Consider the following 72,089-nt stretch of genomic DNA (forward strand, 5'->3'; position numbering starts at 1 on the left):
TGTGTCCTGGAGCCAATTAGCTCTTTAATTTCACTTAATGTTGTGTTTCATGTCAATTTATAAGTGAAACTCAGTAAGTGAAGTCCACCCTGTGACACAATTCCTGGTCTCTCTATGGATTGGAGCAGGCCCCTCTGTGTCACAACAAATTCACCACTTTGTAGTGAACTATTACTTCATTTGGTTGTTTTATTTTTAAAAAACTACTACAGAAAAAATAACACACTTTATGGTAGATAATTCATTTACAGTCTCAGCTAATTATGACTATATCTACTTCAACATTTAATCACATATGATTTATAAAACAAGAATGAATATTATTCTATGTTCTGAGTGTGTCCCAGATCTTTCTGTAGAGCAGAGAGCAGCTCAAATGTTGACTCCTTTTTCTGATGATTTTTAAGATGCAGACGTGTCAGGTGTGAGGGGTTTGAACATAGAGTCGAGGAGAGAGAAGAGAGACCTTCATCCTAGAGTCCGTCTTATCCTGCAGAGAGAAGGAGGAAAGCTCTTCACTTTACTTGGACCGCACCACTCCTACCCCTGTGGGAGCAGGGGTTGGAGACCTGCAGGAACAGACTGAGGGACGGAGCCCCTCCAACCCTTTCTTTCACATTCTGTCGTCAACTTAGTCTGCAAGTCCATGGCAGATGGAAAACTGAGTGAGCTGATAATGGCTGCGCTCTCCTACTCTTCTAATTGCAATGTTCCACGCTCCAGCCCACACGTGTGGTCACTTCTGTTTTATGCTTTTTTCGAAAGATATTTAAGAAGAATCTTCTATGTTTCCATTGATAGAGAGAGGGATTAGCAGAGTAACAGCTGTACAACACTACACGCATCGACCATGTGCTGCCTACCGACTGTCTCTCATTGAGAGCAAAGGCTCCTCTCATCCTTGTCATGACCTCTGGGGAACGATACTCTAGGTTATTGATAGTCCACAAGAGACGCTCCACTAGACAAAGTTTAGCTACCTTCCACACACACGTATCCCAACAAACATTCTTTAAAAAAATAACTTTCCACCAAAATAGTTGTGGAATCCCCTTTGAGACAACACCTTTCCTCGCAGCCTTTCCAGGCCCTTGTTCTGTGTTCTTTGCTTCCTGAATTACGACCTCCCACTCTTCAAACCACAACCACGGCTCTTCGGATCTCACTCCCTTTGCTGACCAGCCCCTCAAATCAAGAACTCTGTCCCTCGAACCTTGGAACCCCTCCCACAACAACCATGCCTACATCCTGTGTGTCCTTCTGTATTTGGGACTCCAGTAACCCCTGCCTCGTGTGTTTCCTTTTCTATGTCCTCCTTTATGGATTCAGCTCCCTGCCACGCTTCTACTCTGCCTCACCAAAAACACTCTGCTCTTGTGTCCTGATTCCAAATAACCCACGGAAAACTGTGAGAGTTTTACTGCATTCGCCAATTTTAATTCATTCTCTTTTTATTGTTCTCTGAGATGGAGAAAAGTGTCTGCTAAATGAATAAATGTCAAGGTATTAAAGGTACATTAATATAACACTTTATGGCCCATGTTATTTTTACACTATGGAATGTACAGTACTGTATATGTCTCAGGTAAAAACTCATCAGATTCCATTCTCCATTTATGCTGTTCTGATGACCATGTTGAGCTCCGTTTTGTTCAGCTCTGCATTTTCTAGGAACACATATAGAGCTACAATCAAAGAATTACTGTACTTACCGTAGTATCTCCAATTTACAGCGTGGATCCTTCAGTAGAGCAGACAGCAGTTTCACTCCTGAATCTCCTGGGTCATTGTAGTTCAGATCCAGCTCTCTCAGGTGTGAGGGATTCGAACACAAAGCTGAAGCCAGAGAAGAACAGCCTTCCTCTCTGATTTCACACCCTGACAACCTGCAGAGAGAAGGAGTAAAACTCTTCACTCTCCCCATGTGGGCATACAGTTAAGTAAAGAAATATTTGCATTTCATTGTTTATAATGCGAGTGTGGTGGCGCAGTGGGTTGGACCGGGTCCTGCTCTTCTGGGGGTCGAGTCCTGCTTGGGGTGCCTTGTGACGGACTGGCGTCCTGTCCTGGGTGTGTCCCCTCTCTCTCTGGCCTTACGCCCTGTGTTACCGGGTAGGCTCCGGTTCCCCGCGACCCCATATGGAACAAGTGGTTCTGAAGGTGTGTGTGTTTATAATGGAAAATCACACACACACATTTTCAGAACCGCTTGTCCCATACATGGACCAGAGCCTACCCGGCAACACAGGGCGTAAGGGTGGAGGGGGAGGGGACACACCCAGGACGGGACGCCAGGCCGTCGCAAGGCACCCCAAGCGGGACTCAAACCCCAGACCCACTGGAGAGCAGGACCCGGTCCAACCCACTGCACCACTGCACCCCTATGTCCTCATATTAGTTATTACTAATAATTCAAAGAATGACAAATAAACCCTAATACAACTGAGCTAAAAATGGAATCATTCATGTCAGTGAAAATCATTACAGCAAAATGTAATATATTGTACTACAGTGACACAATGTGATCAAACTGTACAACGTCCACCTGACTCTCTCTAAGAAAACAAAGTCTTTAGAGTTTTGTACATTTCATGCTTTCTCATGGTCTCTTAGAGCTCAACGTAAAGTCTGCAATTTGCAGTGTGGATTCTGCAGTCCAGCACAGAGCAGCTTCATTCCTGAATCCTGCAGCTTATTGCCACTCAGGTCCAGATATTTAACACTGGATGAGTTTGAGCTGATGGCTGAAGATAAAGCTTCACAACATTTCCCAGTGAGGTGACATCTGTTCAAACTAGAAAAGGAATCATGTTGAATCAGAGAAGGCAACACAAAGTCCTCTCTACCTACAGACCCTACAATAGATCTTCTGCAGAAGCACTGCTGACAAACACACACCTTTGTCCTCTGTGGTGTGAAATGGGCTATATTAGTGTAAATACGTACAGGAGATGTTGTGAAAATTACAAAACCCACTAACAAGTACAGATGAAAATATAACTCATTCTCTCGAAGAGCTCCTGAGCTGTGAAAATGAGCATCCGATTCAACATCAGGTGTGTTACAGGACTTTTTATTGCCTCAAATGTATTAAAAGGTACATTATTACAACACTTTATACACTATGGAATGTACAATACTGTATTTGCTTCAGGTAAAAGACCCATCAGATTCCCTTCTCCATTTATGCTGTTCTAATGACCATGTTGAGCTCTGTTTTGTTCAGCTCTGCAATTTCTAGAAACACATATAGAGCCACAATCAAGTAATTACTGTACTTACTGTAGCTTCTCCAATTTACAGCGTGGATCCTCCAGTAGAGCAGACAGCAGTTTCACTCCTGAATCTCCTGGGTCATTGTAGTTCAGATCCAGCTCTCTCAGGTGTGAGGGATTCGAACACAAAGCTGAAGCCAGAGAAGAACAGCCTTCCTCTCTGATTTCACACCCTGACAACCTGCAGAGAGAAGAAAAAAGCTCTTCACTCTCCCAGTGTTCATGAAGGGCTGCTGTAATATTATGACAGAAGTTGAACAGTGGATATTGAGGAGTCCAGAGAAGATGAAAAGAGGAATGTCCATGCAGAATTATGGTGTTATTCTCACTTTATTTGTCCTCTGTTTATGAACCACAGGTGAGTGTTTGTGATGAGGGGGTTGGTTTAATCCTTTTCTCTGAATTGCAGTTTGGCAAAAATCCCTGTAAAGGCCTCTAACTGACCTCGTCATGAGTAGCATTAATTATGTGGAAATAGGACCACAGTACACACCTCAGTATCTCCAGTTTACAGTGATGATCCTCCAGTACAGCACACAGAAGTTTCATTCTTGATGCCTGTATGTGATTGTTGCTCAGGTCCAGCTCTCTCAGGTCAGACAAGTTTGAACACAAAGCTGAAGCCACATCTGAACAATTTTTCTTAAAGTCTTGACCTTGGAAAATCCTGGAAATCAGACAAAGTCTGAAATTACCACAGTAAAAAGTGACTGAAAGAGTTCATTGTTCTTTATTTACTACTTTCATATTTTTCACAGTGGATACATTAAATCATACCTCATCAATAAGTTCCTGTTCTACTGTTCATTTAAAACATTTCTTTAAGAAATGCTTTTTCTGCACATTGATTTCCATGTCAGAATTATGAGGTAATATTGCAGACAGAATCCAACAAACATCACTACTGCTGCACTGAACACACATGTGTACCTGAGTGTTTCCAATTTACAGTGTGAGTCCACCAACAGGGCACACAGTAATATCACTTCCGAGTTCCCCAGGTGATTATTGCTCAGGTCCAGCTCTCTCAGGTGTGATGGGTTCGAACACAGAGCTGAAGTCAGAGAGGAACTGCCGTTTTTAGTGACTCCACAGCTTGACAACCTGTACGGGAAAAAAGGAGAAAAGCTCTCCACTCTCCTCAAAAGCCCAGAAGTGATTTCTGGTACAACTCAAATGTTGACCATAGAATGTTTTTACTTAACGCTGCACCATATTTTGTATAACTTATACAAACTTACTTATATAACACATATTTCAATTACCACTCAATTTGCTGATATTTTATGTTTTATCTGATTTTTGTTTTATTGTTTTGAGGTGTAAATCTGAGTTTATTTTCTCTTCCCCTTTTGCTCTTCATGTTGACCCCCCAACAAGCTCCTGTGTGGATGTTGGGAGTGTGTCCATATCCAGCCCCCAACAGGAGTTTACCAGGTAACATACCCAGCAAAGCATCACACAGCACAGCCGAAATTACAACTGACTGGAGGTATTCCTGGTGACCAAAACAAAAAGCACAACCCATACTGGCTCCTCCTGTTAAAAAAACGGCACGGTGGAACATTTCCATTTACATTGACATTTATTCATTTAACAGACGCTTTTCTCCAAAGTGATGTCGATTTCATAGAAAATACAATTTGTGCCTTACATTAGCAAAAATACAAAGAGAGTTGCAGACATGCAATTCTTAAGTACAGTTAGTTTGTTTCACCATATGTACCAATGTTCATCACCCAAAAAGCTGCATAAAACTTTATCTAAATATCAATGATATTGACAAAATATCGAGGGAGCAGTGAATAGCTGTGCACCTGCACCTGGGTATTGCGAGAGGATGTGGGTTCGATCCCTGCTCAGTCTGTGTGGAGTTGGCATGTTCTGTGTGCATGGATTTCCCCCGGGTGCTCTGGTTACCTCCCAGCTGAATTGGTCACTCTAAAAATCACCCATTGCGTGTAAGGATGAGTGACTCATTGTAAGTAGTGTATCTAGCAGAGTAAGTCACCCTGGTGAATAAGGTGTGGGCTGATAACACTACACAGTGTTCATTGGAAGTCACTCTGGAGAAAAGCATCTGTCTAATGAATAAATATAAACTTCAGGTGTAAACCTCAGCATCAAGAATCTTCCGTCCTCCAGCCGTCCCCAAGGTCGACAGCACCAAAGGAATCCTCAGAGCGACCTGCACTCTGTCTGCCTTCATAGTCAGGGACAGAGCCATGGGAAACCTACAAGGCGCAGCACAATGGCTGGAGCACACTGACTACAGCAGAGAAACTAGGGCTGCTTCTGGAAGGCAAAGCGCTAACTGTCCTGCTTGACAGAAGGGTGGATCAACACTGCAAACTGCACTCCAGTGGCAGGCCTGAGACGTATGCATACTGGACCAGAGCGCAGCTATCAGGGCGGAGGGTTTGGTGGAGGAGATGTTCTGCCGCTTCAGCTTTGACCAGGGCAGGAATTTCCAATTGCTGGTCATGAGGGAGGTGTGTGACTGGCTGGGAGTACAGGAGACATGCACCGCATCTCTGAAACCATCTGGTGGAGCATTTTAACAGCACGCTCACCACAGAGCTCTCCGTCCTCACCTCCTGACACCAGATTGACTGAGACAAGTACCTTCCCCTGGTCCTGTGGGTGTGCTGCTGTGCTGTCGAAGAATCCATCTGCTCTGGCATGAGATAAGGACCCCAGTGGACTTAGTTTTCGGCGTCCCAGCAAAGGCTGAGGTGAATGGAGAGCGAGGGCCAGGATACCATCAGTTATTGTGTCAGGGGCTGGAGTCCGTGCACAATTTAGCTGGGTGCCACCTGACGGAGGCGGGAAGGCAACAAAGGTGTGTGTATGACGTGCAGTGCTGCAGGCATTCCCTGAACCCAAGGGTTCAAGTGTGGGATTATAGCACCCAGTGGAAACGCGAACTTTGCTCCAAGTTCATTGACAGCTGGGCCCCTGTGTCCTCCTAGACCAGCTTTCTTTAGTAGAGCCTCCCATCGCGAGTCCACCAGGTTTTACCCCCCTTACCCTCTCACGCAGATCCAGGAGGGAACGTATGTTGCCTCAGCGCCTTACAGACTTGCGTTGGGGCCTCGCGGGTTCCCAAGAGGGACGAGCCTTAAAGGGGGACAATGTAGCAGTCCCGAGGAGGACTGATGTGAATTAATGTAACTAGTCGGGAAGTTACAATTAAATAGTTCTATAGTTGTAGTAAGTTGTTGATAAATTGCTGGAGAAGCTCAGAGTGGCCTGAGGGAACTCACATGTGTTTGAGAGATTTTCTTGTACTGTCTGTCGTGCCTTTGTGAAGGCTGTGGCTGAGGACATACACGCGGTCAATAAAGAGCACCTGTCTCTAGTAGCACTGCTGGAGGGGGCAATATGACATGCACGCACACAGTATAAACTGTTTGTCTGATACAGGGTCACAGGGAACCAGAGCCTAACCCAGCAGCACAGGGCAAAAGGTTGGAGAGGAAGAGGACACACCCAGGACAGGATGCCAGTCTGTCGCAAGGCACCCCAAGTGGGACTCGAACCCCAGACCCACCGGAGAGCAGGATCTGGACCAACCCACTGTACCGCCACGCCCCCTTCACAATACGATTCGAGTTAAATAATATGGTGTTTGTCTCCACTTTGTGGGCTCATGGTGAAATGAATCATAACGTTCTGTATGTGCTCATTGTAATAGGAGTATAACTGTACAATGTTCATGGACCTTCATGGATTGCTGAGTCTTTGTATTGTAAGGTATAAGAGACTTTTTCTTTCTTCATTTCCTTTCTCCTTCCCACAGCTTTTACAGTGAATGAACGCTGTGCCATTAAACTCTGCATTAATTACTAGTTCTGGAGCAGACCATAATTCACTTGGGGCTACTACAGAGAGCACTAGCACAAGACGTAGACCACTTTACCCACATTGGTAGTGTACTCACCAGGGACAGTGACACAGAGGCACAAGTTAACTGCAGGACAGGCTGTCACATCCACACCTGCACCACAATTGACAGCACCTGACGCTGATCAGGCACCTGCTGACAATTTGAGCACTTGGCTTTAAAAGACCCTCCTCAGCTCCTTCGCACATCCGGAATTTCAATGAGACAACCGACCTCCTTTGTACCTAGTCCCAGTTCCCCGTTTCCCAGCTTTCTGCCCATTCGCCTTGTCATCCAACTACGTCCATGGCTCCTCGCGCCCACTTCGACTGATGATTGACCGACTCTTCACCCATCCCTGACAATGAGAACTCGCCTGACCCCTCGGTACTTGAGAAACAATCCTGCACTTGGGTCCAGCCGTCCCCACGTCCTCAATTCCATGTGGCACAGGCAAAGTGCTGTCAGCATTCCAGCGAAGCCACACAATATCATGACATATCAACACCTGTACAACACCTGTAAGAAGCACCTGTTTAATGCTACTATCCTACTTTTTACAGTGAAATGGGTGGTATTAAAACACTTAATGTGTGAAATAAGGGTTGACACATACAGCATTCAAATTTCTCGTATTTACTGATGTCTTTGTTCAAGGGCACTTAAATTTACATACTAAGGTGCTTACAATTGTTCATCCACTCGTACAGCTGAGTATTTCTTCAACTGCAGGAACTCAGAGCAAGTATGTGTCTCGAAGGTACACCAGCTGGAGCAGCAGTTTAAATCCCAAACTGTCCAACTACAATGCAACAACTCAACTCATTGTTACCTCATGTAATACCATGGTACATTGTACACACTAAACCTTTCAAGAAACACCACTACAACCTATAAAAATCAATGAAATTTTTTACATAAAGTGTTTCTTTATTGCTTCTGTTTGAGAAAAAGGACATCTGACTGACTTGAATATACGAAGCCCATAACCACTAAATCACTTGGTGCCTTTGCTGGACTTTGGACTGACACACTTGCCGAAGTCACTTGTCCCAAGCAGGGTCACAGTGAGCCAAACCCAACAACACATGGCACAAGGCTGGAGGGGGAAGGGACACACCCAGGACAGGATGCCAGCCCATCAAAAGACACCCCAAGCAGGACTTGAACCCCAGACCCACCCGAGAGCAGGACCCAGCCAAGCCCCCTGCACCACCGCATCACTTTTCTGAATGGATGGAAGGGAAATTTTCAACTTAAATATTGAGCTCATTTACAATTGCTTTAGATCAGGAAACTGCCAATGGAGGATTTTTTCCTCTGTATTTATTACACAGGCCATAATTTCCAAATCACAGATAAGAATACGTAGGATTATAGTAGAGTATAGTAGACGGGAGAGTGAACATGCTGCATTAACCATTATAATCCTGTTAAAACACACTACAGTACTCACTGTACTTTCTCCAGCTGACATTTTGGATCCAGCAGTATGTCAGACAGCCGTTTCACTCCTGAATCCCCTGGACGATTGCTGCTCATATCTAGTTCTCTCAAGTAAAAGGGGTTTGAATGTAGAGCTGAAGCCAGAGAAGAAAACCCTTCCTCTGTGATTCCACACTCTCTCAGCCTGCAGAGAGAAGGAGAGAAGCTGTTCGCTCTCATAGTGCTAGACATAGCTCAGTACAGGGGTATTCTATAATAATAAACAAACAATAACCACAAACATAATGTAACGACCTAGGTTACCAGGAGTTTGAGCAGGAAATGGGTTTATTGTAAATAGCTGGATTGTGGGTAAGATGTGGATTAAGTGTTTAACCACTGTGGAAATTTACAGGGAATATAAAGGAGTACTATACAACTACTTGTTGGACAACTGTACATAAACTAAATACATAATCTATGGATATAAAATCCAGTTTTCAGCAGAAGCAGCCTGGGCTACTTCTGTTTTCAATGATGGCAAAAACATGGAAAAAGCTGCACAGTGCTCATATGCATAATGTCTAAAGTTCTCCATGTATTCATATATATTACTACTTTGTCCTGACACTAAGAACTCACATTAGTGTTGCAAGTTTGCACTGTGGATTCTCCAGAGCAGCACAGAGCAGCTTCACTCCTGAGTCCTGCAGCTCATTGTCACTCATGTCCAGTTCTCTCAGGGTGTCACAGTTGGAGAGGAGGGTTGAAGCCAACTTTTCACAGCATTTTGCACTGAGCTTACATCCTTTAAGCCTGGAAACACACAAAAGGTAAATCAGATACAGGTGATCCCTGATTTACGATGGGATACATCATAAAGTCAAACACATCATAAGTCAAAAATATTATCAATCAAAAATGCATTTAATACATGTGGATCACTGCCACTACCCAGCATCAGAAAGGAGTATTGCTCTGTATATCACTTGCCCAGGGGAAAAAAGTTAAAATTCAAAATTTGAAGTATGGTTTCTCCTGAATGTCTGTTGCCAGCTCACCATCATAAAGTTAAAAACAAATCCCTACCTCTCCCTACATTTTATGGGTGCAAACATGTCATTGCTCTGATTGTTGTCACCGTGTTTTGTGTGTGAGGGATTTAGTACAGTAGCTGCTTAGCATTTCTAGCAGTTACAGTGTCACGCCCCCCCACGGCTGCGCAACAGGGAACACCTGCTTCGAATTGGCAAGCACAAGCTTTAAAAGGGGCTGCGGAACATAGCCCGATGCAGAACCTTGTTCAGCCTTATTGATCATTTGCGCTCCTTGTTCCTCGCCCCGCTCCTCGCTCCTCGTTCTCGCCTCGTCTCCGACTCACTGGTTTGCCTGATCACTCGCCTCTTTCTTGGATTACGGTTCTTGGATTTGCCCATTTGGATTCTGTTTGTACATTGGTGACCCTTTGCCTGTTCCCTAACAATGTCTGCTGCACCGCCCCTTGACCAAGCTTCCTGTGCCCCGCACTTGGGTCCAACGCAACCGCGCCGGGGGAATAGCATGACATATAGACCTACAGTTATTCATGTAGAAAATGGCATCACTTTGAACATCAAATAAAAGGTACAATCAGTACAGAAAACTTCAAAGAGGCAGATTCAAATCAAATCTGTGTCAAACACACTTCTCTCCTGATCACCTGTCTGCTCCATAAATCTGTTTATATCTTCTTTACAGGTTTTACTTTCTATGAATTCTAAATGAAGCTACTTGCGAAATGTATGCCAACAAAACAGCAAAATAATCTTGGACTAACTGCACGTACTTTGAAAATCACATGTCTACATAAGCATCTCTCCATCTGCTGGTGAAATGCACTTTACTCTGAGATGTATGTCACTTTGGATAAAAGCATCTGCTGTATATAAACACTCACTAAGCACTTTATTAGCAACATCTGTACACCTGCTTATTCATGCAGTTGTCTAATCTGCGAATCATGTGACAGCAACGTAGAGTATAAAATCATGCAGATACAGGTCAGGAGCTTCAATTAATGCTCGCATTACAAACACCATAATGGGGGAAAAAATATGATCTGATGTTGGTGTCGGGCGAGCTCGCTTGAGTGTTTCTGTAACTGCTGATCTTCTGGGATTTTCATGCACAACAGTCTCTAGAGTTTATTCAGAACAGTGTGAAAAACAGAAAACATCCAGCGAGCGGCAGTTCTGCGGACAGAAATGCCCTCTTGATGAGAGAGATCAGAGGAGAATATTCGGCCAGACTGGTTTGGACTAACAGAAAGGTAACTCAGGTAACCACTTTTTACAACTGTGGTGAGAAGAAAGGCATCTCAGAGTGCACAGCAAGTGGAACCTTAAGGCGAATTGGCTACAACAGCAGAAGACCACGCTGGGTTCCACTCCTGTCAGCCAGGAACAGAAAGCTGAGGCTACAGTGGGCACAGGCTCACCAAAACTGGACAGTCGAAGACTGTAAAAACGTAGCCTGGTCTTTTGAATCTCAATTTCTGCTGAGGCACAGAGGTGGTACGGTCAGAATTTGGCGTCAACAAGATGATTCTGTGGACCAGTCGGTCTGATGTCAACATTCCAGGCTGCTGCTGGAGGTGTAAAGGTGTGAAGAATGTTTTGTTGGCACACTTTGGGCCCATTAATACCAATCAATCATCACTTGTAAAGCACAGACTGAGCATTGTTGCTGCCCATCTGCATCCCTTTGAGGCCATGATTTACCCATCTTCTAATGCCTACTTCCAACATGATAATCCACCATGTCACAAAGCAAAAGTCTTCTCAAAATGATTTCATGAACATGACAATGAGTTCAGTGCTCTTCAGTGGCCATTCCAGTCACCGGATCCAGTAGAACACCTTTGGGATGTGGTAGAATGGGAGATTCACAGCGATGAATGTGCATCTGAAAAATCTGCAGAAATTGTGTGATGCAGTCCTGTCAACATGGGCCAGAATATCAAAGGAACGATTTCAGCATCTTGTAGAATCCTTGCCATGAAGAAGTGAGGCTGTTTTGAGGCCCTACAAAGGGAGGCCCTACCCAGTATTACTATAGTGTTCCTAATAAAGAGCTCTGTGAGTGTATATACTACTGTATACATGTACTGTATGTAGACACAGTGGCAGTGCAATCTTCGTGAAACACAGAAAATTCTCATCTGCACTTGTTCCAAAGCAAAGTATTCCTTTACAGAGGTAATTTTTCCTCTGTGTGTATTAACCATGGTGATTCTACCTATTTGTCAGCAAGCACGCGGGTTAGTCTAGTTGACCTTATCATAAGACCACAGTATTGACAAACCTACTGCATAGAAATGATGTTGAGGGAAGGCCACAATACACACCTCAGTGTTTCTGGTTTACAGTGAGGATCTTCCAGTACAGCACACAGCAGGTCCACTCCCGAGTTCCCGATGTGACTGTTGCTCAGGTCCAGCTCGCTCAGCTCAGATAACTTTGAACACAACACTGAAGCCAGAGTCGTAGGATCTCTCTTTAATTCTTGGCCATCAAAAAGTCTCAAAAAAGCAAAAATAAAAAAAAGTAATAATTATTCAAGCGCTCATCACAAAACCTGTTTTTTACGAAAGAACTGATCACTCAGTATTTCTGTTAGATAATTATCATTACTGAACATGTCTGCAAAAAACATTACGCAACATTTCATGCAGCTGTGTACATCAGTACTACTATTGTCATCATATTTGTATACCTGAGTTTTTCCAGTTTACAACTGGAGTCCACCAACAGGACACACAGTGATATCACTCCTGAGTCCACTATGTGATTTCCACTCATATCCAGCTCTCTCAGGTGGGACGGGTTCGAACGCAGAGCTGAAGCCAGAGAAAAACAGCCTTCTTCTGTGATTCCACAGTCTGATAGGCTGCAAAGAGAAGGAGAAAAAGTCTTCACTCTCCTAAGTTCAACACCTGAACCAGTGGCTCTCGTCAGCCTTTGCCTGTATCACACACTGGATACACAGTTATTTATGCAAGACATGTAGAAATTTAAGACTTTTACCAGAAACCAGTTAAGGCTACTTCTATTTTTCTTTAAAAGTGACGCCATTACAGAAATTCACCAGCCACACTTATTTGCACAACTTACAACTGAAAAATAATCACCTGAACATGCTTTTCAAGAAAAGTATCTTGAATTTTTGCATGAAATTTAGATCTGTAACAGCTTTTTTATAACATTGTAAAAAAGAAGGAAACCTGCAGGGAATACTTCATTACAGGAAACTTTGATATGAAGCTTACATTTTATGCGTTGGAGTTCAGTTGTTGACTAAATAAACAAATAATGTGCCAATTAAACATGGGGTGATTTTTCCCCAGTGTTCATTTCCTAAGTAAAATAATTATTAATTTTGTTGCTACCACTTCATCCTGACACGCATTCTTCTCGTGTAGTTGTGTGGACAGATAGAAGCAATCGGTCGTGTGTTGGTGCAGTTGTCGGTTGTGTTTATTTATTTATTTGTTTGTTTATTTATGTAATAGTTTTTGCAGTTTGTTAAGGTGCGTGTGTAGCCAAGAGTTCTGTGTCCCTGATTGAAAAGTGGGCATGACTCAGTCGATCGACTAATCGCATCTGTTTGTCTCGGTTACAATTGTCGGAATAGTTTTGTTTTTGATTAGGACTCTCAGCTGACATGAATTAGTCTGGTTTAAATAGCACCTGGTGACCCATAGCGGCAATAGCAGAAGCATCCTTTTGGTGCGAAGACTTGGGTGCAAAGACAAGGAAGTCTACCTGCGGGAGTCCTCCGAGGGAGGCCGCTGCCACTGTGTGATTTCTGCTATCATCATTGTGTTCTGTGAGGGATCATGTGTCAAAAATGTTGAGCATCAAAGCTCTCTGAGTCAGACACTCCCGCTGCAACAGTAACCTGGTTTATCCTTGTTTGTCAAACCCTCCATCCTGCTTTTACTTCTCAATGGGACTCTGAAACTGCTAGCCTGCTGTGAGGAAGGCTGACTTCATATCAGCCTACACCTCCCATCTTTCACTGGACCTCCTGGCCTGAACTGAAACCTGGATCACCCCAGACAGCACAGCCACAACCACTAACTACTCTTTCTCTCACACCCCTCGTCCCTCCGGCAGAGGTGGAGGCACAGGCCTGCTCATCTTTCCCTAGTGGAATATTCTGTTCTTCTTCTCCACCTGCATCATCTGTCCTCCTTTGAATTGCATGTTGTTTCTATAATTGCCCCGATAACTCTTGCTGTGGTTGTTCTTTATTGCCCTCCTGGCCCTCCCGACACCTTCCTGGATGACTAAGACATCTTGTTGCGCTCTCTCCCAGGGGACAACACTCCGATTCTCCTGGGTGACTTCAACATGCATGTTGAGGATATTCATACAAGCAGCCATCTATCACTCCTGCAGTCGTTCGACCTCTCCCTGCCCCAGTCCCCTGCTACTCACAAAACAGGCAATCACCTTGACCTTGTCTTTTCCCGTAACTGTCCTCACTGTTACTCCCCTGCATGTCTCTGATCACTTCTTCATCTCCTTCCAACCCTGCCTCACCACTAATCCCTCTCTCTTTCGTGCACCCAATGCCACTTTCTGCGGTACCTTAAAATCTCTCTCCCCTTCCTGTCTTGCCTCTGCCACGCTGTTTGCTTCCCCTTCTGCTCCACAGTTCTCGGATCTCTCAACCGACTATGCCACTAACATTTTCCTTTGTGCTCTATCTTCCTGTCTTGACTCTCTCTGTCCACTATCTTCCAGACCAGCACGCCCCAGTGCCACCCCATGGCTGGACGATACATTATGTGCTCATAGGACCAAACTCTGGGCTGCACAGTGACGATGGCGAAAATCCAAGACTCTCATGGACCTGAATGTCTACAAACAACTTTCAGCTACTTTTCACTCTGCCGTCTCTTCACTAAAACAACCTTTGTCCACAACAAAATACAGCTTGCAACTAAAAAAAACCACAGACTGTTAACCACCTTTTCATCCCTGCTGCCACCCCCCGCTTCATCTTCTCTCACTGCTGATGATTTTGCTTTGTTTTCCAGAGACAAAGTCAATGCAATTACGTACAAATTCTCAGCATCACCCTGCCCTGTTCACGCTGGACCTCCCTGCAAAGTCACGCTCTCAGAATTCAAGTTGCTCTCAGAATCTGCTCCGACCTTCTGACATCACACAGAGCCACCATCTGCTCGCTTGATCCGATCCCTTCGTCACTCCTACAGACCATCAGTCCGCAACTCTCCATCTTCATCTCCAGCATCACCAACTCCTCACTCTCCTCTGGCTGCTTTCCATCTACCTTCAAAACTGCTCTCATTTCACCAGTGGTAAAGAAACCCTCTCTGAACCCTAACTCAGCCCAAAACTACAGGCCAGTCTCCCTCCTGACCTTCCTGTCTAAAACTCTAGAAGAGGCAATCTGTGATCAACTATCTGAATTCCTCACCCAGAACCATCTGCTCGATGGTTATCGGTCTTGTTTCAAATTTAGTCACTTCACTGGGACGGCCCTTCTGGTGGTGTCTGATGCTCTCCAAGCTGCTATAGCCACCTCCCTCTCCTCGGTCCTCATCCTTCTCGACTTGGCACTAAAATGGTTTGAGTCCTACCTATCAGACAGATCCTACCAAGTGGTCTAGCGTGACTCCTGTTCTCTCCTCTGCCTCTCTCAACTGGTGTCCCACAGGGTTCGGTACTGGACCCTCTGCTCCTCTCGAGCTACACTTTCCTCCGCTGCCCTCATCGTCATTGTCTCCCATGGATTCAAAAACCACGGCTACACTGATGATACCCAGCTCTTTCTTTCTTTTCCACCTGGAGCATCAGACATTTCCACCCACATCGCTGCCTTCCTGTCGGACCTCTCTGCATGGATGTCTGATCACCACCTCCAACTCAACCTCTCTAAAACAGAGATTCTTCACCTGCCAGCTGGCCTGTCTTCCTGTCACGATCTCTCAATCAAACTGGACAATTCACTCATTTTGCCTACCTCGTCGGCTAAGAGTTTGGAAATGATGATCAACTCAAATCTATCTTTCTCTCAGGACATCGAAGCCACTATCTGGATCTGCAGATATAGCCTGCATAACATTCGCAGGATCCATCCTTACCTCACAGCAGACTCTGCCCAACTACTTGTCCAGGCTATGGTGATATCCCGTCTGGAGTACTCCAACTCTCTCCTGGGTGGCCTTCCCGCTACTGCCATCAAACCTCTACAGCTGACAAAGAACGCTGCTAGCCGAGTTTGTTTGACTTGCTGAAGCGTTTGCATGTATCTCCTCTACTCACCTCTGTGTGCTGGCTTCCCATAGCTGCCTGGATCAACTTTAAGACCCTGGTTTTTACCAACAAATGCATCAGTGGAAATACTCCCAGCTATCTTCAAAACTTGATCAAATGCTACTCCCTAACCAGACTGCTACGCTTCACATATGCCCACTCGGTGGTCCCATGCTTGAAAGGTAAAGCCCGGAGGTTCCCAGTTCTGGCTCCATTGTGGTAGAACAACTTCCCCCTCTCACTCAGAACCACTGAAACTCTGTCCTGGTTTCAAAAGAGTCTGAAAACTCATCTCTTCCAAAGTCACTTCGCCCATGATCCCTTAAGTTCATGTAAGGTGTTGCTCAAAATGTTCATGCACCATAACTTTAAGATCATTTCCAGATTAACCTTTACACAGCTGCTACTCCTGTAATGTACATAAATGTTTGTGTATCTCAAAAAAATAAGAAGGACGATAATCATCGATATTCTGAGTTTATGCAGCTATTTGTGTAAGAAACATTGATGCATATGGTGGAAAGAAACTAACTAACCAACCATACTTAAGAATCACACAACTGCGACTGTCTCTTTCTCCTAATGTAATGCACAAATTGTATTTTCTATGAGATGTACGTTGCTTTAGAGAAAAGTGTCTGCTAAATGAATAAATGTAAATGTAATGCAATTCTCAAATAATTATCATTTTGTCAAGCAGAATGTGAAGGGCTCTACCTGAAGATACTATAATTTTGAGTTCTTCATTATGATGCATTGTATGGTTATTGCTTCTGCTAGAAAGGGTCACTGCACTCACTTTAAATTTTTTAGTTTACAGTTGGGAGTCTGAAGCACAGCACAAAGTTGCTGCAATCCTGAGTCCTTTGGGTTGTTTCTACTCATGTCCAGCTCTCTCAGATGTGAGGAATTTGAACCCAGAACAGAAGCCAGAGCAGAATATCCTTCCTCTGTGACTCCACAGTTTGACAACCTGAAGAAAGATAGAAAAAACTTCTTTACTCTTCCGGTATTCAATAAAAGTGAATACTCATGCAACTTGTAGAATGAAAAGAAAATTCATTAAGAAATACACACATTTAATTATGTTCTTCTTTCTGCGTTCCTGAAAAAAAATGTTAAGTGTGTACTGTAATTATATGAATGAAATGGGTTTCAGTATAAACAGCCACTGGCTGTACTGGTTCTTAAAATATTAACAATCAACACACTGGTAAAGCTGCACATTGCTACTGTTGATCTGAAAATACATGTAAGGTCTGCCATTTTCCACAAATTCATGTATATAACTAGCTCATTGCCCCACTCCTGAAGAACTCACATGATTGTTACAAGTTTGCTCTGTGGACTCCCCAGTGCAGCACAGAGCAGTTTCACTCCTGAGTCCTGCAGATCGTTGTCACTCATGTCGAGCTCTCTCAGGGTGTCGCAGTTGGACAGGAGGGCTGAAGCCAGCCCTTCACAGCATTTTGCACTGAGTTTACACCCTTTAAGCCTGGAGACACACCAAAAGGCAAATCAAACATTGCTTCTAAACCCTCACTTCTTCCATCATACAACAGCTTGGCTGTCATTGCATTAAACCACTTATTTCCACTGTGTGTCGTCCCTATGTTTTGTTTGTAAGGAATATCACTGCACAGTAAACCAGCTATGAAGGGAGACTAATCATAAGTATTAACTCAGAAAATGCCATATTTAAGAAAGTATTGGAGTAAAAGCAACAGAGAACAGGCAGACACAGGTCAAAATTCAATGAAGTCATAGTTCAAGTTCAAGTTCCAAGTTTATTGTCATAGATAAATACCATGTACATGTATCATGAAAATCTTCCTGAATGCTTCTCCACAGACTATGGGCAAGGACAATAAAAATACTGCACAGACAAAACAATGACAAACAAAACAATGACAATGACAGCTCATTACCTCTAAAGTTTAAAATGATAACAGGTGATATAGGTTGCTGATGAGAACAACTTTAGGGACAACCAGTACTGATACCTTCAGCTGCGATGAGTGTATTATTTCTTTCATTGAATATTCTGGGAGTAGAATCACAAACAGAGCAGCACTGAGCTTAGCAACATCCATTTTAAATAGGGAAGAAAAATTAAAAAAATTCTATTAAGAGGAATTCCTTATCCATCTTTCCAATTTCAATAACCACTTTTCCTGAGCAGGGTCATGGTTAACTGGAGCCTATTCCAGAAGCATTGGGTGCTAGGGGGGTACACTCTGAACAGGACACCAGTCCATCACGGGGTAGCTACACACTACACAAGCACACAATCTCTCACACAGCCACTCATCCATTCAGGCACTACAGACAATTTAGTGTCACCAATTCCCCTGAACTGCATGTGTTTGGACTGTGGGGGGAAACCCAAGCAAACACAGAACATTTAGACTCCCTGCAGACTGAGCCGGGATCAAACCCAAAATCTCTTTGATCACACAGGTGATGTGAGGCTGCAAATTTTGTTGAAGGAAGACCACAGTACACACCTCAGTGTCTCTGGTGTACAGTGAGGATCTTCCAGGACAGCACACAGCAGGTCCACTCCCGAGTCCCCGATGTGACTGTTGCTCAGGTCCAGCTCGCTCAGCTCAGACAACTTTGAACACAACACTGAAGCCAGAGTCGTAGGATCTCTCTTTAATTCTTGGCCATCAAAAAGTCTAAAAAAGGCAAAAAAAAAAAAAAAAAAAGTAATGATTATTCAAGCACTCATCACAAAACCTGTTTTTTACAAAAGGATTGATCACTCAGTATTTCTGTTAGATAATTATAATTACTAAACATGTCTGCAAAAAACATTAAGTAACTTTAAATGCAGCTGTGTACATCAGTACTACTATTGTCATCATATTTGTATACCTGAGTTTTTCCAGTTTACAACTGGAGTCCACCAACAGGACACACAGTGATATCACTCCTGAGTCCACTATGTGATTTCCACTCATATCCAGCTCTCTCAGGTGGGACGGGTTCGAACGCAGAGCTGAAGCCAGAGAAAAACAGCCTTCCTCTGTGACTCCGCAGCATGACAACCTGCAGATACGAGGAAAGCTCATCACATGAGTACCCCCATCATTTTCTGAAGAAAGACAAAATTCAATATAAAATTCCTTAAGACAGATTGAACCAGTTAATGGCATCACTTGGTACTCTGTACGGCTACAAGGTCAACGATGCTGAAAGACACTGAACATGTAACATCAGGATTTCTGCATAAAGTTATTCTGGATCTCTTATTAATAAGCTTCAACACATTTGAGCAGACAAAGCATGTTAAGATTCAGCTATAATGTGCCCTGTGTGCACATAATACACTTTAACGCATAATGCAACTTTTTACATTAAACACATTTCCCATTCTAACCTTGCAGTAACACGAGTTGTTACATTATGCTCACAAATTTACTTTAGTAATGCAAACCTAAGAAGTACAACGTTGGTTGTCTTATTCATAGTCACTCTTTATGCTGTCCAAAATGCAGGTTTACTTGTACAAAGAGACCTGCTGCAACGGAGACTCACCTCATTGTCTCCAGTTTAGAGTGGACACTGACCACTGCTGAAGAGAGCAGCTTCACTCCTGAGTCCTGCAGGTCATTGTCACTCAAGTCCACTTCCATCAAACTGCTATTCGAACTGATAGTTGAAGCCAACTGTTCACAGCATTTCCCAGTGAGGTTAGAACTGTTCAGCCTGAAAATAAACTCAGAGTTAATTGATTTTTTGCATACCCAACATCTCTCCACACATCCTACAGAAGGTCAACTGTTCAACTATGGAATCGTATAGTTTTACAAAGCGGTTGTGGACAGTGTGTGTGTGTGTGTGTGTGTGTGTGTGTGTGTATGTATGGGAATATGTTTTGACTTTGATACTTCTCATACCATCAAACCCATTACATTACAGCTCCTGGGGAACAAACATTCCTTGCACGTAGATCAGTAAAAAGAAAAACGAAAACATAATCCATCGTGTCTTATCTTTATTCATGTTCGAGTGTAACGAACACACCAGGAAAACACGACAGAATTGTCTTTTGTCTGCTTCACTTAGGAGGAGCTCAAGGGCAGTGGCTGACAACTGAACCACTATTTAAATGTTACCGACACAAAAACTATTCAATACAGGATCACTGGAGTCTGAATGCTTTTAGTTAATTACCTCAGATGTTCTGGTGCAATACAGCAAATACTTGCAGATCAGGCATCATTAGTAATTCAGAACTGATGGTGGCTTTAGGAAAACAAATTAAAACTTCAAAGATCTAATGACTATTGTGGTGTCCAAAAGGAAGGTACACCGTTTTTTTCAGGTTTTACTGAAACAAAGCATTGGACCACTTGGACGGCACAAATAAAAGAGTTTATTAAAAACAGTAGCTTGTGTCACAATCTCACTTCTCACCGTGGAACCTTTTCTACTCCCGCGCAAAAAAGCACACGTTATTCATAGTGTAGCCTATAACAATTCCCGCTTTAATTTCGAATTAACCAATGGCAATTAACGTTTGGCAACTTACACCCTACAGGCTGGCAGGGACCTTTCTTTTACAAAACTCTCAGTGATTCGTTCTTGGTGTAAAACACCACAGCTACAAATATATGACCATTCAATAACTGAAAAATTGTGTTCAGACTTGTGCACTACTGAAATTACACTGATCAATTTTGAATACCTGAGTTTTTCCAGCTTACACGTTGAGTCCACAAGTTTGGCAGACAGTGATAGCACTCCTGGATCTCCTAGGTGATTGGTGCTCAGATCCAGCTCTCTCAGGTTTGAGGAACATAGAGCTGCAGCCAAAGAATCACAGCCTTCATATGTGACTCCACAACTGGATAGCCTGCAGAGAGAAGGACAAAAGATTTTCTTTGTCCTCCTGAGTTCACAAACTGAAGTAAGTACTTTAAAGCCAAGACCTATAATGGAATAAATCATCTGTGTATAGAGAAGTTATTTGAATCTGAATATGAACGGTTACAGGCTGAATAAGTAACAGTGATTTCTGAACTACAAAAGCTCTAAAAAGTTATGGCTGATATCTTTAATGGAAACCTGTGATAGTGGAGACTCACCTCAGTGTCTCCAGTTTAGAGTAGACACTGACTACTGCTGAAGAAATGTAATTCACTCCTGAGTCCTGCAGGTCATTGTCACTCAGGTCCAGCTCTATCAAACTGGTATTTGATTTGATGGCTGATGCCAACTGTTCACAGCATTTTGCAGTGAGGTTACAGCTCTTCAGCCTGAAAATAAACTCAAGGTTAAATGGAAGTTTCTACACTTGTGAAACCTTTTGACTCTGAGCCACTGCTCTGTGTACAGGCAGTCCCCAGGTTATGAACATCCAGCTTATGTACAACCCGTAGTGACGAACCACCCCCGTCTCTCCAGCACTGTTGAGTGAACCCACGACAACCTACTCGGCCTTCCAAGTCCCTCTTTCTCCTCAATCCCTCACTCCTGCTTCGGACGTCCACGACTCCTGACACTTGCATCGCCTCCTCGACTGACATCGAATTCTCCTCAAGACCTATGTTTGTGCATCGACTGACCCACGCTTGTCCCCGACCATGAATCTCGCCTGCTCCTTGTGTACCAACAATAAAGATCCCGCGATTCGGTCCCCACACAAAAACACACACACACACACACAAAATCTCCTGCCTGCTCAGTATGACATGGATCACGTTTCTGTTAACATTGTCTCTTGTGTTATTGTATTTGGCTGTAATTTTTTTTTTGCTTTTATCCTCGTAACTATGGCACCAAATTGTAAATGTGATGTATTAAAGAAAAAATGATAACGATTAAAACTAAAGTGGAAATAAGCCATCGGAAAAAGGTGAAATGTCAACGAACATTGGAGAAATGAACACTGAAGTTTCTTTATGTTCTTTTATAACTACACACACACATTGTCTGTCCATTATAAATACTGTAATAACATTGATCTCTTTTTATGTCTCTGTTATAAATACCATACATAGTTCCATTATTATTATTATTATTATTATTATTATTATTACTGTCACGTCCACATCCGCACCTCGAACAGCAGCAGCTAATTCCGACTAAAAGCACCTGGCAGCAATCAGAGCGCTCACGTTCAAAGACGCTTCCCAGGCTGTTTTCACTCTCATCAAGACAATCATCCTCTCTGTGCCTGCTTTCATCACCATGTCCCATGTCCTGTTTCCCTTAGTCCCCATCTCCGGTTCTTCGTTCCCTGGCTTCTGACCATTTGCCTCATCTCCCGACTTCATCCATGGATCTTCGCTCCCACTCTGATGGCCGATTGACCGACTCTTCGCCCGTCTCCGACAACAAGAACTCATCTGACCCCTCAGCTCTAAATAAACGATCCTGCGTTTGGGTCCAGTCTTCCCCCATGACCATGTCCCCTGCTCCGTGTGACAGTTATATTCACTGTATTATTACTATTACTGTATTGTTATAGTAAAGATGTTTTGGTGTACCCGGAAGTGTTTCTTTAATGTTTTTTATGCATAGAAAAGTACACGATACTAAGGCAAAAATTTGACTAACTGACGTGAAATACCAACCATACTTAAGAGGTCCAACTTATGTAAAAATCTGACAAAGACGGACTGAGGAACGGAACTGGTTCGTAATCCAGGGACTGCACATTTGCAATTTATTGATGTACTATCACTACCAGTGAGCTTTTGTGGCCCTGTGCCGTTTATAAAACCAATTTTACAAAGTGCTAAAATACCAAAAGTGTTGCTCTATGCCACCACCATAACACAAATTTCTACAGTTCTGCTCCTCTCCCTTTGTCTCCTCACTTCTCTCAACTTATTTTAAATGAAATCTAACTTTTCTAAAGTGTGTCCTTCAGATGGGATGAGGGGTAATTTATGTATCTCAGTCTTACAGACAAAACTCATATGGCCAGGTGTGGGATGAATTTCATTTCAATATCTGAAGCTCAGTTTCTCTGTGACTACCCAAGAGAAAATTCAACACAAATAAAAAATTTCACTCTCCTGACACACAAAAGATTAAAATAATTTGTCTCTTTGTGGTTCAAGATATGACTTTCTGAGTAATATGTCTGTATTAAGCTCTTCCAGCCCTCCTGCTCATCACTCTAAACACTGTTGTATAGTAATATGATGTTCTCCTGGAAAGATGTCAGTTCTATCTGTCTCCACATAATTAAATACTGAAATTTTTTATCTCTGGAATTGAAGAAGGCACAATGGTGCAGGGGGTTTGGCCAGGGCCTGCTCCCTGGTGGGTTAGGGGTTTGAGTCCCGTGTGGGTCACCTTGCGACGGGCTGGCGTCCTGTCCCGGGTGTGTTCCCTCCCCCTTCAGCCTTACGCCCTTTGATGCTGGGTTAGGCTCCGTGACCCCGCATGAAACAAGTGGTTTCAGATGGTTTGTGTGTGTGTGTGTGTGTGTGTGTGTGTGTGTGTGTGTGATTCACAAACTCACCGCAGTATTTTCAGTTTGCAGTATGGATTCGCCAGTCCAGTTAACAGCGACACGACTCCTGAATCCTGCAGGTCATTGTCATTCAGATCCAACTCCTTCAGGCAGCAGGACTTTGAGCTGATAACTGAAGCCAGTGCCTCACAGCATCTCATGGTGAGTTTACAGCTGCTCAATCTGTAATGCGAACCATTTCATATATGTATCTATGTAGCAGTCTGTGGGACAAATACTTTCTACAATAGTTACAGAGTTACATGTATTAATAGTATTAGTAATACGTGATTCTAATATTTTAATGTTTTATTCTGGCTTATTTTCTTTGAACTCTGAGCACCATCAGCATTATGTTTAACTCCTCACCAGAACAGGACTTACAGAGCAGTTCTGGATGCCTTGACCACAGGCAGCAGCCTCAGAAGAACTTTGTCTGATCTACTGTATTTCTTCAAGTCAAACACATCCAGATCTTCTTCAGATGTCAGTAGCACAAAGGCCAGAGCTGACCACTGCGCAGGTGATAATTTCTCCAAGACACTTTGAGACTTCAGGTAACTTTGAACTTCCTTCACTAAAGAATTGTCATTCAGTTCACTCAGACAGTGGAAAAGATTGATGGTTCTCTCTGGAGAGATATTCTCCCTGATTTTCTGCTTAATGTACTCAATTATTTTCTCAGAATCAAATGACTTTTGTGCTGTCTGTGTCAAAAGGCCTTGTAGAAGAGACTGACTGGAATCCAGTGAAAGGCCAAGAAGGAAGCGAAGGTAAAGATCCAAATGTCCATTCTTACTCTGCAAAGCCTGATCCACTGTGCTTGTTATTAAATTATGAGCAGTGTTTTCTCTAAGAAACCTCTTAAATTTGTTGACTGATGTATTAACCAATAGGCCAAGAAGAAAGCAGAGGTTGAAGTCAAAGTTGCCATTTGTACTCTGTAGGGCCTGATCTGCTGCATTCTTTAACGTTTTGAGAGATGTACTTTCTTTAGGGAACCAGTACAGTACATTGAATGGTAAGTCTGAGTGTGACAGATAGGTGTACAAAGCCGCAAGATACTCCTGAACACTCAGGTGCACAAAGCAGTACACCTTGCCCTCATACAATCCAGTGTCCTCTGTCAAGATTTCTGTACACACGCCAGAGTACACTAATGCTTCACTGACATCAATGCCAAAATCCCTCAGATCTTCCTCATAAAATAAGAGATTGCCCTTCTGGAGGTTGTGGAATGCCAGTTTCCCCAGTTTCATAATAAATTTCTGTTCAGACTGCCAATGATCTGTCACTTCTTTTCTGCCGTACTTCTCATTCTTTATCCTCATCTGAAATATCAGGAAGTGTGTGTACATCTGAGTCAAAGTCTTGGGGAATTTTGTTCTGTCAGCTTCCCTCATCAGGTGCTCAAAAACAGTGGCTGAAATCCAACAGAAAACTGGAATGTGACACATGATGTAAAGGGTCTTTGATGACTTCATATGGGCAATAATCCTGTTTGCTAAGTCCTGGTCACTGAATCTCTTTCTGAAATATATTTCCTTCTGTGAATCATTGAATCCTTGTATGTCTGTCACCCGATGAACATACTCAGAAGGTATCTGACTGGCAGCTGCTGGTCGGGAAGTGATCCAAATCCGAGCAGAAGGAAGCAGATTACCCTTAATGAGGTTGGTCAACAACACATCCAGTGATGTTGCTGTAGTTATATCAAAGCAACTCTCATTTTTCTTGAAATCTAGAGGAAGGCGACACTCGTCCATGCCATCTAAAATGAACAAGACTTTGTTAGCATAAGGTTCAACAGACCCGATTATTTTGAACTCTGGGAGAAAGTGTTGAAGTAGTTGCGTTAGACTGTATTTTTCAGACTTCAATAAATTGAGGTCCCGGAAAGGAAGAGCAAATATCAAAAGAATGTCCTGATTTGCTTTTCCTTCAGCCCAGTCGAGAATAAACTTCTGAACAGAGACTGTTTTTCCAATGCCAGCAACCCCCTTTGTCAGCACAGTTCTGATATGCGTCTCCTGTCCCAGTAAGGGTTGAAAGATGTCATTGCAGTTGATTGCAGTCTCTTGTGATGTTTGTCCCTTAGAAACTATTTCAATCTGTCTAACCTCGTGTTCCTCACTGATCCCTCCGGTTCTACCTTCAGTTATGTAGAGCTCTGTATAAATCTTGCTGAGAAGAGTGTGATTTCCTTGCATCGCCTTCCCTTCGAAAAGACATTTCAACTTGTTCTTCAGAGTGGACTTGTGTTTATGATGACATTCAATCAGGAGCTCACCTGATAAAACAAATCAAAATAAAATGATCAGTATCTGTTAATGTCATACTGCAGTTCTTACATTACTCATGCCATAGTAAGATACATTAAAATACTGGGCCTCCTTCTAAAACTGGTTGTCCACTTTGTTTCGTGGAAAGCTTTACCCTTTAAACCTTTCATTATAACCACAACACATTCTTAGAACTGCTTGTAAATTGAGACCTTAATAATTATATGAAAAGTTTCAGTGGTCCTCAACCAGAAAATTGCATTACTGTGCTAACTTGTCACCTATTCATAAAAGAACATGGGAGAACTTACTTCAGTACAGTCATCTCCTGAGAAAGACACATTTGAGTTATGAGAATTTTACTTCACCAGGACTTTCATTTTATAGCTCTATTTTCCCTTGTGAGAAATTTCTTTGCATCTACAAGGGCAAAACTCGGATTTTGCTGCCTTCTAACAGCTGAGCCTTTTGACATATTAATATTTGCATTTATTCATTTAGCTGACCTTTTTCTCCAAAGCAACCTGTACTGATTTTTATGCTGTACAGTTTGTCCTTAAAAACTTTATTGGGACTGAGAGTTGGTCTGTTACTTCATATCTTCAGTTGCTGAATATAACACGGAGCAGGCAAGGGGCTTGTCATCAGTTCTATACGCAGGTACTTATGTGATGTGCACAAAAAAGACAGTGGTATTGGACAATGGGACAGATATGGCAAGATTATGGCAAGATGGCGCCGCGAATGGCTCCCTCAGTGTGGTGCTCTCCAATACGTTTGCTGTTTTTGTTTGTTTGTCCTGTTTTTAGTTACTTTTTTCTGACCAGTTGCACCAGAGGTGAACTGCTAAACATTCAGCAGAGCAAACCGGGCAATCTTTTACTGCTTTTTGAGCATTCTGACGTACTGGACATTTTAGTCGGAGGAGCAGCACTTCTTTACAAGCCCGCAGGTGCACTGGTGAAGCTCCGATGGCGTGGCTTCAGGACCTCCCCACCAAGCATTTACCTGGTGAACCTCCATTCCTTCACCAATAAAACGGATGAACTACTGCTCCTCACCCGAACAAACACGGACTTCCAACTCCACTACTCTGTGCTTCATGGAAACCTGGCAGAGTGCAGCCATCCCGGTTTTACAGCACACTGCGGCTGCTAGGCTTCCAGCTGTTCAGAACAGATTGCATCGCAGAGTCACCGGACAAAATGAGAGGCGGCAGATGATGTTTTTACATTAAGGAGGGCTGGTGTACAGACATAACAGCGATGAAGAAGACATGCTCCCCAGATCTAGAAGCATTCTTCATCAACTGCAAGCCTTTTTTATTCACCATGGGAGTTTTCCTTATTTATTCTGGTGAGGGTTTATATTCCTCCTCTAGCCTGTGTGAGTGCAGCACTGCAAGAGCTGGCTGATCAGATCACACACACAGAGCAACTGTGACTGGACTCTCTTATTATCATCCTAGGAGATTTGAATGGAGCAAACCTTACTCATGAACTGCCAAAATACAGACAGCACATTACATACTCCACTAGAGAGGGTAAAATACTGGACCACTGCTACACCACTTTAAAGAACCCATATCGCTCTGTACATCCTGTCTTTGGGTCTCTCTAATCACTGTCTGGTTAATGTGCTCCTGACCTACAGGCTAAAACTTAAACTAGCTAAGCCTGTAGTAAGAACTGTAAAGAGATGGACTAAGGAAGTAGAGTTGGAGCAGACTTGAAGTAGACTTGTTTCGACTATACTGATTGGAGTGTCTTTGAAGATGCAGCTGCTGACTTGGATGAGCTCAGTGCTACAGTTACATCTTACATCACTTTCTGTGAGGATATGTGTGTTCCCACCAGGACCCGTTGAACGTACAACAATGATAAACCATGGTTCACAGCTAAACTCAACAGCTTTGTCGACAAAGGAGGAGGCCTACAGAAGTGGGGACAAAGTCTTGTACAATCAGGTCTGGAAGATTCTGACAAAGGAGACAGGAGAAGCTAAGAAAAGCAGCATTGATAAACTGAAAAATAAGTTCTGAGCTAACAATCCTGCATCAGTGTGGAAATTCCTGAAATACATCACCAATTAAAGACATCTTCCCCCCACTCTGTGGGAAATCAACAACTGGCCGACAACGTGAATATGTATTACCGCAGGCTTGAAAAGGCCGGTCTCATACCCCATACCCACTCCAATCTTCTCTGTCTGAAAGTCTGTGCCGACCAGATGTCACCCATCTTCACCCAAATCTTCAGCAGATCACTGGAGCAGTGCGAAGTCCCCCCTGACTCAAACGCTCCACCATCCTCCCAGTCTCAAAAAAACCCAAGATCACAGGGCTAAATGACTACAGACCTGTTGTTTTGACACCTGTAATCATGAAGTCATTCGAGAGACTGGTGTTTGCCTACCTGATGGACATTACTGGACCCCTGTTGGATCCCTTCTAGTCTGCCTACAGGGCAAACAGGTCAGTGGATGATGCGGTCAACACGGGGCTGCATTTCATTCTGCAACACCTCATCAAACCAGGGACTTATGCCTGTTCGCCGATTTATCATCCCAGACCTCCTTCAGACAAAACTGACATAGTTTTCTGTGCCCACCACCATCTTTCGGTGGATTTTACACACACACACACACACACACACACACACACACACACACACACACACACACATTATCGGAACCGCTTGTCCCATACGGGGTCGCGGGGAACCGGAGCCTACCCGGCAAAACAGGACGTAAGGGTGGAGGGAGAGGGGACACCCCCAGGACGGGACGCCAGTCCGTCGCAAGGCACCCCAAGCAGGACTTGAACCCCAGACCCACCAGAGAGCAGGACCTGGTCCAACCCACTGCGCCACCACGCCCCCCTTCGGTGCATTATTATTATTTTTTTTTTTTTTTTTTTTTTTTCCCCCTCCGTGAACCGCCACCTTACCGTGGTGGAGGGGTTTGAGTGCCTGAATGAGTCCAGGAGCTATGTTGCCTGGGGCTATATGCCCCTGGTAGGGTCTCCCATGGCAGACAGGTCCTGGATGACAGACGAGACAAAGTGCGGTTCAAAAGCCCCTTATGAAGAAAATAAAACCAAGGCTTTCGTTTACCCCGCCCGGTATGCGGTCACCGGGGCCCCACCCTGGAGCCAGGCTTGGGGGGGGGGGCTCGCATGCGAGCGCCTGGTGCCAGGTCTATGCCCACGGGGCCTGGCCGGGCTCAGCCCAAAGCCATGACATGGAGCCGCTCTTCGGTGGGCTCACTACCTGCCGGAGAGACCGTAAGGGGCCGGTGCATTGTGATTTTGGCGGTAGTCGGGGCCGAGTGCCTGGTCGACAACTCTGGTTTTTGGGACTTGGAATGTCACCTCAATGGCGGGGAAGGAGCCTGAGCTGGTGCGGGAAGTTGAGAGATACCGTCTAGATATAGTCGGGCTCACTTCCACTCACAGCTTGGGTTCTGGAACCACTCTCCTCGATCGAGGGTGGACTCTCCACTATTCTGGCGTTGGAGGCGGCGGGCGGGTGTGGGCTTATTAATAGCCCCCCAGCTTAGCCGCCATGTGTTGGAGTCTACCCCGGTGAATGAGAGGGTCATCTCCCTGCGCCTTCGGGTCAGGGAACGATCTCTCACTGTCGTTTGTGCTTATGCGCCTAGCGGCAGTGTAGAGTACCCGGCCTTTTTGGAGTCCCTGGAGGGCGTGCTGGAAAGCGCTCCCACTGGGGACTCTGTCGTTCTACTGGGGGACTTTAACGCCCACGTGGGTAGTGACAGTGACACCTGGAGGGGCGTGATTGGGAGGAACGGCCTCCCTGATCTGAACCCAAGCGGTGAGTTGTTATTGGATTTCGGTGCTAGTCACAGTTTATCCATAACGAACACCATGTTCATGCATAAGGGTGTCCATCGGTGCACTTAGCACCGATGGACACCCTAGGTCAGAGGTAAATGATCGACTTTGTAGTCGTTTCTTCTGATCTTCGGCCATATGTCTTGGACACTCGGGTGAAGAGAGGGGCTGAGCGGTCAACTGATCACCACCTGGTGGTGAGTTGGATTCGATGGCGGGGGAAAAAGCTGGACAGACCTGGCAGGCCCAAACGCACAGTGAGGGTCTGTTGGGAACATTTGGCGGAGGCCCCTGTCAGAGAGGTCTTCAACTCCCACCTCCGACAGAGCTTCAACCAGGTCCCGAGAGACTGGGGACATTGAGTCGGAATGGACTATGTTCCACGCCTCCATTGTCGGGGCGGCGGTTCAGAGCTGTGGCCATAAGGTCTCCGGCGCCTGTCGTGGCGGCAATCCCCGAACACGGTGGTGGACACCGGAGGTAAGGGATGCCGTCAAGCTGAAGAAGGAGTTCTATCGGGCCTGGCTGGCTCATGGGACTCCTGAAGCAGCTGACGGGTACCGACGGGCCAAACGGAATGCGGCTCTGGCAGTCACTGCAGCAAAAACTCGGGCCTGGGAGGAGTTCGGTGAGGCCATGGAGGAAGACTTTCGGTCGGCCTCAAAGAGATTCTGGCAAACCGTCCGGCGACTCAGAGGGGGGAAGCGGTGTTCCACAAACACTGTTTACAGTGGAAGTGGTGCGTTGCTCACCTCAGCTGAGGATGTCCTCAGGCGGTGGAAGGAGTACTTTGAGGATCTCCTCAATCCCTCCGACACGTCTTCCGTAGAGGAAACTGAGGCTGGGGACTCAGAGGGGGACTCTTCCATTACCCTGGCTGAAGTTGCTGAGGTAGACAAAAAACTCCTCGGTGGCAAGGCTCCGGGGGTGGATGAGATCTGCCCCGAGTTTCTCAAGTCTCTGGATGTTGTGGGGCTGTCTTGGCTGACACGCCTCTGCAGCATCGCGTGGAGCTCGGGAACGGTGCCTCTGGACTGGCAGACCGGGGTGGTGGTCCCTCTTTTTAAGAAGGGGGACCGGAGATTGTGTTCCAACTATAGGGGGATCACATTCCTTAGCCTCCCTGGGAAAGTCTATGCCAGGGTACTGGAGAGGAGAATCCAACCGATAGTCGAACCTCGGATTCAGGAGGAGCAATGCGGTTTTCGCCCTGGCCGTGGAACACTGGACCAGCTCTGTACCCTCACTAGGGTGTTGGAGGGTTCATGGGAGTTTGCCCAACCAGTCCATATGCGTTTTGTGGACCTGGAGAAGGCATTCGACCGTGTCCCTCGTGGCATCCTGTGGGAGGTACTTCGGGATTATGGGGTTCGGGGCACGCTGTTACGGGCTGTTCGTTCCTTGTATGACCGGAGCAGGAGCTTGGTTCGCATTGCCGGCAGTAAGTCAGACCTGTTCCCGGTGCATGTTGGACTCCGCCAGGGCTGCCCTTTGGCACCGATTCTGTTCATTATCTTCATGGACAGGATTTCTAGGCACGCCCAAGGAACGGAGGGTGTCTGTTTTGGTGGCCGCGGGATCTCGTCTCTGCTTTTTGCGGACGATGTGGTCCTGTTGGCTTCATCAAATCAAGACTTGCAGCGTGCACTGGGGAGGTTTGCAGCCGAGTGCGAAGCGGCGGGGATGAGAATCAGCACCTCCAAATCCGAGGCCATGGTTCTCAGTTGGAAAAAGGTGGATTGCCCCCTCCGGGTTAGGGGGGAGTTGCTCCCTCAAGTGGAGGAGTTTAAGTATCTCGGGGTCTTGTTCACGAGTGAGGGAAAAATGGAGCGGCAGGTTGACGGACGGATCGGTGTGGAGTCAGCAGTAATGCGGTCATTGTACCGGTCTGTTGTGGTGAAGAGGGAGCTGAATCGTAAGGCGAAGCTCTCAATTTACCGTTCAATCTACGTTCCTACCCTCACCTATGGTCATCTCATCTCATCATGACCGAAAGAATGAGATGGCGGATCCATGCAGCAGAAATGAGTTTCCTCCGCAGAGTGGCTGGGTGCACCCTTAGGGATAGGGTGAGGAGCTCAGTCACCCGGGAGGAGCTCGGAGTAGAGCCGCTGCTCCTCCCCATCGAGAGGAGCCAGTTGAGGTGGCTCGGGCATCTGTTCCGGATGCCTCCTGGACGCCTCCCTGGGAAGGTGTTCCAGGCATGTTCCACTGGGAGGAGACCTCGGGGCAGACCCAGGACACGTTGGAGAGACTATGTCTCCCGGCTGGCCTGGGAACGCCTTGGGGTTTCCCCAGGGGAACTGGAGGAGGTGTGCGGGGAGAGGGAAGTCTGGAGGACTCTGCTTGGACTGCTGCCCCTGCGACCCGGCCCCGGATAGCGGAGGAAGATGGATGGATGGATGGATATTATTATTTTTATTTTTATACAGCGCTCTTCACACGCAGTGACACAGAGCACTTTAACACAGGCATACAGCAAGAAAAATTGATACAAACAAAGAACACAGTCAACTAATGGCTACCATAATGAAGAACTTATTAGATAGCTATAAGTATACCTACTGGCCACCGGGGAAAGGAACAAAAACTCCCAACTGAAGATCACCAACTTCCTGACAGGTAGACAGCAATTAGTGAGGCTGGGGAAATTCACTTCCAGCACCTGCACAGTCAACAGTGGCGCACCTCAGGGATGAGTGCTCTCCCCACTGCTCTTCTCCCTGTACACAAATGACTTCACCTCTAAGGACCCCTCTGTGAAGCTCCTGAAGTTTGCAGAGAATACAACAGTTATCGGCCTCATCCAGGGCGGTGACGGGTCTGCATACAGGAGGGAGGTTGAACAGCTGGCTGGCTGGTTCAGTCAAAACAACCTGGAGCTGAACATACTCAGAACAGTGGGGATGATTGTGGACTTCAGGAGAAACCCCCCTGAACTACCCCCCCCCTCACCATTTTCAACAGCTAAATGTGGTCCTACAGTCTCCCGGGACCTGAAGTGGGACACCTATATTGACTCCATCGTGAAAAAGACCCAACAGCGGATGTACTTCCGACAACTGAAGAAGTTCAACCTGCCACAGGACCTCCTGATCTGGTTCTACTCAGCTGTCCTTGAGTCTGTCTTGTGCACTGCTGTAACTGTCTGGTTTGGCTCAGCTACCAAATCGGACAGAATTAGGCTGCAAAGGCCAGTCAAAACAGCTGAGAGGATCATCAGTGCTCCCCTGCCTACCCTTCAGGTCTTGTACAAGACCAGAATGAGGAAGCAGGTGGGCAAAATCATCAATGATCCCACACACCTCAAGCACAAACTCTTCACACTTTTCCCCTCTGGAAGGCATTACAGAGCACTGTCTGCCAGAACAACAAGACACAAGAACAGTTTTCTCTCCTTGGGCCATCACCCTCAAGAACAGTTGACACTCACCTATAGGTCTGCTATCAGTACAGTATATCCCTTCACTTCTGTAATTTACTTATAATTTATTGATTACATTTTTATGTATTTATACTTTTTTTTTTTACTTTGTACTCTGTAAATATGCTATTTATTTATTCTATCTCTGTGTCAGATGTCTGTCTTGTCTAGTGTCTGTATTACTGCAAGCATAAAAGCAAATTCCTTGTGTGGTTCAGCACACTTGGCAAATAAAGCCCCATTCTGATTCTGATATATTGAAAATTGACATGATAAATCTTTCATGGAAAACTTTCATGCGTACTTTAAATCTGAGATACGAGAAAGAGCCCTGTCTTGTGTGTGTCTTTGTTCCTTCACATCATGAAGGAGATTCATTTCAGTGATTATTTTTGTCCATAAGGCATGCTTGTTGCTGCAGATAAGTACGTATCCCCAAGACATGCCCATTTGAGCTTCAAGGAGTTTCACTGAATACTCTTACTTTGATTTATGAGGCATTTCTTCGAGTTTATGAGGACTGAGTTTGGTTTTCATGTGACTTCCAAACAACTGAGCTGCATGAGATATTTACCTTTATTCATTGAGCAAATACTTTTCTCCAAAGTGGCTTAGATAACGATTAACTAGTATTTAGTTGATGCCTTTTTCTGAGGTGATCAACAATGCTAGATGCACTACACTAAACTCCCTGCAGTCATTCACCCCTCTACACAGCAGAGCAATGTAACATACGTGCACAGTCAGCACACATACACACGTACACACTATGAAGAGTGTAGAGACACCAATCCACCCAAAACATGACTGAGGGAGGAAACCGGTATGAATGCAGGGAGAAAATGCAAACTCCGTACAGGATGAGTGGGGATTGAACCCACATTGCATCGCACAGCCAAGGCGCTGTAAGTCACCAGGATAAGTTATTCTTTTCAGCTAGTTTCATACATTTCTTTTGTCTTTACTGTTCAGTTTTGTTTTGCACTAAAACCTGAATTAATACACAAACACGGAGTATCAGCATGTATGTATGTTTTGCTTGTGAGTGTAAGGATCAGGTGCATTTTAATTCCCGCTGGTTTTTCAGGAAAAGTGTGCTGTAAGTAAAAACTCTTTTCTGTTCATTACCATACTGAAAATGTCAAGCGTTTTTGTACCATTTTCAGTAAAATTCAATATTTTCATAATTTAGTGGGAAATTGATTCCCCTGACCTTTCAGTGAACTTTTTAATATTTTGAGTGGTATGAAACACCACAGAAAAGGGGTGAGACACATACTCTTTTCCAGCCTCTCAGCAAGTTCTTCCTGGTTCATGGTTCTCAGGATGTGCATTGTGATCTTCAGAGCCCCGTCTCTGCCACACTTCTCAGGGGTCTGATCATCCATGTACATCGCAGTGCTGCCCTCCAGGTGCATCTTGATCTTCTTCAGCTGGTCCTTTAGGAACTTCACTGCCCTTTTCTCAAGAGGCTAAAAAAATACAACAGTAAAACAGTTTTAGTGCACAGGTTCCTAAACTTATGAACACAATGAAGACTAGACATCTATTCCCAACTCAATTTGTCTGTAAATCCAAAGTCACTTTTACCACTAATTCACAACCAAGAAAAGCAAAGTAATACAGATGTTCCTCAGTTTATTCCTCATCAGATTAAGCAAACGCTATAATGATTTTCACTGTTTTTAATTTGAAGATGATTTTAAATTCTTTGTGTGTGTGTGTGTGTGTGTGTGTGAGAGTGTGACAATTTAAAACGGTGAAAAATCTGTTACTTTCACAGCTTCCCATTCAATCCCAATGGTTGAGACATTAATTTTATAAGTGTGTGCTATGTTAATCAGCTGCTGGCCTCTCAAATTTGCCTTATTATACACACACATTTTCAGAACCGCTTGTCCCATACAGGGTCACGGGAGCCTACCCGGTAACACAGGGCATAAGGCCGGAGGGGAAGGGGACACACACAAGACGGGACGCCAGTCCGTCACAAGGCACCCCAAGCAGGACTCGAACCCCAGACCCACTGAAGAGCAAGACTGTGGTCCAACCCACTGCGCCACCGCACTCCCCGCTGCCTTATTATATAAACCAGTAAATGGTTTATCATACAGACATCCCTTGATTTTTACAAGATTGGTTCTATAACGGTCACATGTGAAGGCATAATATACTTGATTGACCAGTTTTGTTAACTTCAGTCTACACTAAAATTCGGGGGGTGCAGTTGCACAGAAGGTTTGGCTAAGGCGTGCTTTCTGGTGCATCAGGGGTTTGAGTCCTGCTTAGAGTGGCTTGCAACAGATGGATATCCCATTCAGCATGTGCCCCCTGCCTTCTGTGCTGCCACACTCAGGCTCTGGTTAGCCACAACCTGAGGCTGGGACAAGCAGCTTCAGACAGTGTGTGTATGTTAAAATTGAAATTAATTCATGATGAATGAAAATGATGCTGCACTTCAATTTCATACAAACTTTGTCTGTTTGTCCTTTGAACTTGTTATTCATCAACAACACTCACAAACAGCAAATGCGAGCAGTAAAGACTATGGAATGATACTGAATTAATCTGGTCCCTCATTCACTCTCTAGTTTTACTATGTTTTACTGCCAGCCAGCCACAGAAACAGCGGTCACTTTAGCCATATAATAGAAACAAATCTTACACTGAATTAACAGTTAAGTGAAGAAAATACTATTAAAAACATGTAAATGATCTAGAAAATGTTTGTATCTTTGAAAATTCAGAAGTTAAATGCTCGTGAGGAGTTGGTATGTTGAGCAGAAAAGTGTCACAGTAAAATGTTGGCGCATTTGGGAAATCACCTTCCAGGAGGATTTTAAAAGAGGGCAATTTGTAGTGTTATGGTTAAAGCTGCTGCCTTTAGACCCAGTGGTCATAAGTTCAAGTTTTCTCTTCAGCTTTAGTATCCTTGAACAAGCTACTTAGCTTGAAATTACTCTAGTAAAATCACCCAGCTGTGGGTAATGGGTAAATTATTATAAATAGGTTAACATTGTAAGCGGGTTTGGAGAAAAGCATCAACTAAACAAACAAATGTAAAAAGAAAAAAAAGCAACACCTTGAATAAAGATGATAAATCTATTTGTTGTCCAGAAGCATTCTGACAGCTGGAGTTCAAACCAAACTTCTGTTGGTCTCTGTAAAAGAAATGTGCCAAATTTACACCTCCTCACTTATAAACAATTACTTTATGATATGAATTTTCTGAAAATTCATATGCACACATTCAATATGCACACAAGGCAGAATTCTTTAAATTCCAGTGGATCTTCTCATGACCATCAGGAGTCAGAAAGATAACTTCTTGAGGGTCTTCCACAGCAAGACAAAATTTTAAACAAAACCTTTTAACTCACCTTTTATCAGTAGGAATGCCCTCTTTCTGGAATTCCAGGGGAGTATTCAAGGACCAGTCACTTTTCATGGACACACAGCTGGGAGCATGTGATTCAGACCTCTCCTGCTGGACCCTATCAACCACCAAAGAAACACAGCGGCTATGGATGTGTGATAAGAAATAGTTTAAAATTAATTACTGCAAGTTATTGACTCTTTAAAATGCAAACCTATATAGTTCTGTGTAGGACATCTTCACTGGCAATTTATTAGCAGTTTCTAACTGCATCATGAAAAGACTCAAAAACTTGGTTTATATAAAAAATATTGTTTTGATATTAGTTTCTTCAATAAAGCCAGCTTTAAAAAGAGCCTACTCACTCTCTAAGATATAAAAGCATGAAGCTTTTTTCAGCCAACCCAATTTCTGGCATTTAAACATACATACATTTTCAGAACCACTTGTCCCATAGGGGGGTCACAGGGAACCGGAGCCTACCCGGTAACACAGGGAGTAAGGCCAGAGGGGGAGGTGACACACCCAGGACAGGACGCCAGTCCGTCGCAAGGCACCCCAAGCGGAACTTGAACCCCAGACCCACAGAAGAGCAGAACTGCGGTCCAACCCACTGCACCACCCTGCCCCCTTAGAATTTAAACAATTAAGTTGTTTTTTGCACAAAGCCCATAATGTCGAGTTCTCCCCACCTTTTACTCTCAGGGTTTGTAACCCTGTCATGGATCTTTTTCTCTTCAGACAGACTCATTTCTGACTCGTTTTAGAAGCACAAGGCCTCCTTCTCACAAGTGCTACAATTGAACAAACAGAAAAGAACAAATTTTCTGGGTTAGAACGATGGGTCACATCCTCAGCCTGGAAGACGACAGGGGGTGCAGCTGTGAACAGGCTTAAGGTCATTACACACACTTGTGCTGCATTTAAAAACAATATAAGGACATGAGCTCTGACTATGACAAACTGAGGAATCTCTTTGTGACCACATGCCCTTCACTTTGCTCTTTCTTCATCGCTCCATGTTGTTTGGATTAGAACACTTTAGATCTCTAACCTGGCTTCCTGAACCACGACCACACTCCGTCGGATCACGATCATTGGACTTTGACTGGATCTTCGGAACTTGACCATTGCAATTTGAACCATAACCTGAATCACGGTTTGGACCCAGGGTCATTTCACCAAACCCCACCCGGGCTGCATTCTTATCTGTGAAATCATGACCAAAATGACAGCTGTGTTCTGGCAAAATACATTTTCTTACCATTCCATTGGTCACTTATGTGAGAAAGAAACTACAGTTACTAAAACCAAGAAGAGCCATTTTATGGCTTCTGATTCGCACGAAATCCCTATTAACAACAAAACTAAAAGTTAGAAGAAGTATTTACAGAACATAAACTGTAGTATTTTACCTTTTTCTATTTTAGTTTACACTAAAATACTATGGGGGTGTTATTCCCAGTATAATATATAAAATATACATACTGAGTACTTACTTTTTTATCCCCTCTGAACTTCATCTGCAAATGGCTTCCAGTCCCAAGTTTCTACTTTCACTTTTATGTTTATTACCCAGTCAAACAAGATGTTTGCAAGGTGATAAAGTTGCATTCCACTGTGTCTGTGTGACAGACACACAATTTAATCAGTTGTTGTGAAAAAGTTCTTCTTCATAAATGTTTGTTACATATGAGAATCAAGTAAGTGATAACCTTTCAAATGGTGGAAAATATTGTAACGACCCGTATTACTGTTTTAGTGAGAAATGTGTTTAATGTAATTGGTTAGTGTTCAGTGACGTACAAGGGATATAAGGGATGTTTGTGTTTGCCGGGGGGGGGAAGAGGAGAGAGGCTGGGGGTGCTAAGCAGGCTGGGAAGGCTGGCTGCACATGTGCAGGTCCTGGAGGAAATGGGGTCCCCAGACCGAGAGTGTTATTTCCCCGTGTGCTGGTTTTCGAATAAATCATTCGAAATGAACGCTGCCTCTCTTCCTCCTTCTTGCCCCATTCAAACCCACAGTGCTGTGTGCCACAATATTACCATAGTTGTACTTCGTGAGGAAGGGGGGCGCAGTGGGTTGGACTGCAGTCCTGCTCTCCGGTGGGTCTGGGGTTTGAGTCCCGCTTGGGGTGCCTTGCGGCGGACTGGCGTCCCATCCTGGGTGTGTCCCCTCCCAGTCTGGCCTTACGCCCTGTGTTACCGGGTAGGCTCCGGTTCCCCGTGACCCCGTATGGGACAAGCGGTTCTGAAAATGTGTGTGTGTGTGTGTGTGTGTGTGTGTGTGTGTGTACTTTGTGAGAAGTAAAATATTCTACATGTTTCAGCTAAACCAGATGGACACTTTAGATTTCAAACCTCACTTCCTGAACCATGAGCACACCAATTTGGATCACGATCACTGGAATTTGACTGGCTCTTCGGAACTTGACCATTGAATTTTGAACCATAACCTGAATCACAGTTTGGACCCAGGGCCACTTCACCAAATCCCATTTGGGCTATGTTGTTATCCAGTAACAAGGGGGTGCGGTGGCGCAGTGGGTTGGACCGCAGTCCTGCTCTCCGGTGGGTCTGGGGTTCAAGTCCCGCTTGGGGTGCCTTGCGGCGGACTGGCGTCCCGTCCTGGGTGCGTTTCCTTCCCCCTCCGGCCTTACGCCCTGTGTTACCGGGTAGGCTCCGGTTCCCCGTGACCCTGTACGGGACAAGCGGTTCTGAAAGTGTGTGTGTGTGTGTGTTATCCAGTAAATCATTACCAATGACAGCTGTGTTCAGGCCAAAACACAGTTTATTACCATTCCATTGGTCACTTAAGTGAGGAAGAAACTACAATTATTAAAACCACACACACACACTTTCAGAACCACTTGTCCCATACAGGGTCACAGGGAACCAGAGCCAACCCGGCAACACAGGGCATAAGGCCAGAGGGGGAGAGGACACACCCAGGACAGGACGCCAGTCCGTCACAAGGCACCCCAAGTGGGACTCGAACCCCAGACCCACCGAAGAGGAGGACCATGGACCAACCCACTGCGCCCCTTCGTTATTAAAACCAATTATTATAAATTACTAAAACCAAGAAGAGCCATTTTATGGCTTCTGATTCGCACGAAATCCCTATTAACAACAAAACTAAAAGTTAGAAGAAGTATTTACAGAACATAAACTGTAGTATTTTACCTTTTTCTATTTTAGTTTACACTAAAATACTATGGGGGTGTTATTCCCAGTATAATATATAAAATATACATACTGAGTACTTACTTTTTTATCCCCTCTGAACTTCATCTGCAAATGGCTTCCAGTCCCAAGTTTCTACTTTCACTTTTATGTTTATTACCCAGTCAAACAAGATGTTTGCAAGGTGATAAAGTTGCATTCCACTGTGTCCGTGTGACACACACACACACAATTTAACCAGTGAAGTAGTTCTTATTCATAAATGTTTGTTACATATTAAAGTCAAGTAAGTAGTAACATTTCAAATGGTGGGATATATTAAATATATAAATATTCTGCATGTTTTGGCCAATCCTGATGGAGACCTTTAAGAAAGAGAGATGCCTCAACATTTTCAATTGTACCTCTTACTGTTACCCTGGCACCACTCACTTGTTGCACACACAATCTTAAGGCAATTTCTCCATGGAGTATGTGACAGAAAAGTTCTTTTTCAGTTCAGGTTTAGACTGTTCCTGGAGGGGAGCCATCGTTGCATTACACACTGTCAGCAGTATTAACGGTAATTTAAGGACGCATTGGTTCTGTGATTAAGAAAACCAAGAAAAATACCTGAGGTTGCAGATACAATTCAGTCAGGGCATGTGCTTCCCCCCTTTGAGTGCTAAATCATAGTCGCACACAAAACATTTGACATTAACGCAGCCACAGTCCTCTCCTGCAAACTGGCAGTGTTTGCAGTTACTGTTACCTGTCGTGATGCATGTCACACACATTCGCTGTTTCAAAGGCAGTCTGCTTGGGCTTCTCTCTCTCTCGTAGCATTTGCTGGGGAAACACTGCAGAAATATAATTTATATCATCTTTCGCTCTTGCAGCTCTTGTTTACATTGACATTTACATGTACTCCTTTAGCAGACGCTTTTCTCCAAAGTGACGTACATCTCATAGAAAATACAATGTGTGCATTACATTAGCAGAAAAAGACAAAGTTTTTTCTGCTAATGATGCTGTAACAGAAGAGACGGGACACCAGGTAGGGTGCTCGTCTGAGTGACGTGGGGTTTATTTATGCCCTTGTCGGGGAGAAGGAAAATAAGGGGAAAGAGGGAATAGAAAACGGGTACGATGGGGACTTGGCCTGGTCTTGGGCTCGTAGTCGTGGTCGTAGTCGTGATTGTGTGTTCTTGGGTCTCTTGGTGTCGGTTCTCCTCTGCTGTTTCTTCTTCTCACTGCCGGGCACAGGGGAAGAAATAGGGTAAGTGATTAGCCCCAGTTGTGGCTGTTTTGTCCCTGTTTCCACCCCATTTCCCTGCTGCCTCAACGTGCTACAGACGTGTAATTTTAAATTACAGTTTGCTTGTTACTTTGCACCATATGAATCAATGTACGTCACACGAGTAGCTACATAAAACATTTTTCAAATATCAACAATTTTGAATCACATTCCTAATAATTTTTTTAATGAACATTTACATTATATTATACAAGTAGCTGAATGAAGGTTTACCCATTGTTTAACAGGTATTATCTCAAAGTTGTAGAGCATGAACGTTTACACATTGCATGAACTTAACAGATCATGGGAGAAGTGAGTCCAGAAGAGGTGAGCTTTCAGTTTTAAATTTGGACAGAGATTCAGCAGTTCCGAAGGCACTAGCTTTTACCACTATGCTACCAGCTGTCCCGACTTTGGACGTCATTGGCAAAGCAGTGGTAGTTGAATTCATGGGAGGCGATGACAGGGCTGAGGGAAAAGGTGTAGACTGAGAAGAGTAGAGGACCCAAGTACTGAACCCTGTGGGACACCAATTGAGAGAGGCTGAGGAGATTAATGGGAGTTCTGCCAGACTACTCGGTAGGATCTGACTGATAGGTAGGACTCAAACCATTTTAGTGCTGTTTGTTCGATGGTAAGAGGACCAAGAGAAGAGAGTAGAATCCGGTGGTTAACAGTGTGAAATGCTGTAAGCAGGTGAAGAAAGATAAGGACCGAGGAGAGGGAGACTGCTCTAGCCCACTGGAGAGCATCTGACACTGCAAAAAGCACTGTCTCGGTGGAATGTCCAGCTTTGAATCCAGACTGATATCCGTCAAGGAGATGGTTCTGGGTGAGGAATTTAGATAGTTGATCACAGGTCTCCCATTCCAGAGTTTTTGACACAAAAGGGAAGATGGAGACTGGCCTTTAGTTTTGGACTGACTTGGGATCCAGAGAGGGTTTCTTTAGCAGAGGTGAAATGAGGGCAGTTTTGAAAGCAGGTGGGAAGAAGCAAGAGGACAGCGAAGAGTTTATGATCTTGGAGATGAAGGTGGAGAGTTACAGGGAGGTTGTCTGTAGGAATGTCTGTGGAATTGGATCAAGCAAGCAAGCAAGCAGGTAGTGACTGTATGACAGCAGGAGGTCGTTTCAGTTTCTGACAGGGGTTTGAATTCGGACAGCGTGACTTTGCAGGGAGGTCCAGCGTGATCAAGGCAGGCAGATGCCAACAACTTGTCCTGATTGTGTTGATTTTGTCTCTGAAAAACAAAGCAATGTCATCACCAGTGAGAGAAGATGGAGGACTGCATGTGTCTGTGTCTTTTTTTTTTAGTTGGAGACTGTCTTTTGTTGTGGAAGAAGGTTGTTTTAGCTGAAGAGACAGAAGAGTGAAAGGTTGCTAAGAGTCACTGGTAGACATCCAGCTCCGTGTGAGTCTTGGATTTTTGCCATTGTTACTCTGCAGCCTGGAGTTTGGGCCTGTTAGCATATAGTATATCAGTCAGCTATGTGGTGGAACTAGGGCCTGCTGGTCTGAAAATCAGGGGACAGAGAGAGTTGCAAGAGGAAGATAGGGCAGAGAGGAAAACATTAGTAGCATTGTCTGTGGACAGATCTGAGAATTGTCCAGGAAAAGGGAGAGCGGACAGCGTAACAGAGGCAAGGTAGGAAGGCGAGAAATATTTTGGGTTGCAGTGAAGAATGACAATGAGTGCAGGAGCAGGAGACGGATCGGTAGTGAGGCATGATTGAAAGAAGATAAAGAAATGATCAGAGACATGCAGTGGAGTAACACTGAGGACGGGACAGCCATATTTATGGGAGAAGACAAGGTCAAGGCCTTTGCCAGCTTTGTGAGTAGCTGGGGACTGGGACAGTGAGAGGTCAAAGGACTACATGAGCGACAGAAGGCTACTTGCATGAATGTCCTCAACATGCAGGTTGAAGTCACCCAGGAGGATCAATGGAGTCTTGTCCCCTGGGAAAGAGCTCGACAAGATGTTAAGATCATCCAGGAAGCAGCCAGAAGGACAATAGAGAACAACCACAACAAGAGTCATTGGGGCAGTGATAGAGACAACATGCAGTTCAAAGGAGGAAGGTCATGCAGATAGAGAGGAAGAGCAGAATATTCCCAATGAGGAGAGATGAGCAGGCCTGTGCCTCCACCTCTGCCAGAGTAACGAGGGGTGTAAGAGAAAGAGTAGTTAGTGGAGAGAGCTGCGGCTGTGGCTATGTTGTCTGGGGTGATCCGGATTTCATTTAGGGCCAGGAGGTCCGGTGAGAGGTGGGAGATGTAGGCTGGGATATAGTCAGCCTTCTTCAAAGCAGACTGGCAGTTCCAGAGTCCCATGGAGAGGGTGAAACAGAGGCGGAAGCATCTGAGTTTCTGGTGATGTCGCACAGTTCAGTTTCTGTAGACAACTTTGATGTTCAAAATGCTCCACACGTGATCCCTCGTGTAACGTGAAGCTGACGGCATAACTCACTTAGTGGAGGAGGTCTCCCTTGGTGAACTGTCGAAAGTAGACTCCCTTGTCCTTGAACCCTGGGTCTGCACACCCTGAGGCTGCCACTACTGCTGCCACTACGCATCACCTGCTGCAGTTTAAACCAGGCTAATTCACAGCAGCTGACAGGCTAATTCGAAACAAGAGTGGGAAATGTTACCAAAACAGACAGAACCAAGAGGGCAGAATGATTAATCCAGTACCTGCATGACACCCAGTCTACAGTACGCAACAGGGTTTTTAGCCTTCCACGTTCTCAAACCACAAACTGAATAAAATAAAATTTTAATAAGTATTAAATAAAATAAATATATACAATCAACAACTGCACAAACAAAAACAGATTACTTTTATCTATGAGTAGAACTACATGATAAGAATGCGTGCCATGATTTAGCGGTAGCAAAACAAATAAACTTAAAGGAATCATGATGAACTGCAGCAGCCATCCTCCAACGCGAACACAGACACACACACACACACACATTTTCGGAACCGCTTGTCCCATATGGAGTTGCGGGGAACCGGAGCCTACCCGGCAACACAGGGTGTAAGGCCAGAAGGGGAAGGGACACACCCAGGACGGGACGCCAGGCCGCCGCAAGGCACCCCAAGCGGGACTTGAACCCCAGACCTACCAGAGAGCAGGACCCCGTCCAACCCACTGTGCCACCGCGCCCCCCTCCAATGCGAACACAGTGCACTATAATCCCCCCCATAACCTTCCCCTTTTGCACTTGTTGCTATACTTTCAAATACATGATCAATTCCCCTTGCATCACTGCCACCATCACATAGTCATTCTTCAAATATGGATTTTCTCACTCAAGAATGAGACAGTATCATGGCTTAGTCCCTTTACATTTCTGTGTTTTAAAGTGAAAGTAGGAGGAGACTTAGAGTTACACACCACTCGTCTGTACACTTTCCTATGCAAACTCTGCCCCCCAAAAGAAGCACAATTACTTGTGATTTTCTACAACTCTCTTGATCTAAACTGTACAGATCTGTCTGTGCTCTGATAGACAATGTACCCAAACATTCCTACAAGACAGCTCCTTGTACTCTGAGCCCAGCCAGGCTGCTTGGGTGACAAAACCACCAAGAATTCTGCAATGAGTACCATCCCTAGCTCTGGCCTCAGGAGAGGTTCCAGTTAACCCCGAAGGTACTGTTAATACTGTCCAGTCCTTTCACAGAGGTTCTTTATTCGGACTACTTTCTGCCTGTCCCTTGGATATTTAAACACAAGTGATTCCACCAGGAGCACAAGGCTTCAGACAATGTAGCTCTCAGAAGCCTCTATACTATAGATCCGAGGAGTGGAAAGTATATTTGGACTGGCAGATGGCAATGTTGTAAAAAAACTATCCAAGAGTGATGGAAAGAAGACTCCATCAAATTTTTCAGCCTCAGATTCAGGAGGAATAGTTCAGATTTCAATGTGGATGTGGAACAGAGGACTAACTCTGTATGGTGCCCAACTGTGTAGCTGTTGGTGAGCCTGGACCCGATCTAGGTTCTTAAAGGACCGGCACCCTCACAGTAAACAAGTCTTCCGTTGAGGGAATAGCAAAAGTCTACTTTTAAGTTTTGATTTTCTTTCAGCTTGCTGTATTATTGACACACTCCATCTGTCCAATTCCACCACTGAAACCATTGGCGCCTTTGAGTGTGCGTACAGTAATAACTCGGTTCGTGCTCAGGATACATTTCTACAATGTGGAGTGTTAACCTGATGCTGTTCTAAACATGGTAATTACTGTATAACACTATATTTTATTAGATTAAATTATCATAAAAGGGAAATCGAGCAGAACAATACTGAACTTTTATTGATAGTGAAAGGGATAGTGAATTTTTCTGTAACAACACACTTGCAATATATAACGTGTGTGAAGCGCGTGCTGCACCTGCACTTGACCTATGGGTCATGTACACACCTGCACACACCTGGCTGCATACATCCTTGCGCACAGCCCGATCTGTGACTTGCGATTTTATTATCTACTGAAAATAATAAGGTGTTTGAATAATGGGGTATTTCAGGTGTTTACTGTTCAGATTAAAGGAAGGTGCATGATCACTAATTGTAAGGGGATGGATTTGAGCGTGAGCGATGAATGATATGACAATATAAGATAATAAAGTTATAATTGAGTTACTAGTTGGGGGGGGGGGGGGGGGGTGCAGTGGAGCAGCGGGTTTGACCGGGTCCAGCTCTCCAGTGGGTCTGAGGTTCTCATCCCGTTTGGGGTGCCTTGTGACGGACTGACATCCCGTCCTGAGTGTGTCCCCTCCCCCTCCAGCCTTGAGTCCTGTGTTGCTGTATTAGGTTCCGGTTCGCCACGACAAGCAGTTTCAGACAGTGTGTGTGTGTGTGTGTGTGCGCGTGGTTAGAAAGAAATCGATACATGAAAAAAACTGATGTAGAATGTCATCGCTGCTGGATGGAAATCGGCGACGGACTCAATTGCATGTTCGTCTTCAGTGGTAAGCCAGCAGTGAAAAGCCAAAGGGAAAAGCAAACAGGGAAAAGCCAGCGACAGGCACAGGTCAATTGCACAGCAAAAATCACCAGGTGAAAACACCAGAAATGTACTCGACGGAAACGTGAAGCACAGGTCAAAACCTGAAAAACTGGAAAGATCATCAAGAGCCTCTGGGGAGGTTCTGCATTGAACTGAGTCCAGCACGTTTTCTTATACCGTGCCCCCGTGACTGGCTCCAGGTGTCGCTGGTGAGCTGATAGACCGGGGTGTGACATAGTGATGAAAAGTAAGAATGTTCCTGTGGCATGGAGCCACTCCTGACACTGGCACACACACAGAGACACACGCGTACAGACACACACCATTCACACCTGCAACCTGTCATGGTTCTGGCTAAGGAACAACACTCAACTGCGTGACTACTGTTGGCTATGACTATTTAACAGTATGTTACCATGACTCTCCCATTTATGCCCCCCCTATTCTGTGGGTGAAAATGCTTTGTTGATGAGAGAGGTCGCAGGAGACTGGCCAGACTGGTTCAGGCTGACTGAAAGGCTGTAGTAGCTCAAATACAAGAAGCGAAAGAGTGAGCAATTTCCCAGCACATTTTTATTTATTTCATTTTCATTTGTTAAGCTTGCATTGATTTACGAAAAATATGCATTGTATACACAGGACTGTTGGAAAGATTGTCATGAATTTGTACATGTTTGGAGTTTAATTGTTCATTAAAAAAATTGTGATGTAAATGGTACACTGTTCGTTTTTCCACTCATTGTGTGGATCTGGGTGAAGCAATTCTGTTCATTGAACTGTACCAGTTTTTTGATAGTGTTCAAACACAACATGGACCGGTAGGTGAAGTGGGACGTTCTGTTGATTTACTGCACAAATTGTATTTTCTATGAGATGTATGTCAAGTTGAGAGGGGCGTGGTGGAGCAGCAGGTTTGGTCTCTGGTGGGTCTAGGGTTCGCATCCTGCTTGGGGTGCCTTGCGATGAACTGGCGTCCTGTCCTGGGTGTGTCACCTCCCCCTCCAGCCTTCCGCCCTGTGTTGGGACAAGCGGTTTCAGACGATGTGTCTGCTAAATGAATACTGTGATCTGTTCCATCAGAGTACCACTGGTGGAACTCCAATGTGCAGCAAATTATTCGACCGTAGTACCACTGGGGGGAGTGCCAGTGTATCCTAATGTCTGTACCTTCTGTTACACTGGACTCCAGTGGTACCCTGACCTCATCACACAGCTGTTAAGACACACAGTTGTCTGTCTGAGAAACACCGAAAATCGAGTCAGAAAAAAACACCAGATGAGACTATAACTGATGAGTTGAGGAAACACCTTCACCTGTGTAATAAATGCACATGAGCTGAAAGTTTTATTTTGGAAACAGTATGATAATGCAGCAGGTCGCTACTGTCAGCTCCAGCTACAGCTGAAAACTGGAAATTCATATACAGTTCATCTGCCTATAGCAGTAGCTCACTGAGTGTGTGAGCAGTGTGTATGTGACCACACTAGGGGACATATCAAGTAATACACACTATTCAAGCAGGAATGGGCACAGGTCCTACTTTACTTTGCTGTTCACTACACAAAAGTTAAAGAATGAACCTCCCAGGAAGAGAACAGACAGCAGTAGATCATGCATGCAATTCCAAAAGATACCCTGGTTATTTGTAAGAACTACACAAACAATTGGAAGTACATATTTCTATTTGTTTAGGTTGTATCAGATTTTTTGCTCTGAGGGAAAGTGAAAAACTGGTTCAGATTCCTAGGGATCACCCTCACTGCCAAACTCACATGGACTGAGCACACAGCATCAACCATCAAAAAGGCTCATCAACGCCTCCACTTTCTCAGGTGTCTGAAGAAAGCCAGGTGTCAGGGACGAGGACTGGACGCAGGTAAGTTTGTGGGCCCAACTGCGGGTTGGACTTTAATCTCGTAGGACAGGTTCAAGGGACAAGGCAAGGTCAGAGTCAGAAAAAGGCGTGGGTCAATCCAGGGACGAACGTGGCAATACGGGCAATTCAAAATTCGGTGGTCAAACAAAGAATAGGCAAGGGTCAAGACACAAGAGCAGGCAAGGAACAGCTGCTGAGGAGAGATGCTGAAACTGCAAAGGCACAGAGCAATTGCAAGAATCTGCGCCCGGGTGTGGACACGGAACCTCTTTTATCCCTGGTCTTGAGTGGGAGCAAGTGTCTCTGCTTCGCTCATTCCCAGGGGTGTGACACCAGAATGTCCACTACAGTCCTAACCACTTTCTATAGGTGTGCTGTGGAGTCCGCCCTCACAGGGTGTGTTACTCCACACAAGAAAAGAAAGCCCTACAGAAGGTGGTTAAAACAGCTCAGAAAACCATCGGCACACAGCTACCAGCAGTCCAGGACACCAATACCACACGCTGCCTCAGAAAGACGATGTGAAGACATAGTCACCCCACACGGGCACTTTTCTCTTTTCCACCCTCTGCAAAGCGGTTCAGGTCTATTCGAACCCGCACTGCTAGGTACAGGGATAGCTTCTACCCCAGTGCTGTAAGAATGTTCAACACACACACTAATGCGCAATCTCAATAACGATTCTGGACAGGCATACTTCAAACAAGTGAGGAGTAAAATTGAGAGCTAATCCGAGGTCGATATCAAAGTGCAGAGCTATGGTCGAAGCCAAGGTTGTCAGGACTTGGCATGAGGAATCAGGGCAGGGGCAAATATGCAGGAACACAGGCCAAGGAGTCAGACTAAGCAAGGTTTGCAGCAGGGACAGTTGTCTTAGTGTGATTCCACAACAGAGGAGTGGTGGCGTGACATCCTTTATACTTGGTCCTGCGGACTCCTGCCAGGCACGTTCAGCTAGAGTGTGGTCAGGGGTGTGACATAGACTCTTAATTGTGAGCTGCAATCTGCAATGATCTTCATCAGTCATTCTGAGGATGGTTTGGAGAACACTATATGGTCCAACAAGTGATATTTCACCTTCCCAGTGGGATCTCAGCCCCAGGAGATATTAGGACAAAGGCTACAGAAGAAACACACTCTTTCTGAATGACCAAACTCTGCTAGAAATACTGCCACCACAGAAGACATTAGTATAAATGAATATGGAAGGGGTGAGTTTACATACCTTCCCTTTGACTCCTTGTAACTCTGAAAGAGTAAAGAAAGTTGTTAGTTGTATTATACTTCAGAGGTGCAACCTGACTGAGTGAGGAGAGAAATGGACTGAAGGTGGAGAAGAGCAAAAGGATTGAAAGAGAACTGTATCTGTGTTTCGATGGATATTGGATGTGCTTCCCCCTTTGCCCTGATGTCCGCTGGGGCCTCACACCTGCTGTCGAGTGAGGAGGGTGTTTACCCCAACTTAGAAGAGAAGAAAGGTCGAGACGGAGTGGTGGTGTGTTGGTGAGAACAATACATGAGACACCATGGCACTCAGTCGGTGTTTATGTACCCTGTCAGAGTTTTGCCCAGTATTTCTGAGCCCACTTTGTATTTGAACTGACACCCAGCTTTACTCCTCACCTGCAGGAAGGAGATATTTTCAGCTTTCAGCTCCTCTTCTGTGGCTCTGGTGACTTCTGAAAGGGGTGACATCTCTTCTGTGAGCTTCTTGATGTTCTCCTTGATCATTTGACTCTTCTGCTTCTTTCCTCAGTTCTGGCTGCCTCTTCAACCAGTTCTTTAAGGAACTGGAGAAGTTCCTGAAACTCCTCGATCATCTGCATCACTGGGTTGTTTCCTTGGGTCTAAAGGAAAACCCATTTACTGTCCTCAAGTACATGTGCAGTACTGTAACACACATTCCCACATGCTGTTGGGCCCCAGGGGGGCACAGTGGTGTGGTGGCACAGTGGATTTGACTGGGTCCTGCTTTCTGGTGGGTCTTGGGGTTCGAGTCCCGCTTTGGGTGCCCTCTGATGGACTGGTGTCCCGTCCTAGGTGTGTCCCCTCCCCGTCCAGCCTTATGCCCTATGTTGCCGGGTTAGGCTCTGGCTCCCTGCGACCTCGCATGGGACAAGCAGTTTCAGACAATGTGTGTGTTTGTTCTCAGGTGCATCTTACTCTGTTAAAGACACCCAGCTTTGTTTGCAGGCGATTCAGTACCCTCCTGAGTCCCTCCTGGAACAAGTGAGTCATAGATGAATCTTGTCGTACTGATGACAACAAGGACCATGGAGACTAATGACACAGTAAGTTCCTTAAACACTGTTACACCACAAGAATGAATAGAATTTTGAAGTGTTATAAAAAGTTGCATTTGCCAGTAATTGTGCAGAAATGACAAAATGTGTCAGTGGGTCAGTTTGTTCATGGGGGCAAAGAGGTCTGTTTGGAAAATGCTGCGAAAGATATGCCTACAGCGATGCTACAGTATTAACAACATGAGCTGAAAAGAACGCGATCCATGGGGCTAAATATGGCTGATGAAATGTGTGATATCACACTCAGATGTTCACCTTGCAAAAATCTTTTGTATCTTAGCAGGCCCAGCCAATGTGGATGTGCTAAATAACCCTCCACACTGAAACACAGTACCTAAAGTGAGTAAAACTGTCTTTCAAAATACAGACAGAATATATTTATTTGGAAGTAGATTGTTCTATCCCAAAATGAAATGTAACTCAATTGGTGAAAAATTGTTTTTCTACTTTCACAATAAACAGAACAAGGTATAAAGCAGGATATATTTTTGGTTACCTATCAGAAAAATGTATAAACAATAATCCCAGAGTAACTATGTAGGGATTAGTAATTGTCTTTAAACCTGATGGTTTGAATCACTGTTCATGCAGTTGTTCACCTGAATGAGATACACCAATACTCACATGATCAGTACTGGCGCCCCCCAGTCATCGAGTCTGTCCTCTGCACTTCTATAACTGTCTGGTTCGGCTCAGCTACGAAATCAGACATCAGAAGATTACAGCAGATAGTTTGGACTGCTGGAAGAATCATCGGCACACCCCCCCTCCCAAGCTCTCCAAAAACTGTACTCGTCCAGAGTCAGTAAAAGGGCTAGCAAAATCATTCTAGACCCCTCACGTCCAGGCCACTTTCTCTTCGAACCCTTGCCATCTGGCCGGCGCTACAGAGCACTGAGCACCAGGACAGCCAAGCACAAGAAAAGTTTCTTTCCTCAGGCCATCTACCTCATGAACAGCTAAATCCGCCCAGAGAGTAAACCAGTGCAATGCACAACGCTATTTATATTTATAATTATATCTATTTATCACATCATATCTCTTACTAATATTCCCTTGCATTTGTATAGAACATACCTGTACATACGTATAATGTCTACTGACTATTTTTTGTATATTGTGTACTTTATATTTTTAGATTTTTTTATCCTTTATTCAGATATTCTATCTTCTCATCTATGTCCTGTCACTGCTATTCTATCTGTCTGTTCTGTCTGTGCTGTGGAAGTTTCTGTCACCAAGACAAATTCCTTGTATGTGTGAACATACTTGGCAATAAAGCTCATTCTGATTCTGATTCTGAAGAAGGATTCCTCTCTGTAATTTTGACATGTGTCCTGAAGTCTCGCTAGGTCTAGTGACAGTGACTGAAAAATATCAGATAGAAGCTTTGTGTCACCCTGCACTTTGCGGAATGTTACTAGAAGCCCAATGAAAGGTAAGTCAGTTTGGGCAAGTAGTCCCCGTGCCTCCACAGATCTGTCCCCACTTCTATCATCAGCAGTATCATCATATTACGGCAGGCAAAGTGTCTACATGCCCATCTTGTGTTGCTAAGCTTCTGAAGCTCTCTAGGCTGACAGCCATACATTTCTCGCTAAACTTCCAGCCATTTGTGGTGAATGTACGAGCCCAAAATGAAGACGCATACCTTCTCTAGTAAAGAAAAGAAACATGCCACCTCAGGTACTGACTTGACAGTATCACCTAGAACTAAGTTCAGGCAATGTGCATTACAGTGCACATAGAATGCACGTTTTGCCACTGCTTTCATGTGTGCAAAAACACCTGCATGTTTTCCGCTCATTACGGACGTGCCATCATATCCTTGGCCTACAAGATTGGTTTTGTACTCCACCCCATATCTCTAGACAATTGATGATCTTCTCTGTTAACCCTGCAGCATCTAAACTATCAGCTTTTTGAAAATACAAAAAACTTCCCCCTTATAATAATATCTCAGAACCAGTGAAATTTGTTTTTTTTCTCCGGTTTGAAAAACATGCTGTAATGGTTAAAAAGTAAGAATTGTTTAAGAATTTTTGTAAAATTAATCTAAAAGTATTTGCTGTTGGGTGCGGTGGCGCAGTGGGTTGGACTGGGTCTTGCTTTCCAGTGGGTCTGGGGTTTGAGTCCTGCTTGGGGTGCCTTATGGTGAACTGGCATCCCATCCTTGGTGTGTCCCCTCTCCTCCAGCCTTGTGCCCTGTGTTGCTGGGTTAGACTCTGGTTTGTTGCAACCTTGCTTGGGACAAGCAGTTGTAGACATTGTGTGTGTATGAATAGTTTCAAAATTATTATTATAAATTTTATATAATTCAACTGATTATTTTCTTTGTACATTTTCTGTCAAACATATCTGACACTGCCAAGTGCACTAGAAAGAAACATGATAAAGATATCCTGAGGATTTCCTCTGGACATATGAATAATTAATCCATCAATGGACATCCTAAAAAAACCCATTATTATTTAAGTAAATGTTTTCACATGATACCCTACATATCTAAACACTATTCCTGTAAACTGTCATAATCACCTACTTCTGCAGTATTTCTTTGTTTTTCATCGTAACAGAGTTGTTCTGAGGATGTCCCTTCTCTGTCCTTTATTTGCTGGGAGATGTGTTATGGGAGTCCAGCAACCAGGTTACAGGTATCAGTGTGTTTGGTTGCGCCCATTGTCTGCCACGAATGTTTTCAATTAGGAAAGGAGCCAAGCAAACAGCACATACACGTTATACACCAAATGAGGCCACTGTGGGGTGCTTTTCTCAGCACAGTCCTGGTTTGTGATCTTGTGCTCTGGTATGTTGGCGCGGATGTTCTTCCTGCACGTGAAGAGCAGGGGTGCAGTGTTTTTTTATGTAGCAGGACATCACTGACAGCACCTAGCAAAAACACACACAAACAGGAGATGTGCCAAGAAGAGCTCGGTGGTTGAGGCACCATGCTGTTACATATGGCTCAGTAGGAAGTGACCCTTTGACACAGGACTGCATGTAAACACTTTCAAGGTGATTGTTAAATCAGGAGAGAAGGAAAATCATCCAACCATGAAGAAAGGGTTTATCTCCTGGTGGTTTAAGTGCCGGTGACTGCCCACCCTTCCTAGACTTTGTGCTATGATTTGAAAGGACCGCTGTAGATGTATGTGAATCCAGAAACCACCGCTTGTCTCACAGCACAGAGGTGGAGTCTGTGAAGGTGGAAGTCAAGTGTTGTGTTTCTGTGCTCTGAAACAATGCCTTGTGTGCTTATCTGTGTAGTTAAACATCATGGTAATTTCCTCCCCAGCATTAATGCAGTGGGCTTTAATATGTGTTGGCTGTTGTGATGTGAAATGATTATATATGTGTATATTGTAATATCTTTCAAATTATATATGTGTTAGATGAATGCCTGTGAGTGTCCTGTGTTTAGGTTTCACCACGATGTGTAATGCCACACTGTGAAAAAGCCAACTTACAAAAAGTTCTCCAAATAAACATAGAAAAGTAAACTGAACTAAGATATTTTGATTGGAAGTGTCCATACATTATACTTAGTTAATTCAACAAATTCGTTCCTTAAATGTTACAAACGTGCATTGTTTTGATCTTAATAAATAATTTCAGTTTTGCTTTGAACCTACACGTTTTGCATAGCTTGAATCTTGAGCGCATGCAGTTTGAGATTTTAACTCCTTGGAAGTTTCAAAGAATTGATGTTGATGTGAAGGAGTGGTTTCTGCAGAATAAAAGGTATGTATCAGTAATTTTTTAAACGACTATATGTTATTTGTCATATAATGGATGTTATGTTCTTCCCAAGCTAATTTAGTAGTGTTACGAATTTTGCAAACTTTTGGGTGCTTTGCGCTCGTTAAAGTTTTGAGAGAAGCTTGTCTGTGGGACAAACGGAAAAAAGACTTTAATTTTAATCGCTTGATTAATGAAAAAATTTTGTGAATAATGTAATAAGTATTAAATGAGACATTTGCTCATCATATGTCTTTACAAAACAGCCAATATACTGTATTCTGGCCCTGGCCACCCAGACGGTCTTACCGCCATTCCTTTAAAACTAAATGAGCTAGCCTAAATATCTGTATAAAAATGGGGGAACATGGTGAAAAGTTGATGTTTTTACAAAGAAGCAGCACATTGAAGAAGAAAAAATATTGAATAGGAGGAAATGCAATTGCAAATTTGCAAATTCTGACCCAGAGGTCCACAAGACAGCTAATGTCACATATGGTTTTGTTACTTTATGTAATTAACACTTTTTGTGGAGTTGTTTAACATGCATGGGTAACATATATGGCTGCAGACATGTGATTCCTAAGTAATCCAAGTTTGTAACTATCCACTTGATGCACCGATGTTCATCGCTCGAGTGGGTACATAAAATGCAGGATAGATGAATCCTGATGACCTCCTACCAAAATTTATGTTGTGAGAACTTATGATTTTAAGTTGAGTATTTTTTAAGTTATGGGGGGCGTGATGGTGCAGTGGGTTGGACCGGGTCTTCCTCTCTGGGCTGTCTGGGGTTTGAGTCCCGCTTGGGGTGCCTTGGGGCGGACTGGTGTCCTGTCCTGGGTGTGTCCTTTCCCCCTCCGGCCTTACGCCCTGAGCTGCCGGGTAGGCTCTGGTTCCCTGCGACCCTGTATGGGACAAGCGATTCAGAAAATGTGTGTGTGAATGTACCAGAAATAATATGGGGGCTGGTCTGAATCCCATGTTTAGCTGTAGAACCCTTGAGCAAGGTACTTACCCTAAATTGCTGCAGTAAAATCAATTACTCAGTTGTATATGTTGGTAAATAATTGTAAGTTTCTTTAGAGAAAAGCATCAGCTAAATTAATAAATGTAATCCTGGTAGGACATAGTAGCATAATCACCAATTGGACAATGTGATAAATTAAATTTAATTTTACTGTTAACTGCGACGTTTCCAGCTATGATGAAGTACCATGTACTAATCCCGCGCCCCTCCCCTAATACCAGCCACTTGGGTGGCATGGTGGAACAGTGAGTAGTGCTGCTGTCTTACAGCATCTTGGTGGTGCGAGAGGAGTTGCGTTTGATTCCCCCCACAGTCCAAAGACAAACTGTTCAAGTTCCCCCATAGTGTGTGAATGGCAGAGAGAGTGTGTTTCACTGATGTATGGATGTGTAACCCACTGTAAGTAGTTTATCCAGCAGTCTAAGTTACCATGGTGAATAAGGTGTGTGGGCTGATAACACTACCTAAAGTTCATTGTAAGTTGCTTTGGAGAAAAGTGTCTGATAAATAAATGTTAATGTACATTTAAATATGTGCATTTAGCAGGCATTAATTCACCTCACAGTGCTCCAGTAAAAATTACCCACTTGTAAACTAAAATGGGTAAATTGCTGTCAGAAGCTTAACACTGTCAGCACCTTTTAGAGAAAAGAGTTGGATAAATAACTGCAGTAAAAACACCTTCAGTCCACACACTACTTCCTTCCTGGTCACTTCTTGGCACAGACAAATCAGCCCTGTGTATCACAGCTGATGCTCCAGCCTGGTCCTGGAAGCTGTAATTGCCACCTGAAGGCAGTAATTTTGGAAATAATTTCTCTGTGATTACACCCATTCCCATCATACTTCACTTCACCCTACTTTACCATGATATGAGGACCACCACATGCCCGACATGTCTCAGTCTGCAAGTAAACCAGGTGCAGGATAAAAGGTCTAAAACATTGTTTAAAAAAAAAAATACACGTTTAAATGTTGTATGTGTAGGCAACGTGTTTCACCGCAGTACAGAAATAATCTTTTTATTCATGTCATGTTCACCTGATGATTGAGAACATGAACCCAACTGCAGGAGTTGTCTGACTGGGAACACAGACTGCTGGATGTGAAGACATGATGGTGCTGAGCAGGAAAGCAGAAACAAGGTAGACTGCTGTGTTTGCGGTAATTGCAGCTGAGCTGCTGGTACTTAGCATCTGATTCAGTGAATGATCATGTGTCGTAGATTCGAATCCCACCTACTCCTACTAGTACCTGGAGTCAAGTGCTTTTCCAAAAAATTGCTCTCATAAAATTACCTACTTGTATAAAATGGATTTAAAAAAAAATAGTAGCTTCACACTATACTACACTTTGGAGAAATAGCTACCTGAACAAACGTCTCCGATTCCCACTCGCAATTCCGTAACACACCCAAGATAGCCGGCTGCCTGCGATGTGGACGAGTACACTTCCCGTAATACAACACTCTCACTTCTGAGGTATTACCGAATGGTGATTGGATGTGTTTAGATCCAAACTTCCTGTATCTCAAAGTGAAAGTGGAAGTGTTTAGGGAGTGAGCTGCGTAGCAGGTGTTTTTTTTCTTTTTCTGATAAACACTGATACTGAGGGCTGTAGGTTTATACACGTCGTAAGAGATTAATAAAAATATTAATTTGTGTAGAGGTAGACGCGCAGTTGCTGGGGTGGGGAACTTCTTTCATCATCAGCATGGTGTAGATCCGACCGAGGTAAGAGACGTGTCGTGTGTCTTACTGAAGTTTGGCTGGGCCAGTGGTTAAAACTTTTCTTTACACGGAATTTTCATAGACTTCTTTTCTTCGCGGCATCAGCATACAGACATTGCATACGTACATATATTCTTGTCCGTAGATGTAAGGAAAACACTTCGTTTCCGAAACAGACCCTTTGATAATCACAAAGTGTTAATTTGTATCATTCCGGATTCGTGGGTTCATGTATAGTTATTACAGCGGCACTGATTGACTTAAAGCTTCGTGTTCATGTTCTCAGTCCGCCGACAACACAGCAAATTTTAAACATGTTATGCGGGGTTTTACTGGTATGTGTTTTGGATGGGCTGGGAATAATTTTTTTTTCCGTGTGAAATGGGGAAATACTTTACATTTTTTTATATTTTTTATCCTTCATCCACATATTCTATCTTCTCATCTGTCTTTTCACTGTCATTCTGTCTGTGCTGTGGAAGTTTCTGTCACCAAGAAAAATTCCTTGTATGTGTGAACATACTTGGCAATAAAGCTCGTTCTGATTCTGATTCTGATTCAATATTAATTTAGCCGACAGGTACTGCTGTGGAACTGACTACACTTCCCATCATGCAACAGTCTCCCTACAGAAAGCGCTCTCGTTGAGACGTCACTGCTCTTCCAATGAGAACGTAGTGTCAGAAGCTTAATTTGAATAAGACCCAGCAAGCAACTGCGCTCAGCACGACAAGCGAATAAACGACCTATAATCTCAGTTTAAAAAAAAAAAAAAAATCGATAACACAGAAATCTTCTCTGTTAGACTAAGATCTACGGTATGGTGGAGAAACGGCACAGAGTTCATTCCCCAGAATATTTTATGAGATTTACACTCGAAACAGGCCACCAGCATACGGAACTTTAGCACAGCTTGGGCCTTTATATAGCTCACGTCACCAATTATTTGTCGTGCTCGCTTCGGCAGCACATATACTAAAATTGGAACGATACAGAGAAGATTAGCATGGCCCCTGCGCAAGGATGACACGCAAATTCGTGAAGCGTTCCATATTTTGTCCCACACACAAAGCCCTTTGTCCATCGCTACTCTATTTCTTACGCGCTGCGTCATGCCCTTTAAAACTCCATTTCCTTCACTTACGCTCTTCGCTGCAACTAATCCTCAAATATAAGTAAACTTATTTTTGGTAAACAAATAAAACGTTTATGAGAAGTAAACTACGGCTGTCCCGGAAAATGTTGTGCAAATCCAATCCTCCAAATTTGACAGCCTATTTGCACGGAGTATCATAGCTCCACTCGGCTTTGGTGGCATTTGTTCGCGTTTACAAGATCAGAATTTGTTTTCTGCACTTTTCCACAAGTGATCAGTGTCAGATTTATATTTTCACTTGTCAGACTTATAATATGATTATTAACTTGTATTTATCATGAGACGCTGTTAGGTGACTTACCGTGTTTGATATATTAATTATATTATATGACAAACTCCCTTTACTCATTCGCACATCTCTACAGCTGGACAAGGTAGCACACACACACATTCATAAATTATATGGGCAATTAACTAAGCATCACCAATTCAGCTGAACCGCATGTCTTTGGACTGTGGGAGGAAACCAGAGCACCTGGAGCAATCCCACATGAACACTGGGAGATGATGCAAACACCATATAGACTGTCAAACAACCCAGGTGCTGTGATGTGACAGCACTACTTGCTGTGTAAATGTAAGTGCACAGATACGAAATAGCACATTACACTGGTGTGAAATATAAAAAGATAAAAACATCAATTTCCACCAAGGACTGTAACAGTTCTGAAAATTACAGTGTGGTGTCATGTCGTTTTTACTGTTGCAGACACCTTACTCCTCCATAAGGGACAAAAACAGGTGTGTGGACCTATGAATTTCTGTAAATGAAGGTAGAATAGTTTCTAAAAACAACATATTGTAACGACCCGTGTTACCACGAGTCTGAGCGGTAAACCTGTTTATTGTAAGTAGTTGCATTATGGGAAATGTGAATAAAGTGTGCAACTACAGAGGGGGTGTGGTGGCGCAGTGCAGTGGGTTGGACCGGGTCCTGCTCTCCGGTGGGTCTGGGGTTCGAGTCCCGCTTGGGGTGCCTTGCGATGGACTGGCGTCCCACCCAGTGTGTGTCCCCTTCCCCCTCCAGCCTTACACCCTGAGTTGCTGGGTTAGGCTCCGGTTCCCCGCAACGCCGTATGGGACAAGCGGTTCAGAAAATGTGCGTGCAACCACCAGGGGGGGACTTTTGACCGTGTTTGTCCAAAAAAAGGTTCTTAAGGAAATGGGATTCTCGGTCCAAGAGCATTATTTTCCAGTCTTCTAATAAAACGTTCACAATGAACGCTGCCTGTGCGTTCTTTCTCGCCCCATCCTCACCCAGAGTGCTGTGCACCGCAATATGTTGTGTTAGTTCAAAATGTAATGTAGATGGACAGAAAAAAAATCTCTGTCCTTGAATTTACATTAATTCATGTAGTCATGTAGATAACACTTTTCTCCAAAGCAATTTACCATGTTAAGCTACCTACTGTTATTTACTCATTTATACAGCCAGGTACTTTTTTACTAGGGTAAGTACTTTGCTGAGGACCTTGTAGCTGCCAAATTCATCATATTTTTGCCTTACCACCTTTAGCTAATGGTGGATTGTTATAATATTGCTAGTTATTCCCTAAGGTAATCTGGGTAGTGTTGTACAAAAAAATCTTTAGATTCTAACACACTTTCTCAGTTTCTAGTTTACCTGGCCAGCACCTGAAAATAGGTTGAATATTCCCAGGAGTACATTTACATTTATTCATTTAGCAGATGCTTTTCTCCAAAGCGACGTACACCTCATAGAAAATACAATTTGTTCATTACATTAGGAGGAGAGACATAGTTGCAGATGTGTGATTCTTAAGTTAGTTTATCTTACTGTTCATCACACGAGTGCAGAATAAAAGTCAGAATAGATGATTCCTGATCAGTTTCCTACATTTTGTTCAAGATACACAAACATTTACATACATTACTGGAGTAGCAGCTGTGTAAAGGTTTATACAGGGATTATCATAAAGTTATAGTGCGTGAACATTTGCACCATACATGAGCTTAAGAGAAGTGAGTCTGGAAAAGGTGAGTTTTCAGACCCTTTTTAAATGTGGGCAGAGTTTCAGCAGTTCTGAGTGAGTTGAAAGAGAATGTGTTGTACTGTCTGTGCAGGAGGCGTTTAAAACATGTACAAATCTAAAATTGCCCAATAATCATAGTTGTTCTGGTTCATAAGTTCAGTATTTATTGGAAACAAGTTACTGGAACCATTCACACAATTCAAAACACATGACATGGGGGCACAACCCACTGGGTGTGAATCTGTCTTTTTTACTAGAATCATCACACTTAACATGTACATTTTGAGTCCAGAGACAGTGACCATGAAGAACTGTCGTTGAGAACTGATATAAGGAAATTCATGTCCCAGTAATACTAAATACAGTGGGGTGTTTTTACACAATGTGTCAGTTAATTACAGTGTATCAGTGTGTTTATCATCATTACTGTTCATACTGAAAATCTGTTTTGTTTTGAGAGTGCACAGTTGTCTTTCAGTTTTAGGAAATGAAAATGAATGTCCCAGAAATAATACCTCCTCGACATTTGAAGAATTTAACACAAAGCACATTTTTCAGTCACAGTATTCTTTGTGATGTTTTTTTTACCATGATAAAGTACTGTGTAATAATTGTTAGCAGTGATGTGTACCAGTTTTTTTCTGTCTTTCTCCAGACTCCAGAGTTCCTCTCAGAACAGCAAGTAGCCTTGAACTCAGTCTGTTCTTGCTCAAAATGGCTGTCCAACAGGAGAAGCAAAATGTTGGAACCAATGTCCCACGCAACGTGGTTTAATCCAGAAGAACAAAACTCCCAGTCATGTTCAAAAGTTTGGGCATCCCTGGTCAAACTGTTTAATTGCTCTTATTTCTGTAAAAAGAAAAGTTTCTGTTCTTATTTCTGTAAAAAAAAAATAGTTTAGGATGATTTATCTGGATTGCGGTTAAAAAATCTTTGTGTGAAAACGGGTTTTATATGATCTATAAATCATGTGACATTTTCCTGCTTACATCTAGACAATGTATTGAGTAAGGAGACTAGTAAAACTTACCTGTTTTTTTATTAAAAAATAGCTACTTAAATCATGGAAATGTATCTTAGAATGATTTGTATGTTATTTAGCTTAGTTGGCTGTATAAAATTTAAACAGTTTTTAAATCTACGTGGATTTATTCTAATAAATGATATAATTAATACATTATAAATTATCTAATAAATTCTCATTCTAACTAGGAAATCTATCTTAAAATGATTTGTATGTTATTTAGCTTTGTTGGCTGTATAAAATTTAAACAGTTTTTAAATTTAGATGGATTTATTTCCACTTACAGTTGAATGAAAGTGTGTAAGTACAGTTTCATTTTGGCTGCTTTTTCTTTCTAAACTTTTTTGAACTACCTTGGCTACTCTTACATACAGGTGGTCCCTGATTTATAAGATGGTTCAACTTTACAATTTTTTTCAACTTTATGATAGTGAGCTGGCGATAAACATTCAGTAGAAACCATACTTTGAATTTTGAATTTTGATTTTTCCCAGCCAAGCAATATGCAGACTGATACTCTCTTGCGATGCTGGGCAGTGGCAGCGATTCGCATCTCCCAGTCTGTCACGCAAAAGTGTGTATTAGGTGTATTAAATGCATTTTTGACTTAGGATACTTTTGAATTATGATGGGTTTCATGGAACGTAACCCCATCGTAAATTGGGGACCACCTGTATTTCTGTTTGAACTACATGATTTGAAAGGAAATCTCTTTTAATGCTGTTTTTCTACACCACAAGTTCCTTTGTAAATATATAGAAAAATAAACTGTTTGAATTTCTACCTCTTGAAAAATTTACATTTACTGTCATTTATCATTGACATAAAGGACTGCACATTTTATTCCAACCCGCATTAATTTGCATTCCAGACTAAATTATATTTTCATCTAAAGCAGCTTTATCCGTGCAATCATATCCTGCAAGATTGGCCCCATATGCTCTCAGACCATGGATCAGAGTTTTCAGAAGTTGGTATTTGTTGTGTATTGATTATAGTGAAAACTCCGGGCTAAGTGTTAATAGGCCACTCTTAATAGCACCATGGGTTAGAGTTTGGTTGGCTGGCAATATGTACAAAAAAGGGTAGAAGAGTTGTTGCTGCACGTGGTTCAGTAAAGGAAAAAGAAAACATTATCCATCGCATCTTATCTTTATTTGTGTTCGAGTGTAGTTATTGCACCCGTAAACACAACAGCTGGCGACGAGGATTTTTTCGGATATTGCCCTGAAGTTTCTCCTAGTTTTTTTTGTGGATGGACATTTTCTTTCCTGGGAGACGAACGGGACGAAGACGTGCGACGGCTCCGGCTCCGAGGGGGAAGCGCAATACTGAGTGAATACAGACCTGTAAGTGAAATAATATATAGGAAAGATGGCTGGATATATCGGACGAATTGATGCGTTTGACAGTGCTACGGAGGATTGGCCGGTGTACTGCGAGCGAATCGAACAGTATTTCAAAGCCAATGGCATTGCCGACGACAAGCGGGTGTCGGTGCTGTTAAGTGCGATGGGTGGAAAAGCGTATGCGTTGCTGAGAACCCTCACTGCCCCCACAAAGCCTGCAGACCTCAGCTTTGATAATATTGTGCAAACACTGCGGGATCATTTAGCGCCAAAACCGCTGCTTATAGCGGAACGTTTTAGGTTCCATAAACGTAACCAAAACGAAGGAGAGTCTATCGCAGCTTATGTGGCTGAATTAAAGAAGCTGTCAGAACACTGTCAGTTTGGAGATGGACTGAGTGATGCGCTGAGAGACCGTCTAGTCTGTGGTATTTTACAAGAGAGTATCCAGAAAAGATTGCTTACAGAGTCAGATCTCACATTCAAACGTGCAGTTGAAATTGCTGTCGCCGTGGAAGCAGCGGCAAGAGACATTGTAGAGTTGCGATCCGGAGTAAAAATCATGTCGGTGAACAAAGTGACCACTGTGTGTAAATTAAAAAGGACAGTCCAAAATGCAGAATTGTGCTACCGTTGTGGCAAGGGCTGGCACAAAGCAAACCAGTGCAGATTTAAAACTGAAACGTGCAGAAAATGCAACAAAGTTGGACACATACAAAGAGCTTGTCGCTCCGATCTTTCACACCAGGAGAAGAACAAACAGTACAAGGCTCAGAGAAAGAAAAGTGGAGATGTACATGCTGTTGCTCAAAAATCTGATGAAGAAAGCGACACAGGGTTGGCAACTCTGGAAATCTACAGTCTGAAAGGTGACTTGAAGCAAGCTATCTGGCTAACACCACGAGTGAATGGAAAGTCAATCCGAATGGAGCTGGACACAGGCTCTGCCATATCTGTCATGTCACAGACTGAGTTTGAAGGACATTTCACAAAAGCAAAACTTAAGCCATCGCCTGTTAAATTGAAAACATATACTGGTGAGCCCATAGTTCCTCTGGGTGTGATGCCAGTGACTGTAAGGTACAATGATCAACAGCGCGAACTAGATCTGTATATAGTTCCAACGGCAGGACCAGCACTTTGGGGACGTGACTGGTTGAGAAAGTTACAGTTGGACTGGAAATCCATAAAAAGTCTACAAATCTCAGTTCCTGTTTTGTCAGGCACTCAAGAGAAACTGAAAAAGGTGTTGCATGGTGCTGCAGTGGTATTCCAACCAGGAATAGGAACGTTGAAGCATATTAAAGGGAGAATAACCATGAATGAGGGTGCAGTACCCAAATTTCACAAAGCGCGGCCAGTCCCCTATGCTATTCGTCAGAAAGTGGAAACGGAGCTGGATCGGTTAGAAGCTGAAGGAATACTGTCCAAAGTTGACTGGAGCCTCTGGGCAACACCAGTTGTTCCTGTTGCCAAGAAGGATGGAACTGTAAGACTGTGCGGGGATTTTAAAGTCTCCATCAACTCTGAACTGCAAGCAGAACAATATCCACTACCAAGAATAGAGGATATTTTTGCTTCCTTATCAGGAGGACAGTTTTTCAGTAAAATAGATCTGGCAGAAGCATATTTGCAGATGGAAATGGAGGAAGACTCAAAGGTGTTCCTGACCATTAACACTCACAAAGGCTTGTATCGATACAATAGACTGGTTTTTGGTGTTGCCTCAGCGCCAGCATTATGGCAACGAGCGATGGAGCAGGTACTTCAAGGATGTCGGGGTACCCAGTGCTACCTTGATGATATTATAGTCACTGGAGAGGATGACGATAGTCATTTGGAGAACTTGACATGTGTTCTACAGAGACTAAGAAGTTATGGACTGCGTGCGAGGCGTGATAAGTGTGAGTTTTTCAGGAGTACTATTACATATTGTGGACACGAAATTGATGCAAACTGCTTGCACAAGTGTCATGACAAGATAAGGGCTGTCGCAGAGGCCCCACAACCAAAAGATGTCTCACAATTGAGGTCGTTCCTTGAATTTGTTAATTATTATAACCGGTTTTTGGCAAACCTTGCCACTGTTCTCCACCCCTTGAATGCGTTATTGCGAGCAGGACAGAAATGGATGTGGACAAAACAGTGTGAACGACTGTTTCAGGAAGCAAAGAAACTGGTGGTATCAGAAATAGTGTTGACCCATTTTGATCCACGTAAACCCATCAAGCTAGCCTGTGATGCTTCGCCGTACGGTATTGGAGCGGTGTTATCACATGTTATGGGTGATGGAACTGAACGCCCCATAGCTTTTGCATCACACTCTCTCAATGCTGCAGAAAGAAATTATGCACAAATTGATAAGGAGGCTTTGAGTCTAGTATGGGGTGTGAAACGATTCAATCAGTATTTGTATGGAAACGAATTTACTGTGGTTACTGACCACCAACCCTTGGTTTCCATTTTTAATCCACAGAAAGGCGTTCCACTGACAGCAGCAGCACGAATGCAGCGGTGAGCATTGTTATTGGGAGGACATAGATACCAGATTGAGTTCAAAAGAACTCACAGTCATGCAAATGCTGATGGACTCTCACGGCTACCATTAGGCGGTGATGATGATGCAAATTCAGCAAAAGGAAGCATTTCCTTGGATGTTTTTACTCTTGCTCAGCTTGAGAGTTCCCCTGTTACCGCTGAAATGCTTCAGAGGGAAACCAGGAGAGATCCAATATTGTCCCAAGTTTACACAGCTACTCAGACTGGCTGGAATGAAGAACAGAAGATACAGTTTCCGCAGTTCTATCGACGCCGAGATGAACTGACGCTGGATGGAGGTTGCCTCATGTGGGGATTAAGGATTATTATACCTCCGAAGTTGCAAGCTCGAGTCTTGGAAGAGCTTCATGCTGGTCACCTAGGAGTGGTGAAGATGAAATCACTCGCTAGAAGTTTTGTGTGGTGGCCAGGAATCGATCAGCAGATCGAGCAGCTCGCCATGCATTGCCCAGGATGCCAACAGGTTCAAAATATGCCAAAACCTGCACCGTTGCACCCTTGGGAATGGCCTGCTGTGCTGTGGCAAAGGATTCATGTTGACTTTGCAGGACCTTTCATGGGCACTACATTTCTGGTGGTTGTCGATGCATGTTCAAAGTGGCCAGAAGTGTTTAGCATGTCGTCCACAACCGCTACCCAGATTATAACAGTGCTGAGAGAACTTTTTGCGACGACTGGTGTCCCAGAACAACTGGTGAGTGATAATGGACCCCAGTTTGTATCTGAGGAGTTCCAGATCTTCCTAAAGAACAATGGGATCAGGCATGTGACCTCTGCCCCATACCATCCCGCTACAAACAGATTAGTGGAGCAATTTGTACAAAGTTTGAAGAATGCGCTGCGTGCCGTGGTGGGTGACAAGATTACGTTAACCCATAAGTTGCAAAGGTTTTTGTTTGCATATCGTAACGCAACACATGCTACCACGAATTGAACGCCAGCTATGTTGTTCTTGGGAAGACCTTTACGTTCAAGGCTGGACCTGTTGCGACCGAATGTGAAGAGGGTTGTGCAGGACAACCAGTTGAGACAGGTGCAAAGAGACGGACCGGTACGAGAGCTGGAAATTGGTGAGAGTGTGCTCGGTAGGGACTCCCGCGGGGATCACAAGTGGATGCCTGCGAAGGTAAAAGAAAGAACAGGACCACTTTCTTACACAGTAGAGATTGGACCAGACACCACCTGGAGACGGCATATTGATCAGTTGAGAAAGGCAGATATTTCTTTGGAAGGTGTTCCAGGAAATGTGCCATCCACGTCTACTGTTGCCCCTTCCGATGGCAGCGACACCACTACACCACAAGATGCTTCAATGTCTTCACAGGAAGTGCCACAAACACCTATCCCAGCTTGTGAGGAGAAACGTTACCCTACCCGTACACGGAAACCCCCAGACCGTCTTACTTTATAGGGTTTGGGATCCTACCGAGGCGAAGATGTCATGCACAGGGACTTGCAGTTGTGTTATTGTTATGGGTTGCTTTCTCTAGAGGGTTGCTTTATCTAGAGGGGAGGAGTTGTTGTGTATTGATTATAGTGAAAACTCCGGGCTAAGTGTTAATAAGCCACTCTTAATAGCACCATGGGTTAGAGTTTGGTTGGCCGGCAATATGTACAAAAAAGGGTAGAAGAGTTGTTGCTGCACGTGGTTCAGTAAAGGAAAAAGAAAACATTATCCATCGCGTCTTATCTTTATTTGTGTTCGAGTGTAGTTATTGCACCCGTAAACACAACAGTATTCAATGGATATCTCCCAAAACTCAGCAATGGATATTGAACATCACTCTTCTGGATAGTGATGGATGTTCAATTAATTGCAGCTGTTTGGTTGCTTGTTTTGGTCGCCATTGTTGGAGTAGTTTCAGTTTCGATTAGGAATCTCCGCTGATTAGTGGTAGCCTGGTTTAAATAGTGGCTAGTGATCCATAGGGGCAGCCTCTTGGTGCGAAGACTTGGGGTGCAAAGACAAGGGAGTCTATCTGTGGGAGTCCACTGAGGAAGGCCACCGGTACAGTTGTCCGTAAGGGATCATGCGCCCAACATATCGACCATCAAAGTCTTCTACGGTAAGTGAGCCGTGCGATTTCACCACCGCCGGAGACCTGGGCGCTCTCGCTGCTACAGCAATCTGGTTTATCCTCACCTGTCAAACCATCCATCTTGCTTTACTTTCTCCATGGGACTCTGGAACTGCCAGTCCGCTGTGAGAAAGGCTGACTTCATACCAGCCTATGCCTCCCATCTCTCACTGGGCCTCCTGGCCCTAACTGAAACCTGGATCACCCCAGACAACTCAGCCACACCTGCAGCACTCTCCACTAACTATTCCTTCTCTCACACCCCTCATTCCTCCGGCAGAGGTGGAGGCACAGGTCTGCTCATCTCTCCCCGGTGGGAATACTCTATTCTTCCTCTTCACTGGCATGATCTGTCATTTGAATGGCATGTTGTCTCTATCACTGCCCCAATTGCTCTTGTTGTGGTTGTTCTTTATTGCTCTCCTGGCCCTCTTGGCTGCTTCTTGGAAGATGTACTCTTCTCCCTGCGTGTTATGCACATACAGTACGTTAAGGCAGTTTAACAGCAAGCCAAACTCGATTCTCACAAGCCAGGATATGAGCATCTTGCTCCTTTATTGTTTCCAAATGACAAGTGAAAATGCGAGTGAAACTATAATAAACAGAAACAGTAAAAGAAACTTAGTCTAATTACAACAAATCGCTATAATAAGCAGTTAACTCATTCACCGATAGCACACTTAGCATGACACAGCGCGAACTCACACACGCATTTCACAAGGACAGTAATGTGGAGTTGCGGCTGAATAAACAGAGTTTACACTACAGAGATTAAACTTAAAAGCAAGTAAACATCTTAACCAATGTCTGCAAGAACTTCACAACTTACAGTTATTGCTTCCACGAGTGTAGGAAAAACACACAGAACTCAGACGCTTCCACTATGCCTATCCTGACAGTAGTGCATCATGGAAATACCACACGTGCACAAATCGTGTATCAACATATGGAAATAAGGGTTCTGCTCAACAAAGCAATTAATCACATTGAACATTTCTTTTTTTTAAAAAAAAAAAAAGAACTAAACAAATCTGCAGGCAGAACAGATGACCTCGACATCTTGTTGAGCTCTTTACCAGGGGACAACACTCCGTTGATTCTCCTGGGTGACTTCAACCTTCATGTTGATGACATTCATGCAAACAACCTTCTGTTGCTTTTACAGTCCTTTAATCGCTCCCTCTCCCAATCCCCTACTACTCACATAGCAGGCAACTGTGTTGACCTTGTATTTTCCCGCAACTCTGCGATTCTACCCTCTCTGTCACTCCACTGCGTGTCTCTGACCACTTCTTCATTTCTTTTCAACCCTACCTCACGAAACTCCTCGCCTCTTTCTGCTCCCATTGTCACCTTTCACCGCAACTTAAAATCTTTCTCACCTTCCAGCTTTGCCTCTGCTACTCCGGCCGCTCTCCCCTCTGCTGCACAATTCTTGGATCTATCTACAGATGATGCCGCTAACACTTTCCTCTCTTTCCTATCCTCCTCCCTTGATTCTCTCTGTCCTCTGTCTTCTAGACCAGCACGCCCCATTACTACCCCATGGCTGTCTGATATGTTACGTGCTAACAGGACCAAACTGTGGGGTGCAGAGCGAAGATGGCGTAAATTCAAAACTCCATCGGACCTGGTTGCCTACCAGTCACTCTTAGCTGCTTTTCAGTCTGCTGTCTCTTCAGCTAAAACCTCCTTATTCCACAATAAAATACAGTCTGCATCTAAAAAACCACACAGACTCTTTGCATCCTTCTCATCCCTTCTGTGTCCCCCACCACCTCCTCCTCCCTCTTCTCTTATTGCTGATGACTTTGCTTTTTTTAAAAAAAAAAAAGCCAAAGAATCACTGACAAGTTCTCAGTATCAACCTGCCCGGTTCACGCTAGACCTCCCTGCTGTCACAGTGAACCGGGATGGAAGGACCCAAGTGCGGGGTCGTTCATCTGGATTCAGAGGATCAGGCAAGTTCTCGATGTCAGGGACAGGTGGGTGGTCAGTTGATCGGCGATCAGGGTCAGAACGAGGATCTATGGACGTGGTCGAGAAACAAAGCAACAACCGGAGAGCGTGAACTGAGAACTGGAGATGCGTACAAGCAAGGAGTCACAAGGAAGGGCGGGTGTCTCTAACGAAATTCCGCAAAGGTATGGGAGCTGAGGAGGGTCTTTTAAAGGGTGAGTGGTTAATCTGGTGCTGGAGCAGAGTCAGGTGTTGTCGTTTGAGATGTGGGCATGGACGTGACACCTGTGAAGCTATCCTCTTAGAATTCAAGCTGCTCTCCGAATCAGAAATCTCTGACCTCTTGATACTGCGCAGAGCCACCACCTGCTTGCTTGACCCAATCCCATCGTCACTCCTACAGAACATTTCCCCCCAACTCTCCACCTTCATCTCTAAGATCATCAACTCCTAGCCCTCCTCTAGCTGTTTCCTAGCTGTCTTCAAAACCGCTCAAATTTTACCTCTGTTTAAAAAACCGTCCCTGGATCCCAATCTGATTGAAAATTACAGACCGGTCTCTCTCCTCTTCTTCCTGTCTAAAACCTGAGAGCATGCGGTGTGCAATCAACTGTAATTTCCTCACCCGGAACCTTCTCCTCAATGGTTATCAGTCTGGTTTCAAAGTTGGTCACTCCACTGAGACAGCCCTTCTGGCGGTGTATGATGCTCTTCAAGCCGCTAGAGTCACCTCCCTCTCCTCGGTCCTCATCTCCCTTGATCTGTCTGCAGCATTTGACACAGTCAACCACCGAAATCTACTCTCCTCTTTTAACCTCTCTTAACCAGCTTGGGATCAAAGGTGTGGCACTAAGATGGTTTGAGTCCTACCTATCTGACAGATCCTATCAAGTGGACTGGCAGAGCTCTTGTTCTTCTCCTCTGCCTCTCTTAACCGGAGTCCCACAAGGCTCGGTATTGGGTCCTCTTCTTTTTTCAGTTTATATCTCCTCCCTCGGTCCGGTCATAGCCTCCCATGGATTCAATACCACTGCTATGCTGATGACTCTCAGCTCTTCCTCTCCTTTCCACCTGGTGCATCAGACATCTCTGCACGCATTTCTGCCTGCCTGTTGGACATCTCTTCGTGGATGTCTGATCACCACCTCCAACTCAACCTCTCCAAAACAGAGATTCATTAAAATCTTTGCCTTTCGTTCAGAAATTTCATAAGATTTCATCTTTATTAAAAATTTTAGTAATATTCAACACTCTTCTCATTTGGAAAGATATTGTCATGGGGTTACTCCGGCGTGGTTGCATCGGACCCAAGTGCAGAGCACAGGAAGCTTGGTCATGGGCGGTTCAGTAGACATTGTCAGAAAACAGGCAAAGGGTCACTGATATGCAAACAGAAACCAAAGGGGCAAATCCGAGAATCGTAATCCAAGAGACAGGCGAGTGATCGAGGCGGAGGAGCAAGAAGGCTGAACAAGGTTCTGCGCCTGCGTGTGCTCCGGGGCGTCTTTTTATGCGATCGCTCCCTGAGCCGCCGCAGGTGCTCCTCGTTGCGCTGAGGGGGGCGTGACAAATATTAAGAGACACCTGGGCATTCTGAACAGCTTTTCTTTATTGTCTCCTGTTGCTCTGAACCCAGATCCCCCAACTATTCACCAAATTGGACTCCAGAAATGGCTGTTTACAGGGATGTTGGATATTTCATTTTTTATTTGCAAATATTGGATACACACACACACACACACACACACATTTTCAGAACCGCTTGTCCCTTACGGGGTCACGGGGAACCGGAGCCTAACCCGGCAACACAGGGCGTAAGGCCGGAGGGGGAGGGGACACACCCAGGACGGGATATTGGATACAAATTTCTATAAATATGCCATACTCCGTCACTTTATTGCTTCCCTCGAAAAGGAGAACAGATTATGGACAGAATTAACAAATATATACAAAAGAAGGTGGGGTGTATGGGGTGTCAGGGAGGGGTAACACCTCTGGTGGATGAATATGTCACGCCCTCTTCAGGGCGGTTTGTCTACCTTTGGTCCCCACCTGATGCTCGGCTCTCACCTGTGGCTCCCCGTAAGCTGTTTGCATGCGACAGCGGCCGCACCCGGGCAACGGCTTCGACAGGCCGGCTAAACCAGGTGAGGGTAGCCGATGGGCCTCAAACCCTCGGTGAGTTAGGGGATCTTCACCCAAACATGTGAAGATGGATTTCAGCGGACTGAGCGGATGAGACCCACGAAAGGTCCAACGGTCCAACGGTCAAGAAGGAGGTCTCAGTAATGCTATGGGAGTAAACCCAGACAGAAAATCCGGAGTGGAGCCCCGAAGGCGGATGGATGTCCTTGACACCTTACCGGCAGCTCCTGCAGTCAGACTGGCATCAAATGTATTGCACTGCTCTCCTTTGGAACATGCCAACTCGGCCGAGGGGGGGGGGTTTCTGATGATTGAACATCTCAGGACCCCCGAAATCATTACCCAGGTTTGCGCCTTGGAGAGGTCACTCCAACAAAACAACACGGGAGACAATAGATACCGGTTATAAGTTCTTACTCGATTGGCGTAGAGAATGAACGCCAGGGATTGTCTCCGACGGTGGGAGAGATCATCGCGTCTCACTGGACATCTACCGCCCGTCTCAAGCTGGGCATCCCCCGGCCAATAAGGTGCTGTCCCGCCACAGTTCACCTGCCTCACTGGGTATGTGGGGCTTAAGGCTTTCAACCCGACAAGTGGACTGAAATTAAAGCACCAGGCAAAAAGATAATCAAGAAAAACAGGGAGGTCTTTAGGCTTGCCTGCTGGAATGTACGGTCTATGCTAACTGGCTTGACTGATAATCTACAAAATGTGAGTGACACACGGAAGACTGCCGTAATCAACAATGAACTGAAGAGGGTTCGTGTTGACGTTGCCGCACTGCAGGAGACAAGGCTAGCTGCGTCAGGATCCCTTATGGAGGCTGACTACACATTTCTCTGGCAAGGAAAATCAGACGGTGAACCAAGAGAAGACGGGGTGGGTTTCACTATCAGAAACGGTCTCTTGCAACTGGTGGAACTATGTCCAGGTGGATCAGAACGGATACTTTGCATCAAGCTACAAACCTGTGCCGGCCGTGCTCACCTAGTTAGCGCCTATGCACCAACCCTCGGTGCTTCGCCCGAAACAAAAGACCGGTTTTACGACGATCTCCATGCCGTCCTGGAACGCATACCTGCAAATGAGCAAGTATACCTTCTGGGTGATTTTAATGCAAGAGTAGGAGCTAATTGGGATTCTTGGCCCTCATGCTTAGGCTATTTCGGTGTGGGAAAAATTAATGAAAACAGACAGCGCCTTCTGGAACTCCGCACATATCACAACCTGTGCATTACTAACACCTTCTTCAACGCAAAACCACAGCACAGGGTTTCCTGGAGACATCCACGCTCGAAGCACTGGCACCAACTGGACTTGGTGATCACTAG

At 44.2% G+C, this 72,089-nt stretch overlaps 1 protein-coding gene and 1 non-coding gene across 4 annotated transcripts; one reads left to right on the plus strand and one right to left on the minus strand.

Moving 5' to 3' along the window:
- Positions 1-310: 310 nt before the first annotated feature.
- Positions 311-39,692, minus strand: LOC108932020 (NACHT, LRR and PYD domains-containing protein 3-like). Of its 3 annotated transcripts, XM_029253226.1 has the most exons (25): positions 39,596-39,692; positions 37,826-37,950; positions 37,381-37,535; positions 37,019-37,120; positions 36,331-36,444; positions 36,033-36,111; positions 34,230-34,422; positions 23,776-25,681; positions 23,401-23,574; positions 21,011-21,181; positions 20,611-20,778; positions 19,458-19,628; positions 18,795-18,968; positions 18,422-18,595; positions 17,236-17,409; positions 16,714-16,887; positions 12,340-12,513; positions 11,972-12,145; positions 9,229-9,402; positions 8,618-8,791; positions 4,206-4,379; positions 3,769-3,942; positions 3,283-3,456; positions 1,713-1,886; positions 311-490 (listed from the first exon to the last, which is right to left on the minus strand). In XM_029253226.1, the coding sequence occupies exons 4-25, from the start codon at positions 37,075-37,077 to the stop codon at positions 469-471; spliced, it is 5,145 nt and encodes a 1,714-aa protein (XP_029109059.1). In that variant the 5' UTR covers positions 37,078-37,120; positions 37,381-37,535; positions 37,826-37,950; positions 39,596-39,692; the 3' UTR covers positions 311-468. The 3 variants fall into 3 exon arrangements, with proteins under 3 accessions (XP_029109059.1, XP_029109061.1, XP_029109060.1); XM_029253228.1 differs by lacking the exon at positions 20,611-20,778; XM_029253227.1 differs by lacking the exon at positions 37,826-37,950 and having other exon boundaries at positions 39,596-39,617.
- Positions 39,693-57,442: 17,750 nt separating this feature from the next.
- On the plus strand, positions 57,443-57,549 carry LOC114910778 (U6 spliceosomal RNA). Its single transcript, XR_003797783.1, has one exon. It is a non-coding gene; the product is annotated as a U6 spliceosomal RNA (small nuclear RNA).
- Positions 57,550-72,089: the final 14,540 nt, after the last annotated feature.

Source organism: Scleropages formosus, chromosome 6 (assembly GCF_900964775.1).
Source record: "Scleropages formosus chromosome 6, fSclFor1.1, whole genome shotgun sequence".
Classification (NCBI taxonomy): domain Eukaryota; kingdom Metazoa; phylum Chordata; class Actinopteri; order Osteoglossiformes; family Osteoglossidae; genus Scleropages; species Scleropages formosus.

What these genes read in the sequence shown, in the direction of transcription:
- LOC108932020 (XM_029253226.1), bottom strand. Translation starts at nt 37,077, where the DNA reads ATGAGTCTGTCTGAAGAGAAAAAGATCCATGACAGGGTTACAAACCCT. An exon ending in TCTAAACTGGAGACACTGAG is followed by an intron (nt 20,779 to 21,010) that starts GTGAGTCTCCAC and finishes TTCTCTCTGCAG; the next exon opens with GCTATCCAGTTGTGGAGTCA. An exon ending in TGCAAACTTGCAACACTAAT is followed by an intron (nt 8,792 to 9,228) that starts GTGAGTTCTTAG and finishes TTCTCTCTGCAG; the next exon opens with GCTGAGAGAGTGTGGAATCA.